The 72,089-nt window shown below is 31.8% G+C and overlaps 1 protein-coding gene, 2 long non-coding RNA genes and 1 other non-coding gene across 9 annotated transcripts; 1 reads left to right on the top strand and 3 right to left on the bottom strand.

Moving 5' to 3' along the window:
* Positions 1-10,807: 10,807 nt before the first annotated feature.
* On the bottom strand, positions 10,808-12,559 carry LOC148760474 (uncharacterized). The gene is made up of 3 exons (XR_016028828.1): positions 12,469-12,559; positions 11,736-11,819; positions 10,808-10,877 (listed from the first exon to the last, which is right to left on the bottom strand). It is a non-coding gene; the product is annotated as an uncharacterized LOC148760474 (long non-coding RNA).
* An 11,732-nt stretch (positions 12,560-24,291) lies between these two features.
* On the bottom strand, positions 24,292-24,384 carry LOC148760473 (small nucleolar RNA snoR8a). The gene has a single exon (XR_016023274.1). It is a non-coding gene; the product is annotated as a small nucleolar RNA snoR8a (small nucleolar RNA).
* A 1,342-nt stretch (positions 24,385-25,726) lies between these two features.
* On the bottom strand, positions 25,727-27,535 carry LOC148760472 (uncharacterized). The gene is made up of 3 exons (XR_016023199.1): positions 27,445-27,535; positions 26,715-26,794; positions 25,727-25,845 (listed from the first exon to the last, which is right to left on the bottom strand). It is a non-coding gene; the product is annotated as an uncharacterized LOC148760472 (long non-coding RNA).
* Positions 27,536-52,906: 25,371 nt separating this feature from the next.
* Positions 52,907-58,266, top strand: LOC18587107 (uncharacterized). 6 transcript variants are annotated; one of them, XR_001929929.2, is made up of 16 exons: positions 52,907-53,112; positions 53,464-53,529; positions 53,899-53,958; positions 54,238-54,309; positions 54,600-54,671; positions 54,911-54,990; positions 55,103-55,176; positions 55,608-55,699; positions 55,818-55,940; positions 56,029-56,082; positions 56,867-56,917; positions 57,099-57,140; positions 57,294-57,365; positions 57,639-57,712; positions 57,801-57,892; positions 57,988-58,266. XR_001929929.2 is itself a non-coding variant. In XM_018129548.2 (15 exons), exons 2-15 carry the CDS (start codon positions 53,484-53,486, stop codon positions 58,041-58,043), a joined length of 1,026 nt encoding a protein of 341 aa, XP_017985037.2. In that variant the 5' UTR covers positions 52,911-53,112; positions 53,464-53,483; the 3' UTR covers positions 58,044-58,266. The 6 variants fall into 6 exon arrangements, 4 of the variants coding, with proteins under 4 accessions (XP_088658881.1, XP_088658882.1, XP_088658880.1 ...); XR_016023223.1 differs by lacking the exon at positions 57,294-57,365 and having other exon boundaries at positions 52,908-53,112; XM_018129548.2 differs by lacking the exon at positions 57,294-57,365 and having other exon boundaries at positions 52,911-53,112; positions 57,099-57,178.
* Positions 58,267-72,089: the final 13,823 nt, after the last annotated feature.

The raw sequence follows: 72,089 nt of genomic DNA, 5'->3' as shown, positions 1-72,089 counted from the left end.
AAAGCACAACCGTTCCTTGACGTTGGCTAAGTTCACCATCACGTGGTGGTTCGGCGTGAAGTGAACTCAAATATCACCTCAGGAGCTACCCTACGTGCCTTTACAACCGAGGTGAGCACATATAAACGGGGTTACCGTGCCCCTCTCATAGGCTGATCCACGGAACCCGTCTACTGTAGTAAGCTAATAATTATCCCACCAATCAATAAAACTCAATAACATGATATGGCAATTATTGTAATTCACAACCTTTCAAGGCAAACAACCAATCCGTATTTCAATACAATTGTCAACCAGCCAATCATACTCAATTTATCATAAGCCAATCAATGTAAACAATCACATTGCAACAAATAGCAATCTCCGTGTACTCTATTTTTCAAAATCATTATTAATTTCAAAATAATTTATAAATTAATTTCATTGAAACACATTTATTCATAAAACATGAAAATTTACCTTTTTAAATCCATTTTTCCATAGAATTCATGAAATCATCTAAAAGTCACCTTAGATAATTAAAATGACAGTAAGTTTACTCACAATATCTAGAGTGCAGATTCTCGAAATACTCAGACTACTGGTCCTCAAGTGTAATTCCCTTGCCTTTATCGGAAGACTCACCACCTTGACATAGTACAAAATCGAGAAATTCACCACATTGGTACTAAATTGAAATTAAACTAATTTAGACTACTAATGCATGATATGGAATGCAAAATGCACTGATAACCATCTAAATTCGGTATTGGCCTAATTCGTCTTATCACCCGATTAAATTACTAACGCGTCTAATTTAATCCCAAATTACTCTATTTCTTTTCTAATACCTCAATTTTGACCAGCCATGAATTCATCATGAAAACATGTAATTTAGCCATAGAAAATAAGGAGAAATGCTTAAGGAAAATAGATTTTAAGTTTAAATTGAAAAATCTTACCTTTTTCACTTATTTTCCTTGATTTTTCACACTTTTTCTCTTCAAATTCCCCACCTAGGGTTTGTTCTCTTCCTTTTTCCCTTTGTTCTTGATGTGGCCGAATATTTGGAGAGAAATGAGGGGTTTATAGGCTGATTTTTATAGAAAATAATAAAATATTCTTGCTTGACACATGTCACATGCTTATTAGTCCATTTTTCTTTTTATATTTTAATAATTATGCTTCCAATCTCCACCACATGTTTAGTCAAAGGTCAAAATGGAGATAAGGGAAGACCATGTGCTGGACAAGTGTCCTGGCGATGGAAAATTACAATTTTACCCATGGGGTGACAAAATTACCATTTTACCCCTGTGCTCTGAAAAATGCCGGGATTATAATTTTTCACTTCTCAACCTCAAATCATACTCCAATAAGTCAAATGTGATCAAAATCTTTGAAAAATTTCCCCTTTTTATCCTCAAGTGGTAAAATTACCATTTTACCCCTAGATAGTGAAATTTTCAATTGACTCCAAATTGATCCTCGAACTCCGAATCACCATATTAAATCATTTTGGGACTTTAAAATTTTCAATTTCACCCCAAAATCTCTATTTGATCTAGTTCGAGGCTTAAATCAATTTTGTTGTACCTCTAGTACAATACCGACTTTTGTAAATTTTTTGAGACTATCTTAGTATGCAAACATACTATCCATCACATGTATGTCATGACAAGTATTTATAAAGTAGGGTTGACAGCACTAACCCCCTTAAAATAAAATTTTGACCTCAAAATTTCACTTACCGGACTCGAAGAAAAGATGTGGGTATTGGCTTCTCATCTGGCACTCGACTTCGCACGTCATCTCCTCCATTTGAGCATTCTTCCACAATACTTTCACCATTGGAATGCTCTTGTTCCTCAACACTCGATCTTTTCGATCTAGAATACGTACCGGCTGCACCTCGAACTTCAAATCTTCATGCAACTCAATCGGTGGTGTCTTTAGAATGTGGGAGGGATCGGGTACATACTTTTTCATCATCGAGACGTGGAAGACATTATGAATCCGATCTAACTCCGGGGGTAATTCAAGTTTGTAAGCCACTGGCTCAATCCTTTCAATGATACGAAAGGGTGCAATATATCTCGGATTAAGCTTTCCCCGCTTCACAAATCGAATCACACCTTTCATTATCCAATAAATACCACAAATGATCATAATAGTGTAATCAAATAAGATACAATACTTCAAAATTTTTATATTATTATCTTTCTAAGGAGAAACCTTAAGAAAAACTTTATCATCCACTTCAAATTCCAAATATTTCCTTCGTTTATCAGAATAACTCTTCTGCCTATCTTGAGCTGTCTTTAATCGCTCTTTAATAACCTTGATTTTGTCATTTGTCAGATCAATCAATTCCACGTTAACCAATTTCCTCTCACCTACTTCATCTCAACAGAGCAGAGTTCAACACTTCCTTCCATACAAAGCCTCGTATGGTGCCATCCCAATACTAGACTGAAAACTGTTATTATACATGAACTCCACCAATGGCAAGTGTTTGTCCCAACTCCCAATGAAGTCAATGACACAAGCTCGTAGCATATCTTCTAGAGTTTGAATAGTCTTTTCAGATTGACCATCAGTTTGCGGATGAAAGGCAGTACTAAATCTCAATTTAGTTTAGAGAGCTTCCTGAAATTTGGGCCAGAATCGAGAAGTAAATCAAGGGTCTCGATCTGACACAATAGAAATTGGAACTCCGTGTAATCTCATAATCTCATCTATATAAAGTTTCGCCAGTTTCTCAATAGAATACGTGCTATGGATAGCCAAGAAATGAGCGGACTTAGTGAGTTTATCCACAATCACCCAAATAGCATTCTTCCCACTCTGTGTCCGTGGCAAACCCAATACAAAGTCCATAGTCACGTGTTCCCACTTCCATTCAGGAATCGATAAAGGCTGAAGAGTACTTGACGATTTTTGATGCTCCGCCTTGATCTGTTGGCATGTGAGACATTTCACTATAAACTCTGCTATGTCTCGTTTCATACTCGGCCACCAATAACTTTTTTTAATAGTCTGGTACATCTTGGTGCTTCAGGGGTGTAAAGCGTAGGCTGAAGAATGAGCTTCCTCTAAAATCGCTTGTCTCAACTAATCATCCTTAGGGACACAATTTCGGTCTCTAAACATCAAAGTACCATCATCACTGAGTCTAAACTCAATAACTTCTCCATCTTGCAGCTTTTGAACTTTCTGCTTCAACTTATCACCGAATTTCTGCAATTCTCTGATTTGATCCAACAATGAAGGTCTCACAACGAAACTAGCAAGTAGGGTTCCATCCTCACCATTATTCAAATGGATCCCTAGAGACTTCATCTCAAGTAACATCGAAAAATAAGAAATCCGAAGTGTTGCTAACGACGATGAGGATTTACGACTTAAGGCATCGCTACAACATTTGCTTTTTCAGGGTGATAATCAATCAATAAGTCATAATCCTTGATCAACTCTAACCACCGTCTTTGCCTCAAATCCTTGACTCCAAATTGATCCTCGAACTCCGAATCACCATATTAAATCATTCTGAGATTTTAAAATTTTCAATTTCACCCCAAAATCTCTATTTGATCTAGTTCGAGGCTTAAATCAACTTTGTTGTTGTCACAACCCGAAACTCCGCATCGAGCCTGTGACAACCGCCGCGAAGCCTCGACAAACATTCTTCACCTCGAATGTCGATCGAAACCTCGCAAGGCTCTCGTATCAGCTTTCGCACTTCCCCAGTGAGCAATAGTTATCAAATAATCAAAATACGCAGGATTACAAATCATTTCCAAATCATAATATAACATATTGTTTTTTTTTTTTTGCTCACAGGGGCACTTTCATCATTTTTGTCGAAAACCTCGAAACTTGCTAAAAATGTAGTAGGTAAGCCGAAAATATATATTTAATGATTTAAAAAAAATAAATATCTAAAACGTTCATTTGAAGTGAAAATTTGACAATTTGAATATAATAAAAATATTCAATAAAATAAACTATTTTCTTGTAAAATAATTTTCATAAAACTATCGGTACATAATTCTTATAGCGTAAAAGATAATTATATTCATATATACTATAAAGCAAATAACCAAAGCATAAAATTTCTTTTACAGTGACACGTGGGCCCACATCTATCCAAAATGCATCGGAAGCTGAAAACCAACAGCTTTTACCGATTCGAGTCCAAATGAAGATCCTTGTCAAGTCAGCTAACTATGGAATTTCCCGAGCCTGAAATGTGAGGAAATGAGGGTGGTAAGATTATAAAATCCTAGTGAGTAAACAGATACCATCTAAAGTATCTAAAGCCGAGTAAATGGAGACAATTAAAATAATTCATCATATTGTAATTTCATTACATTTCAACTGATTTCAACCAAATAAAATCAATCCATATAAATCGAGAAATCAACTTGGCTTATGAATTTCTTAAAACTTTGGCTCGTGCCAAAACTCATACTTGGTGATACCTTGCGCAGGGCATCCAACCGAGTCCACCAAGGCTGTTAAAATTTCGTATACACTTAAAATATATTTTTAGTTTGAGAAAATACAGCCGTTCCTTGGCGTTGGCTGAGTTCCCCTTCACGTGGTGGTTTGGCGTGAAGTGAACCCTAAGCTTTACCCCAGGAGATACCCTACGCGCCTCTCCGTTCTAGGTAATAATATAATGGAGTTTACCGTGCCCCTCTAATAGGTTGGTCCACGGAACCCCCTCTGCAGTAAATAATTAATATATAATCCACCAATCAATAAAATTCATTCTAGCATGACATGGCAATTTATCGCAACCTAGCCTCTCAAGGCTGAATACACAGCATAAATAATTCTAACACCAAAATCAGTTTAGCCATTCATGCTCATTTATTGTCATAAGCCATTCAATTCAAAACCATAAATTTACAACACAAGCAGGCAGTCTCCAATTACTCAATTTTCAAAACTAGTATTCGATTTTTCCAAAAAATTTATAAAATTATTTTATAAAATCGTAATTTCTCCTAAAACATAGCAATTTACTATTTAAACCCATTTTTCATGAAATCACACAGTTGTATAAATCTACTCTAGATAATTAAGACGATAATAAGTTCACTCACTGTTTTAGGAGTCGATGTACTCCTAATCCCAGTCTTCAAGCACAATTTCTGTACTTTTACCAGTGTACTTTGCTCACCACCTATCCACAATGTACAATACATAATTCACCACATCAATACTTGACCATTATAAAATCAATTCAGGCTCGGTATATATGCATGATATGATATACAACTTATCCGACTACCGCTTAAATGCAGTGTTGACCTAATTCGGCGTATTATCTTCAATTTAACTCCAAATCAATTCTTCTCACTTTCTACACTCCAATTATACTTAATTACCTTAGTGATTGTGAATGAGATTCAATTTATCAGTCTCGATAGCAAATTACGAAAATACCCCTAGTGGGTAAAAATTCGTATTTTTGTTCTGAAAATTCTTATTATTTTTCTAGGCTCATAATTCATCATTTCTTAACCAATTCTCCTAGAATGAAAATCAAATTCATCCTCACTCAACACATGGTAAATTCGGCCATTAAGGGTTGTGGGAGAAAATAAATTCTTTTCTTGTTGTTTTGTTTCTAAATATGCTAAACTAACTTAAAACACTAGCATAACTTAAAATCAAATTAATCTAACAAGTTTCTCTCTCCTAACCCATTTTTTCAGAATTGAATTCATCATAATAACTCAATATTCAACCATGGAAATCAAGAACAAAAGCATGGGTAAGCTAGGTACCAAGGAGAACTAAAGAAATTCTAACTTACCTAGCTTGTTTCCTTGATTTCTTCACTTTTTCTTTGAATTTTCCACCTAGGTTTTCTTGTTTTTCCCTTTGTTCTTCCTCTCTTTCTCTCTCTTCCTTGCTTGGCCAGCCATATGAAGAAAATGGGCTGATTTTATGCCTTTTTATAAAGAAACAATAAAATAATAAAGGTATGACACATGGCATTTTCTTATTGGTCCATTTTTAAAATTTTAAAATTTTAATTCTTTTTATCTCCACCACACAATTAGTCAATGGTCAAAAATGAGGATAAAGGAAGACCATGTGCTGAAAAAATATCCTGGTGGTGGAAAATTACAATTTTGCCCCTAGGGTGGCAAAATTACCATTTTACCTTTTTACTCCAAATTATACCGAAATTAAAATTTTTCACTTCTAAACCTCAAATCTTACTCAAATAAGTCAAATTATACTCCAATAAGTCAAATGGAGCCAAAAAAATCTTTTCTAAAATTCTCATTTTGTCCCCAAGTGGCAAATGACCATTTTACCCCTAGATAGCAAAAATTTTGGTTTGACTCCAAATTGATCCTCAAACTCCGAATCACCATATTAAACCATTCTGGGACTTTAAAATTCTTAATTTCATCGTAAATTCTCTATTTGATCTAGTTCGAGGCTTAAATCAACTTTATTGTACCTCTAGGTACAATACCGACTTTTGTAAATTTTTCGGGACTCTCCTAGCATGCAAACATGCTATCCATCACATGTATGTCATGATAAATATTTTTATAGAGTCGGGCTTGTCATCTTCTCCCCCACTTGGATCAACCATATGATCCTTCTTCTTGATTGACTTCGACATCAGGCTAAATATTAATATTTTAATATTATTTTATTAATAAAATATTATTTTATTCTAAAAATTTTATCTTATCTCCTTGGTACCCAAAATACCTTATTATGCCTCACTTGACTTCCAAATCGCCCTTTATCTCACAAATTCTCCTCCGATAAAATTATTATTATTTTATTATTATTTGCTCACTAGCGAAATATTTTATCCTAAACTAATCCTTTCGTCTTTTATCACTTCTAAACATTTTAATTGACCTCAATTTGCATTCGATCAACTTTATTTATCACCATATCAAAGTATGGGGTATTTCAATCTCCCCCACTTAAATAGAATTCGTCCTCGAATTCCCGTCGATGTTGCGTTATGAATCTCCTTCTATGATCCTACTCCTTGTTCCTTCTATAGGGACATTCAAGTTATTCACCTCGTTCACCTTAAGTTCAATTAAATGCTTTATTTATGGCAATTATTATCCTTTGGAACTGAATCAGTAATACTTTTCACAACCATGATATCTTATATCGAGACACTAAGCATGCCTTTATCACCATTATTAAATTTGAACCATAACTTCACCTCAATTATACCGATTTCGATCACATATCATACTTACTTATGTATACCTATTCATCGTTTTATTAATTTTCTCCATACCAAATTTCTCAACTTTGATTCATCCATCTTATACTGGTCCATACCCTTCCTTTAATAGAGTTCCATTAAGAACTTAAACAATTCAAGGTTTACCTTCAAAGTCATTCATAACTTTAATCATTCATTACATGTCCGTTAACACTTTAGCTCACTAACCTCTCTGGACACTATTTCAAAATCTCCCAATTACCGAGAACCATTCTTCACTTCAGTTAGTAAAATTATCAATTTCATATATACATATATACATGCATTTTCAAATGTCAACATCTCTCTTTATATATAGGAATCCATGTGTTCACATGCTTTGGACTACATTTCCCTTTTATTCATCCGTATCCCAATCCTAGTTTCAATATAATAATTCTTATAGTGCATGTCAACCTTCTTATTATACTTGTATATAACTTCATATCATTCATATAATTTCCAACCAATGCCTCAAAGATTTATCTCAACTTGATCATTGCATCTCATGCAATACCACAATTTCTAAGAGTCATCCCTTTGTCCTTAATCATCTTTCATGCCTCTATATTACCTTGTATCTTTCTTGCATTACGATATTGATTTGTCACTTAAGACTCGAACTCATTTGAATCATGTATGCTTTAAGCATTTTCGAATTCCAATTTCCATAATATATTAGGAAAGTTTCATTATCTGACTTCATTTTCAAGGTCAACTTCTATCATCCTTTGTTCCACTCCTTCATATGAACATAACATCATTATTCCTTAACTAATTTATAAATTGTACTTGAAATTGTAAAACTTAAAACTAGATTCTCCTCAAGTATTTTTCAATACTAATACTAATATCACTCTCAGCTTACAGCTTCCTTTTTATAATCACATAACTTAGTGCTTGCTTTAACGAGATCCAGAGTAAAACTTCTCTTGAGTATTTCCTTGGGAATATCTATCTTAAACTTATGTCTCACAGCATGTGATCCCTTAACTTGTGATTTAGCCATTAGGCTTCTCAGCAAGTTTTAAAAATTTTACGTTTCATACTTGCTGTGTATGATTAGAATCTCTTCTCAAAGATGTTTATGTATTCCTAAAACACTTGCTCTTAAAGATATATAAATACGTACTCATCCATTCAATCCCTAACTCATCTTCATAGGTTTCTAGGGTGTCACACAATTAGCCTCATGTTGTTCCTAACTCTTATCATTTTACTGTATCAAAATAGATATTACAAATTCTCGTAATGATATTCTATATAAACTGATTTTCTATACCAGTCTCGTAATTCTTTCTTCACACTTTCATTATTTGGTATCTCATCTCAATATAGTCATCTCAAGAATCTTTCAATTTTTCTTTTAATTATATGCCCATATACAAGGCAATAAAGAAGTTTTTCAATTCATTTGGGTAAACATTCTCTAGAATATTTAAAACTCCCAGATAACAAAACACAATGACCAACAACCAAAATTCAATTTGTAAGCTCATTATCGTGTCACTCCCATCTTACTCATGCATCATAAGCGTGAGGTATTCGAAGCATTACAGCGTTGAACAGTCAATGCTAAAGTACTGTAGCTATTGGAAATTTTCTCATCAAAGCTATTTGTCCGCATTCAAAGTCACCACATCAATCATTCTCAACCAGTGGTTTCCCTTCTAGATATATATCATGAGTTCCATAAGTATAGGTACCTTCTATTTTCTTGTCATACACACTAAGTCAGATTAATACTTTCATCTCATGTCATCTTTTGACGTTTATCAACATTCATAAAATTCTACCTCAAAACATCCTTTCCATACAGTGTAATAAATTCAAAATACATATACCACTCCACACATAAGTTGCCTACTATCTACAACTTTCCTCAAATTTATTGTCATCCCTATCCAATTATCTTCTTTGTCTTATACTCCAATAATTTTATTGACTTTCGGTATAATTAACTACGAAAACAGCCTAGCTTTCTCCTCAGTTTATTCTCGCAATCCTTACTGAATCAAAATTTTCTATTCCCCATATTCCATAATTTAACTTCATTGGGTTATATTTGGCCTAACTATTGCCTCATAGTGTCATAACATCACTGAATAATCCCCTTCATGCTTAAATTACAATCATCAACTTAATCACGTTACCCATTTCGAATGTCATTTATAACCTTATTGCTTCCTTCTATAACCTTCCTCAATAATTATATTACCAATTTATCTCTGTTATACTAAAAGATTCCCATACATATCTAATTATCTAAACAGCTATTTTACATTTCGTTCGAATCATACAAAATAAAAGCCACTCCTAACTCCTTTACACAAGTAACTACTACATTTTCCCTTAAACGACACTTGCCTAGATTTATGACAATACAACTTCAACTAAAGTATTAGACATCTTTAGGTTCCTCATTGTCCTGATCCGGGCACATCAATGGATCCTCTTCCTCTTGAGATTTTCTCCTTTGTTCTTCAATCTAAGCTTGTTGTCTTCTCCTAATTTCCTCGGCATTCACCGATGCGGCATTTCTTCCACATCCAGGAGGAAAATGGCGTACAACGTTTACCCCCTTCCTAAGACAAATATCTCCCCTTGCAATTGCCTTCCTCGTATGTTCTCTATGGTACTCTTCGGATTGTTTCAAAAGGAAATCTATTTCAGTTTTCAGAATATTGGAGCTACTCTCACTTTCAAAATTCTGGCTACTCTCAAAGCTTTCCTTATTATAAACCCATTCTGCTAAGTTTCGATGAATTCTATTATTAGGAATTCGGGATGGACCACCTTCCGAATCACCTGTATCAGGGTGCCATTTGCTTCTAGCCGTAGAATCTAGAGATTCCTCGCTATCCCTATGAGAGGTATCGAGACTACCACCTCTTCTAGACATGGTGTATATGTCACTAGTGCACCTCAAAACCTATATGCAATCAAATAGTAATTGCTTAATTATTTATGCATCTCAAAAGTAGGTAGATTTCTATATGTAGATGCATACTGTCACGACCCGGAACTCCCATCGAGCCCGTGACAACCGCCGCGACGTCTCAATTTACATTCATTACCCAGAATGTCAACCGAGACCCCGCAAGGCTTTAATATCAGCTTCTCATTTCCCCTGTGGGTAGCTGTTTCCAAATACCACATTTTAAAAGATTTTAAACTGTTTCCAACTTAAACAAATGAAATAATAATTTCCGTCTCACAGGGGTATTTTTGTCATTTATCCCAAAAATCTCAAAAATCATCTAAAAATATAGTATGTAAGTGGAAAACACATATTTCTTAATCAAAAATAATTTTGGATGTCTAAAACATTCGTTTAAAATGGAATTATGACTGTTATAATAAAATAAAAATATTCAATAAAATATTCAATTTTCACATAAAACGATATTTTAAGAACACTGCATAAATAATTTTTATAGCGTAAAAGCAAAATAAATTCTTACATACCGTAATACAGATAACCAAAGTATAGAATTTAATTTACAGTGACACGTGGGCCCACGAATGATCAAAAGTATCAAAAGAAATGAACCTATAGTCTTTGGATGTGGCAAGTTCAACTGTAATCCTTGCCGATATCAGTTATCTACAATCTATTCTGAACCTGAAATGGGTGGAAATGAGGGTGGTGAGATTATAAAATCCCAGTGAGTAAACAAACATCACTCAAAATATCTAAAGTCGAGTAAAAGGAGACTATTAAAACATTTCATCAAACTGTAATTTATCATCTTTCAACTTATTTCAACCAAATGAAATCAATTTATTTAAAGCAAGTAATCAGTATGGCTTATGAATTTCTTAAAAAGCTTGGCTCATGCCAAAAATTATTATCATACTCAGTTATTTGGGATACCTTGGCCGAGGGCTATCCCAACTGAGTCCGCCAAGGCTATTAGAAAGTCATGTTTTTATTTTGAAAACATAGCCATTCCTTGACGTTGGCCGAGTTCCCCTTCACGAGGTGGTTTGGCGTGAAGTGAACTCTAAAAGTTATACCTCAGGAGTTACCCTACTCGCCTCTCCAACCGAGGTAAAAATATAACAGGATTCCGTGCCCTTCTAATAGGCTAGTCCACAGAATCCAGCCCACTGCAGCAGGTCAAACCCACCATACAATAAAATTTTGACAGCATGACAGGGCTAATATATTACTACCCAGCTTGCAAGGGTAAAATAAAGCAATTCATACAATTCATAAAAAACATAGCCCAGCCAGTCATACCAATACAATAACATAAGCCATTAATTCAATTTTAAATTTACAACATATCAGTGGTCTCCAATTACTCTATTTTCAAAATCGTTATTTCGTTTCAAGACAATTTATAAAATATTTTCATTTAAACTCATTTTGTTTACAAAACATAAAAATTTACCATTTGAACTCATTTTCATAAAATTCACCAAAACCGAATAAAAACATACTTTAGATAATTAAAATGATGGTAAGGTTACTCACCGTGTCTAGAGTTAGGATTTTCGAAATACTCAGACTATTGGTCCTCGGGTGCAATTCCCTTGCCTTTATCAGAGGACTCACCACCTTGACACAGTACAAAATCGAGAAATTCACCACATTGGTACTAAATTGAAATTAATCTAATTTAGACTACTAATGCTTGATATGGAATGCAAAAATGTCTAAATTTTTGCCTAAATGCGGTGTTAGCCTATTTCGGTCTTTTACCCGATAAATTGATATACGCGTCCGTTTAAACTCCAAATTAATTTTTTTCAGTTTCTACACCTCAATTGCACCCAAATTGACTTAATGTCCCTCAGTGTGGTGCAAATTATCAGTCCCGATAACAAATTACGAAAATACCCCTAATGGGTAAAAATTTGTATTTTTGCTCCGAAAATTTCCATTATTTTTCTAGGCTCATAATTCATCATTATTCATCATAATTCCTCAAATAACCATCAAGATAAGCAGCCAATATTCCCCTAGAAAATTCAGCATAATGGGTTTCAATGGGAGAAAATTATATTTCTAGCTTATTTTTGCTATATTTCAATATAACTTAACTAAAATCACTTAATTCAATTAAAATCAACCAAAAATCAAGCTCAAAACTCATCCATGGAGGTTTGGCCAGCATGGGTGTCCATACCCACTTTGTAATTTTGCATGGAAATGAGAAAAAAATGCATGGGTAGTGAAAATCACAAGGAAAATCAATGAAATTTACCTTTTTAATGCTTGATTTCTTGATTTCTCTTGATTTTCTCCAAATTTTTCAGGTAGGATTCTTGTTTTTTTTTTCCCCTTTTCTCCCCTGGTTTGGACAGCTGAAGAAGATGAGAATTCCGGAATTTTTACCTTTTTAAAGGCTAAAATAATATAATATTATTTTATTCATTTTTTTAATGTTTTATTAATTCCTTAAATTCTAGCCATCCATTTATTTCCAAATTTTCACCATACACTTGTCCCACATATCCATAGCTTAGGTAAAATTCTCAGACTTATCCAAAGTCTTGGTGGAGTAATTTTTGAAATTTACACTTTTACCCACGTAAAAGTCAAAAATTACATTTTTGCCCCAAAAATTGAAAAATTGCCCATAGACATATTTTTCATCCCTTATACTCATACCATTCTCCAATTTGTCAAATTTGATCTAAATTCTCTCAAAATCTCAAATTTTGTCCGCGAGTGGAAAAATTACGATTTTACCCCTACACTCTAGAAATCACTGGAATTAAACTTTTTCACTGCCAAACCCTCAAATTATACTCCAATACTCAAATCATACTCCAATAAGTCAAATGGGGCTAAAAAAATTCTTTTCTAAAAATTCCCATTGTGTCCTTGGGTGGCAAATGACCATTTTGCCCCTGGACAGTAAAAATTCTAGTTTGACTTCAAATTGATCCTCGAACTCCAAATCACCATATTAAACCATTCTGGGACTTTAATATTCTTAATTTCATTTTAAATTCTCTATTTGATCTAGTTCGAGACTTAAATTAACTTAATTGTACCATTTGGTACATTGTCGTCTTTTAACGATTTTTCTTTCAGGGCTTTCCAAGTATGCAAGCATATTGTCAATCATATGAATGACATGGAAAGTATTTTATAAGATCGGGCTTGACACATACATTCTATTCAATATAACCTAACTTAACTTAACTTAACTTATCTTAACTTAACTGGACTTGGGGCCACGCAGGGTCAGTGTGGATTTCTTAAAACAACCTTAAAATCAAAAACTTTAAAATCCAAAGCTTTAAAATCAAAATATCTTATCTTTAAACCATGCTGTAATACCAATCTAAATTGTCACGACTCGAAACTCCGCATCGAGCCCGTGATAATCGTCGAGAAGCCTCGACAAACATTCTTCACCCCGAATGTCGATCGAAACCTCGCAAGACTCTCGTACCAGCTTTCGCACTTCCACGGTGAGCAATAGTTATCAAATAATCAAAATACGAAGGATTACAAATCATTTCCAAATCATAATATAACATATTGTTTTTTTTTTCTCACAGGGGCATTTTCATCATTTTTGTCGAAAACCTCGAAACTTGCCAAAAATATAGTAGGTAAGCCGAATATATATATTTAATGATTTAAAAAAAATTAAATATCTAAAACGTTCATTTGAAGTGAAAATTTGACCATTTGAATATAATAAAAATATTCAATAAAATAAACTATTTTCTTGTAAAATAATTTTCATAAAACTATCGGTACATAATTTTTATAGCGTAAAAGATAATTATATTCATATATACTATAAAGCAAATAACCAAAGCATAAAATTTCTTTTACAGTGACACGTGGGCCCACATCTATCCAAAATGCATCGGAAGCTGGAAACCTACAGCTTTTACCGATTCGAGTCCAAATGAAGATCCTTGTCAAGTCAGCTAACTATGGAATTCCCCGAGCCTGCAATGTGAGGAAATGAGGGTGGTGAGATTATAAAATCCTAGTGAGTAAACAGATACCATCTAAAGTATCTAAAGCCAAGTAAATGGAGACAATTAAAATAATTCAGCATACTGTAATTTCATTACCTTTCAACTCATTTCAACCAAATAAAATCAATCCATATAAATCGAGAAATCAACTTGGCTTATGAATTTCTTAAAACTTTGGCTCGTGCCAAAACTCATACTTGGTGATACCTTGCGCAGGGCATCCAACCGAGTCCGCCAAAGCTGTTAAAATTTCGTATACACTTAAAATATATTTTTAGTTTGAGAAAATACAGCCGTTCTGAAATACCCCATACTTTGATATGGTGATAAATAAAGTTGATCGAATGCAAGTTGAGGTCAATTAAAATGTTTAGAAGTGATAAAAGACGAAAGGAGTAGTTTAGGATAAAATATTTCGCAAGTGAGAAAATAATAATAAAATAATAATAATTTTGTTGGAGGAGAATTTGTGAGATAAAAGGCGATTCGGAAGTCAAGTGAGGCATAATAAGGTATTTCACGTATCAAGGAGACAAGATAAAATTTTTTTTTAAAATATTAATATTTAGCCGGATGTCAAAATCAGTCATGAAGAAGGATCATATGGTTGATCCAAGTGGGAGAGAAGATGACAAGCCCGACTCTACAAAATATTTGTCATGACATACATGTGATGGATAGCATGTTTGCATGCTAAAAGAGTCCCGAAAAAAATTTACAAAAGTCGGTATTGTATCTAAAGGTACAACAAAGTTGATTTAAGCCTCGAACTAGATCAAATAGAGAATTCATGATGAAATTAAGAATTTTAAAGTCCTAGACTGGTTTAATATGGTAATTCGGAGTTTGAGGTCTGATTTGGAGTCAATCCGAAAAATTGACCAGTTAGGGGCAAAATGGTCATTTGCCACCTGAGGACAAAATGGAAATTTTTAGAAAAGATTTTTGGCCCCATTTGACTTATTGGAGTAAGATTTGAGGTTTAGAAGTGAAAAATTTTAATTTCGGTATAATTTGGAGTAAAAGGGTAAAATGGTAATTTTGCCATCCGAAATAAAAAATTTAATTTTTGAAAGGATTTTGATCAAATTTAATTATTTGGAGTGTGAAATGAGTATGAGGAGTGAAAATTATGCATTATGGAAAATTTTCAATTTTTGGGGTAAAAATGTAATTTTTGAAAAGTTCGGGGGTAAAAGTGTAATTTTGAAAAATTTGCTCCACCAAAACTTTGGAAAAATCTGAAAATTTCACTTAAGACTTGGATAAGTCAAAGGGAATGCATGATGGAAAAAGTAGGACAAGTGGATGGCTAGAAAAAAAAAAGAATTAATAAAATATTCAAAATATGAATAAAATAATATTATTCATTAAACAATAAAAAGGCATAAAAAAAATCAGCCCATAACCCATTCTTCTTCTTCAACATTCGGCCAAGCAAGAAACAAGAGAGAGAAAGGAGAAAATAAAACCCTAGCCAATAAATTTAAAGGGAAAATAGGTGGAAATTCAAAAATCAAGTGAAAAAATGTAACATTTCTTAAATTTGTCTTGTGCTTTACCTTTCCCATGCATTTCCCATCATTTTCCATGGTTGAATCATGTGATTTGAGGATGATTTCAATTCTGGTCATATGGGTTTAGAGAGAGAAAGTTGTTAGATAAATTTGATTTTGAGCTATGTTAGTGTTTAGTGTTAGTTTAGCATGTTTATGAGTAAAACAACAAGAAAAATATTTATATTCTCCATGAATTTCTCTAAGCCGAATCTAGCCAATGGTATGTGAGGATGAGGTTGACTTTATTTTAAGAGAATTGGGTGGAAAAATGATGAATTATGAGGTTAGAAATTAAATGGGAATTTTCGGTGCAATAAATTGAAATTTTTACCCACTAGGGGTAAAAGCGTAATTTATAGTCCGAACTGATATATTGGACCAAATTCACAGTCATTGAGGTATTGTGGATATAATTGGATAATTAAAATTGAAATGGATGGAATTGGAGTCGAATTGGGGATTTTAGGAATTTACACCGTGTATAGGCGAGTTAGGTCGGACACCGCAATTAAGCGATTGTCTAGACATTTCAAATCCTATCTAGTGCATACGCATGGATAAGAGCCTGAAATAATTTATGATAAATTGACACAATTTATTGAACTTTGTGTCATGGATTATGGATAGGTGGTGAGTCAATTGTTTCGGGTAAGAGACTGCACCCGAGGGCAGAAGATAGGAGTATTTCTACTCCTAATACTGTGAGTAAACTTATTATCGTCTTAATTATCTAGAGTAGTTTTATACAATTGTGTGATTTTATAAAAAAAAATGAGTTTAAATGGTAAATTGCTATGTTTTAAGAGAAATTGTGATTTTATAAAATGATTTTATAAATTTTTTGAAAAATCGAATATTGGTTTTGAAAATAGAGTAATTGGAGACTGCCTGCTTGTGTTGTAAATTTATGGTTTTAAATTGAATGGCTTATGACAATATATGAGCATGAATGGCTAGATTGATTTTGGTGTCAGAATTATTTGTATTGTGTATTCAGCCTTGAGAGGCTAGATTATGATAAATTGCCATGCCATGCTAGAATGAATTTTATTGAATTGGTGGAGTATATATTAATTATTTACTGCAGAGGGGGTTCCGTGGACCAGCCTATTAGAGGGGCACGGTAAACTCCATTATATTATTACCTCGAACGGAGAGGCGCGTAGGGTATCTCCTGGGGTAAAGCTTAGGGTTCACTTCACGCTAAACCACCACGTGAAAGGGAACTCAGCCAACGCCAAGGAACGGCTGTATTTTTCTCAAACTAAAAATATATTTTAAGTGTATATGAAATTTTAACAACCTTGACGGACTCGGTTGGATGCCCTGCGCAAGGTATCACTGAGTATGAGTTTTGGCACGAGCCAAAGTTTTAAGAAATTCATAAGCCAAGTTGATTACTCGATTTATATGGATTGATTTTATTTGGTTGAAATGAGTTGAAAGGGAATGAAATTACAGTATGATGACTTATTTTAATTGTCTCCATTTACTCGACTTTAGATACTTTAGATGGTATCTGTTTACTCACTGGGATTATAAAATCTCACCCCTTCTTCCTATACATTTTTCAGGCTCAGGACAGTTTGTAGATAGTCGAGTAGGACGAGAACTAAGCTCGGAACTGCATTATAGAAAGTAAGAGTTCACAGTCTTACATCTTCTTGGTCAATTGGAGCCCACGTGTCATTACAGATCAAAACTTATATTTTGGTTATCTTTATTTCTATTCATACAATTTTTACTTTACTTTCATGTGCGAAAAATTATTTACGAATATTTCTATAAAAATTTATTTTATGAGAAAATAGAATATTTTATTTATTATTTTTGAATAGTACTAGTTGTCAACAATTTTCTTTCAAATGAACGTTTTAGATACTTAATTGTTTTTAAATCATTAAAAATATATTTTCTGCTTACCTACTACATTTTTAGCAAGTTTTGAGATTTTTGACGAAAAATTACAAAAATACCCCTGTGAGCCAAAAAAAATATTTTATTGTTCTTATTTGAAAATGAATTATGATTTTTTTGAAATGCGAGATTTAATAACTGTTGCTCACCGGGGAGATGCGGAAGTTGATGCTAAGTCTTGCGGGGTTTCAATCGGCATTCGGGGTGAAGAATGTCTGTCGAGGCCTCGCGGCGGTTGTCACGTGCCCGATGGGGAGTTCCGGGTCGTGACACGTTCCTTGGCGTTGGCTGAGTTCCCCTTCACGTGGTGGTTTGGCGTGAAGTGAACCCTAAGCTTTACCCCAAGATATACCCTATGCGCCTCTCCGTTTGAGGTAATAATATAATGGAGTTTACCGTGCCCCTCTAATAGGTTGGTCCACGGAACCCCCTCTGCAGTAAATAATTAATATATAATCCACCAATCAATAAAATTCATTCTAGCATGACATGGCAATTTATCGCAACCTAGCCTCTCAAGGCTGAATACACAGTATAAATAATTCTAACACCAAAATCAATTTAGCCATTCATGCTCATTTATTGTCATAAGCCATTCAATTCAAAACCTTAAATTTACAACACAAGCAGGCAGTCTCCAATTACTCAATTTTCAAAACTAGTATTCGATTTTTTCAAAAAATTTATAAAATTATTTTATAAAATCGCAATTTCTCCTAAAACATAGCAATTTACCATTTAAACCCATTTTCCATGAAATCACATAGTTGTATAAATCTACTCTAAATAATTAAGACGATAATAAGTTCACTCACTGTTCTAGGAGTCGATGTACTCCTAATCCCAGTCTCCAAGCACAATTTCTGTACTTTTACCAGTGTACTTTGCTCACCACCTATCCACAATGTACAATACATAATTCACCACATCAATACTTGACCATTATAAAATCAATTCAGGCTCGGTATATATGCATGATATGATATACAACTTATCCGACTACCGTTTAAATGCGGTGTTGACCTAATTCGGCGTATTATCTTCAATTTAACTCCAAATCAATTCTTCTCACTTTCTACACTCCAATTATACTTAAATTACCTTAGTGATTGTAAATGAGATTCAATTTATCAGTCTCGGTAGCAAATTACGAAAATACCCCTAGTGGGTAAAAATTCGTATTTTTGCTCTGAAAATTCTTATTATTTTTCTAGGCTCATAATTCATCATTTCTTAACCAATTCTCCTAGAATGAAAATCAAATTCATCCTCACTCAACACATGGTAAATTCGGCCATTAAGGGTTGTGGGAGAAAATAAATTCTTTTCTAGTTGTTTTGTTTCTAAATATGCTAAACTAATTTAAAACACTAACATAACTTAAAATCAAATTAATCTAACAAGTTTCTCTCTCCTAACCCATTTTTTCAGAATTGAATTCATCATAATAACTCAATATTCAACCATGAAAATTAAGAACAAAAGCATGGGTAAGCTAGGTATCAAAGAGAACTAAATAAATTCTAACTTACCTAACTTGTTTTCTTGATTTCTTCACTTTTTCTTTGAATTTTTCACTTAGGTTTTCTTGTTTTTCCCTTTGTTCTTCCTCTCTTTCTCTCTCTTCCTTGCTTGGCCAGCCATATGAAGAAAATGGGCTGATTTTATGCCTTTTTATAAAGAAACAATAAAATAATAAAGGTATGACACATGGCATTTTCTTATTGGTCTATTTTTAAAATTTTAAAATTTTAATCCTTTTTATCTCCACCACACAATTAGTCAATGGTCAAAAATGAGGATAAAGGAAGACCATGTGCTGGAAAAATGTCCTGGTGGTGGAAAATTACAATTTTGCCCCTAGGGTGGCAAAATTACCATTTTACCCTTTTACTCCAAATTATACCGAAATTAAAATTTTTCACTTCTAAACCTCAAATCTTACTCAAATAAGTCAAATTATACTCCAATAAGTCAAATGGAGCCAAAAAAATCTTTTCTAAAATTTTCATTTTGTCCCTAGGTGGCAAATGACCATTTTACCCCTAGATAGCGAAAATTTCGGTTTGACTCCAAATTGATCCTCGAATTCCGAATCACCATATTAAACCATTCTGAGAATTTAAAATTCTTAATTTCATCATAAATTCTCTATTTGATCCAGTTCGAGGCTTAAATCAACTTTATTATACCTCTAGGTACAATACCGACTTTTGTAAATTTTTCGGGACTCTCCTAGCATGCAAACATGCTATCCATCACATGTATGTCATGATAAATATTTTTATAGAGTCGGGCTTGTCATCTTCTCCCCCACTTGGATCAACCATATGATCCTTCTTCTTGATTGACTTCGACATCAAGCTAAATATTAATATTTTAATATTATTTCATTAATAAAACATTATTTTATTCTAAAAATTTTATCTTGTCTCCTTGGTACCCAAAATACCTTATTATGCCTCACTTGACTTCTAAATCGCCTTTTATCTCACAAATTCTCCTCCGATAAAATTATTATTATTTTATTATTATTTTCTCACTAGCGAAATATTTTATCCTAAACTACTCCTTTCGTCTTTTATCACTTCTAAATATTTTAATTGACCTCAATTTACATTCGATCAACTTTATTTATCACCATATCAAAGTATGGGGTATTTCAATTGTACCTCTAGGTACAATACCAACTTTTATAAATTTTTTGAGACTCTCCTAGTATACAAACATACTATCCATCACATGTATGTCATGACAAGTATTTATAAAATAGGGCTTGACACCCATAAGCATGTAAGTTTTTTTTTTCATACTCAAGTTGATTTAGTGATCTTAAATGCATATAAGTATTTTATTTTTTTTTCATAGTCAGGTTGATTTAGTGATATGAAATTGTATAATCAATTATGTGCTTGTTTGTTGATGATGAAGCAAAAGACTGTAACTGTACAAATTATAGTACTTCTTTTTACTACTCATTTTTCTCTTTAAATTTTTCTCTTGTATATGCTGATAAATTTTAGATGATAAGATAGACTTGAAATGGGGTATTCCATTAATGTCAAATTTTATATGTGTTAGGAAACATATTTTTTAACTGTTGAATGAAGTAAAAAACTTTGAAAACACTCACTTTGGAAATTTTATGAGATTCTTGTACTTTTATATGGCTATCATCAAAAAAATACTAATAGTAAGTTAGCTCATATTTTGGATTTAGTTAATTTTCATTTATTTGACTGTCAAGAATTTTTTTTATATTATTAATAAATTTATGAAATGAGATTGATAGAGCAATTGACTTTGTCAAATAGTTAAACCAATATAAATGTCTTTTCATCTTGAGGTGAACCTCCTACAAAGTAATTGGCTCTTGGATTTGGGCTTTATTGTTAATTTCCTCCTTCAAACAATATCATTGTCAAGTGTAAAGCAAGGAAGCCCTTTGGGGCTTCTTTTGAATATAGTTATAGATTTGTCATGAAGCTTCTTGAAAATGGTATTTGTTCACTTTGATTTATGTTGACAATACTCCTGAAGGTATACTCATTTACATTTGTTTAGAGTTTTAAAGCTGATAATAAATTGAGGTAACTTGGTAACATTACATTAAAAAAAAAAAAACTCATAAACATCCATTTTAATAGAATGATAAATTTGATCATTAACCGTAAAAGTAAAAATTTTAAAAATAAAAATCGAGGACCTCATTACTAAGTAAAAACAAATTACTCCTTAAAACTTGACAAACCAAAGATAGAATTAATTTTTATATTTAAACAAATTGTGGAGTTAATAAATGGAATGCAAGTGTTGAAACTTACAATAATTTATAATTTTATTAAATAATAAAGCACTGGGATATGTTATTGTCTAAAAATGTAGGTAAATTTTGCAATGGAATTTTTTTTTTGGGGTAGAGTATTTTAACTTAAATTTTTGAGTAGAGAATATCTTTAATCCAAATACTTAAGTGCATTGATTTTTTTAACTTAAATTCTTTTTCTCAAATTTGACGTGTCTATCCATAGTTAAAGGTATTCGTGGGTCGAGTCAAACTGATTGATTCCTCTAAAAGCAACATTTGATCTTGAACTCAATTCACTCATTTGAATTAAATTTATTATTAATATATTTTTTAATAAAATTATATTTAATTAAAAATATTTTAAATATATTCTTAATTCTAAATTATTATTCTCAGAAAAATATTCTAAATTTTAATATAATTTTTATTAATATAATAATATTGAGTATAACTCGACTTAAAAATTCATACCCTAGAGCTTGGTGAAATGTTAGTTTTATTACTCGTTATTTTTAATGGTTTTTTGCTAGCTTTAAAATGATTATAATTTTGACATTAAAAAAATGATTAAAATTGCTTGAATGATTTTTGAAGTTGTTTAAATGAGTTTTAAACTTAATTATTCATGTTAAAAACCCATAGTTTTATTAGCTTTAAAATGACAAAAATTATCAAAATTGCTTGAATGATTTTGGAAAGGTCAAAAGGCCTATCCAAACCTAGTACTCTTCAATTTTATTCAATTTAGTCTCTACACTCAAAGTTGAATCAATTTAATCTCTTGATTTTGAAAATTGCATCAATTTAGTCTCTTCCCTTAACGGCATCCAATTTTACCGTTAAAAGATGACATCATTGCTAACGTTAGTGATGATGTCAGCATTAACATGTCACATTTTGATGATGCGGCATGCCACGTGGCACCTAGTAATGACATGGTAATGCCACTTTGATAATTCTATTTTATAGAATTATTTTAGTCTAATTTTGTTATTAAATATTAGCTAAGTCCTTAATTTTTAATTATAATTTAGTTTATTTTTGTTATTTTTATAATTAGTTTATTTTTAAGTAAGTTATTTTAATTTTGTGTTTATTTCCTTTAATTTGGTTATTATTTATTAGTTTTTATATTTTTGTAGGATTGAAGAGAATTGGGCTTAATTTTGAAAAATCAGGTGTTGAAAGACTCGAAAGTTTATTTGCATATACTTCAGTATTTTGATCATAACTTACTCTACAAAACTCTAAATGCTGCGATTCTTAAACCATTGGAAAGCTAAGAGATAGAGCTAAAACTTTTATGAATGTCACTTTATCCATTTTTGCCTCAAATATAGAGAAAATCATATCGGAAAAATAACTAGGTATATTGTGGCGGGAATGCAAATTTTAAAGATTGACAATTGATTTTTGAGCCTTTCATTACACTTTTAAGCCCAATTAAATTATAGGTCAACTTAGGGAACTATAGATTAAGTTTGTTAGTATAAATGGGATATTTTTATAACATGAGTCGGGAGACCCTTATAAATAATTTAGGACTCTAGATTAGCAATTCAACCTATTAAAATAAGTTAAGGAAGAAAGGTAAGATTTAGATGAAGTGTGAGGGATATTATAATTCTAGACTTGTTTGATTTGATATTTACTCAAGTTACTATTATTTTGATTTTTCTTTTTGGTTTAATTTTTGATTAATTATTTTTAGTTAATTAATTTAGTTATTTGATATTGATTGTTTGGATAAAATTAAATTGTTCTAATTTTAATACTTAGTAAAATTTTAAATCAATTCTCTATGGGATTGATACTCTACTTACTTATATACTATCTATTCGATACGTATACTTATGTAATAGAATTTTAATTGACACACGTGGCACTATACGATGACATGGTAGTACTGGTGTGGCATTGACATGTTAACATGTCAATGCCACATGGCGTATCAAAAAAAATTCTAAAAAAAAAATTCTACTACGTCATAGTGATTAAATTGAACAAAAATATATAGTGTAGGGACTAAATTGAATAGAATTGAGATGTTGGGAGACTAAATTGAAAAAGAATTTGAAAAATAGAAATCTTTAAATAGATTATTGATATACTTATTAACAAGCCAAATATTTAAGGGTAAAAGATTTATGGTGTTAAAAAATATATAAATATTTTCTTGATTATTTGATTCCAGACTATGTAAATTAATTTTTTTTTTTACAAAAATTAATTTTGAATTCTTCTTCTATAAAAAAATTTTGAAAAAAAATTCATATCTAAAGTCAAGTTTAGATAAATAACTTGCATTACGTTAAAATAAAATAACATAAAATGACTAAATATATTGATTAGTTACAACTTTCACAATTTACAAATATACATTCTTTTGAAATTAATCAACTTTTTCCCAATTTACCTTTTATTTAAATTTACTCAAATTAGCCAAATATGTTGATTTAGCTATAACTTTCACAATTTATAAATACACATTCTTTTGAAATTATTCAACTCTTACCCAATTTGCCTATTATTTAAATTTACTCAAAATTTCTTATAAAATGATTTTATTTAAATTCAAATACACAATCAAATTTTGCTAAATTTAGATTTAAATTATTAATTTGGATCTACAAAAAATTTATTAATAAAATAAAATGGTATAAATATTTACTGTTATATTTAACTTTATCAATCATAAATGTAGTCTTTAATCTAAGAAATTTCAACTTAAAAAATATAACTTGAAATATTAAATAAAATAAAAACATAAAAACTAAATAAAATATTGAAAGGGTGGAGCTTAGATTCTATGATTATAATAAGAGGTTTGTCATGTTCTAATTAAACAAGTCAGAACGAGAAATTATTTTTATAATCATCGCTAACTACATATCTCCGCTTTTCATTTTTTTAAGAGAAAAAACTAAATTAATATATTTTGCTAATTTGACTATAGCTCAAGTTAAAAACTAAGTTAAATAAATTTTAAATTTTTATACTATTATAAATAGGAGAAAAAAGAATTTATTTAGTTATTTTATATTATTTTATATAATTTTAAAAAGCATTTCAAATTTTTATATTATTTAAAAAAATTTTCAAATTTTTATATTATTTAGAAAAATTTTTCAAATTTTTTTATAAAAGGATAATTCAAACTCAATTTTTGTAGAAAAGATAAATTAATTTACATATTCTAAAATCAAATAATCAAGTAAAAACATATTTATATATATTTTTAACACCATAAATCTTTTACACTTAAATATTTGGCTTGTTAATAAGTATATCAATAATCTACTTAAAGATTTATATGTTTCAATTTTTTTTCAATTTACTCCCTCAACATCTTGATTTTATTCAATTTAATCCTTGTACTATATATTTTTGTTCAATTTAATCCCTATGACGTGGCCGAATTTTTTTTGAAAATTTTTTATCTGCCACGTGACACTAACATGTCAGCATGTCAATGCCATGTCAACACTACAATGTCATCGTATAGTGCCACGTGTTATTACCACGTCATCACTCGATGCCATGTGGCATGCCACATCATCAAAATGTGACACGTCAACATTGATGTCATCACTGATGTCATCCTTTAACGAAAAATTAGATGTCGTTATGGGGAGGGACTAAATTGATGCAATTCCCAAAATCAAGAGATTAAATTACTTCGATTTTGAGTATAAAGACTAAATTAAACAAAAGTGACGAATACAAGGACTGGATATGTCACGACCCGGAACTCCCATCGGGCCCGTGACAACCGCCGCAACGTCCCGATAAGCACTCATTACCCAGAATGCCGATCGAAACCCCGCAAGGCTTAGCATCAACTTCCGCATCTCCCCGGTGAGCGACAGTTATTAAATCTCGCATTTCAAGAAATCATAAGTTGTTTCCAACTCAAAACAATAAAAATATTATTTTCTAGCTCACTGGGGCATATTCGTCATTTTTTTTTTTGAAATTTCGAAATCCGAAAAAATGTAATATGTAAGTGGAAACACATATTTCATGATTTAAATTAAATTTTGAAGTCTAAAACATTCGTTTAAAGTAAAATTATAGCTATTTGAATATAATAAAAATATTAAATAAAATATTCTATTTTCTTAAAACACAATATTTTCAAAGTCTTCCTAAAATAACTTTTGTAGCGTAAGAGTAAAATAAATTTATTCATATAGTAATAAAGATAATTAAAGTATAAAATTTCGTTTACAGTGACATGTGGGCCCCCAACTAACCAAGAAGGTGTAGAGCTACGAACCCTTACTTCCTATGATGCAACTCCGAGATTAATTCTCGTCTTAATCAACTATCAACAAACTGTCCTGAGCCTGAAAAATGGATAGGAAGAGGGGTGAGATTAAATAATCCCAGTGAGTAAACAATTACCATCAAAAGCATCTAAAGCCGAGTAGATGGAGACAATATAAAAACGTTATATCTCAATAATGTTCATAACACAAAATTCGTTTCAATCTATACCAAATAATTTCTTTTCATCAAAATTTCCCCGACTTATGAATTTTTTTAAATTTGGCCCCTGCCAATATCATTCTCGCGGGTACCTTCGTCAAGGTATCCCACTGAGACCGCCAAGGCTGTTCAATGACCCATACCCATAAACATGTTTTCACATCTGACACACAGCCGTTCCTTGGCGTTGGCTGAGTCTCACTCTCACGTGGTGGCCCGAACGTGAGGTGCACTCAAATCATACCTCAGGAGATACTTCACCCAACATCTCCCCCCGGAGGTAAGTATATAATTGAGTTACCGTGCCCCTCTCATAGGCAGTCCACGGAAACCCCCACCACTGCAGTGACCGTTTAATATACCACCAGACCCATAAAATTTTCAGTAGCTTTATATGGCGAATAAAATTTAATCCAGTCTACCGAGACCAATCCAAAATTGTTCATATATTTCATGCCAACCCCAAAAATTTAACCATCATGCTACCATAGTGTCATAAGCCCCAATTTCAATAACATATAAAATCATAAATTTCAACACAGTCTCCATATACTCAATTTTCCCAAAACAATATTTGATTTCAAAACCAGTATAAATCTCATTTTTATTAAAAAAAAACATTTGAATTGAAAAATATAATATTTTATAATTTAAATTCACCATTCAATAAAAGCATCAAACAAGTATAATTACTCTAGATATTTAAGACGATAAATTGTCCACTCACAGTTCTAGGAGTCGATGTACTCCTAATCCCAGTCTTCAAGCACAATTTTGGTACTTTTACTAGTGTAATTTGCTCACCACCTAGCCACAATGTACAATACATAATTCACCACATCAATGCTTGACCATTATAAAATCAATTCAGGCTCGGTATATATGCATGATATGACATGCAACTTATCCGACTACCGATTAAATGCGGTGCTGACCTAATTCGGCCTATTACCCGATTAAATTACTAACGCGTCCAATTTAATCTGAAATTAATTTTTTTCAGTTTCTATACCTCAATTGCACCCAAATTGACTTAATGTCCCTCGGTGTGGTGCAAATTATCAGTCCTAATAGCAAATTACGAAAATACCCCTAATGGGTAAAATTCATATTTTTGCTCCAAAAATTTCCATTATTTTTCTAGACTCATAATTCATCATTATTCATCATAAGTCCTCAAATAAACATCAAGATCATCAGCCAATATTCCCCTAGAAAATTCGGCCAATAATGGTAATGGAGGAAAATAAATTCTTTTCTTGTTGTTTTGTTCCTAAATATGCTAAACTAACTTAAAACACTAACATAACTTAAAATCAAATTAATCTAACAAGTTTCTCTCTCCTAACCCATTTTTCCAGAATTGAATTCATCCTCAAATCACATGATTCAACCATGGAAAATGATGGGAAATGCATGGGAAAGGTAAAGCACAAGTCAAAATCAAGAAATTTTACCTTTGGTCACTTGTTTCCTTGAATTTTCATCAATTTTTCCTTGAATTTCTCCCCCTAGGTTTTTGTTTTTCTTTTCCCCTTTGTTTTCTTGCTATGGCCGGCCATAATGAAGAGAAAATGGTGGTGTGGGCTGATTTTTATAGTTAAATAATATAATAATCTAAACTTGCCACATGTCACTACATTATTGGTCCATTTTTTAAATTCTTATCTTTTAAGCTTTAAATCTCCACCACACATTATTTCTTAAAATATCCATAACTTAGATAAAATTCTCAAACTTATCCAAAGTCTTGGTGAAGTAATTTTTGATATTTACACTTTTGCCCCCGTAAAAATCAAAAATTACATTTTTGCCCCAAAAACTGAAAAATTGCCCATAGACATATTTTTTATCCCTTATACTCATATCATTCCCCAATTTGTCAAATGTGATCTAAATTCTCTCAAAATCTCAAATTTTGTCCGCAGATGGAAAAATTACAATTTTACCCCTATATAGTGAAAATTTCAATTTGACTCCGAATTGATTCTCGAACTCCTAATTACCATTTTGAGTCATCCTTGAACTGTGAAACTCTTAATTTCACCTTAAAATTCCTATTTGAACTAGTTCGAGGCTTAATCGACTTAATGATACCATTAGGGGCAATATCGTCTTTTAACGATTTTTTGAACTTCCTAAATATACAAACATTCTATCGAGCATGTGAATGACATTATAATTATTTTACAAAGCAGGGTTTGACAGGATAGGTCTTTTGACTATTGTTGAACTTATTTGAATGCATTTTGAACCTAAATTATTGATGTTAGAAACCTCCATAGATTTGCTTTTGAAATGCTTAAGTGTTTGGCATCAAATTTTTGGTCCCCAATAAATGTGCTAGAGGGGGGTGAATAGTAATTTTTGAATGTTACTAAAATTGACTTCTATTTGGGGGCAAGTTAAAGGTCAATGATGAGAAGTTAAATGCTAGATGAAGGAATGATTTAAGGAAGAATGAAATGAAAAATAAAACAGAGCAAACAACGCATAAAGATTTATAGTAGTTCGGTCAAAGACCTACATCCACTACCTTAATCTTCTAATCAAGAATTTCCAAACCAAATCACTATAAACGGTAAAATTTCCAAGCTTCCACCAAGTTTTTACAATGGCTTTTCACAAGCTCAGCCACAACCTTTAACAATGATTTTTCCTGAGATCAACCAAAACCCAAAACTAACTTTTCTTATACTGAGTTAGAACCTAAACAACCAATCAAGCTAACCCAAGCTTAATCAATCCCCTTAGAGTGACTCGCACACTCTAAGTCATCAAGAAGTACAAGTAGAAAAAAGTACCTATGATCACTAACTTGATTTGAGTGGTACAAGATGAAGTGTTAAACTCTATTACAAAGATTAGAGTGAAGTGCAAGAAGGTTGGAGAGAGTTTTTGCTATTTTTTAGCTCTTTTTTATCTTAGAAGCATCCCTTGTTGTCCCTAGCTGTTGGGGGTGCCTTATATACTTGAAAAACTAACTCTGATGGATGTTTGATAGTTTCAGACCGTTGGAAATGATTTGGAGTCAGTTCTAGCTGTTAGTTTGTCTTCTAGCATTCAAATTCAAATTTTCAGATAGAGTGCTCTTAGTTGACTAACATACTTCTTAGTTAATTAAGTTGTCTCTGTCTTATGATTGAAGTTTCTGGCACTGAGCTCTTAGTTGATTAACGACATTTCTTAGTCGACTAAGTCTTCTTTGTCTCACAATCTGCTTTACTCTCTTAGTTAACTAAGTGAGGCCTTAACTGACTAAGAGCTTACTATCTCTGAACTGCTCAACTTCACTTTTGACTTTTAGCTTACTAACTCCCTTAGTTATTTGACTAAGAGGCTTTTGTTTTGTGGCTCATTGGTAGCTCATTCTTATGAATTTTGATATTTGCTTTTCAGTGATTAATTCATTATTGACATACATTTTCATCCTGCACACTCAAGTAGTATAGTTAGACATAAATGAGTGAGAATTTTTTTTATAATAAAAAACTAATGGAGCCAACACAAATTGGATTAAAAAAGAAGCATTTCTCATGATTTAAGCTATGGGGATCTATGCCTAAACCTTGAAAGGTAAACCCTCACTCCACAAAATGTGCAAGACTTTTGCTGCCTTATAGGGATTGACCTTAGGCTCCAAAACTAGTTGTTAGACATGAAATTCAAAGAAAAAATGACCTGTTTCTTCACTAAATTATCTCCAACGGCTCTAAAGCTAAATGTAAGGACCTTTTGGGAACTTTTTTAAGGTTAGAAGAAGTGAGAAAACATCATGTAATCAAGAATCAAATCTTATGAAGAATAAAAATAGAAACCAAGCTAGAGAAAACAAATCACATTCTTCCATTTAGCTTTTAAGCTATCTTTGACCTTTGAATTCTTTGTGCTTTCATTCCTATTCTTTGTATACATCTTTACACTTATCAAACACTTCCAACCTTTTTTTAAAAAAAAAAAATTATTTCCCACCTGGTACTTACTTAGCAAAATCCATCTTTGAGAAGTATATGTACTTCAATCTTGTAAAAGAGAAAAAAGTTATACCTTAGTCTTCAAAATCTAGTACTTAGAGGTTGTGCTTGATTATTGGAAGGCATATAGGTTATACTTTAGCTTTGAAAAAGTAGTGCTTAAAGATTGTGCACCTTGAAAAGGCAATGGTTATACTTGAACCTTTAAAAGACATTATATTGATTTATTCAATAAGTACTTTAAACTCCTTAACTTGCTAAGGGAAAGGACATAAACACCTAGCAACAACCTAAGGCCCAAAACTTGTAAAACCACACTTAAAACCACATTATCCGAGTACAACATTTCGAACCAGCAAGTGGAACAACACCTCAGAAGACAAAGCCAAACCTAAATAAAGGCCATAATCCTAGACCAGAAGACAACAGCAACATTGATAGCTCTATAGGGTCTATTACTAATGGCAACAAAAAATCACAAACAAAAGCAGTTTATTACAGCACCACCAAAGTATCAACTGGCATATGCCACATCCCACATCTATCTAATCATCAATCCCTTTTGTACCCACTGTTGCATTTCCATCACTATCACTACTATCAAACATTTGGGAAATAGTCATTGATAATGGCTATGTGTTGTAAACCCTGTTCTTAGCTAACTAGTCTGCAATCTTAGTTGCTTCTTTAGCACATGATGGATCTCACAACTCTTCACCATCCGTTTGCAAGCTTCAATGCGACATGCTTCTCCTTAACTTCCATGGACCTATTTGATTTAAAATGAAAAAACAAGGGCTTGATTGAGCGTAATAAAAAATATAAATTTATTTAAATTTTCTTAAATAGTTCAAGGGTTTTTTCCAAATATTATGCCAATAAATATTTAATTGGACTTAAACTACTTTCTAGTTTTTTTTTCCTTTTTTTTTATTCATTACTAAACATTACTTCTAGTTACATTTTTATGATTTATGGATACTTTTGGCCAACTTATTAACTATCTATATTATTAAAAGTTGTCCCGAGGGGAAGACAATTAAGAGACAATTGAGAGCAATTAGTATTCACATGGTGGTTGATTGTTATTTGATTGAGAGTTGTATTGGGATTGGGTTTTGTCTCACTTTTCTATCATGTTTGGTCTTTTATCTTGACTCTTCTTTTTCTCTTTGAATTCTCTGTTCTTTTGGTTATAACCCTTCCAACTTTCTCTCTTTCGTTTAGCAATGGGTGTTAATACGTGCTGCTATGTTGTTGAGAGCAAGGGGTGTTAAGAAGTGGTGCTCTGATTGTTACTTGACTGGGTGTTGACACTTGGTGGTGTGATTGTTATTTGACTGAGAGTTGTATTAGGATCGAGTTTTGTCTCATTTTTCAATCTTTTTTGGTCTTTTCTCTTCACTATTCTTCTTCTCTTTGATTTCTCTGTTGCTTTGTTTATAGCCTCTAAAACTTGCTCTCCTTTCTTTAGTAATGGGTGTTGACATGTGGTGCTATGTTGTTGAGAGCAATTGGTGTTGACATGTGGTGCTCTGATTGTTATATGACTGAGAGTATTATTAGGACTAAGTTTTGCCTAATTTTTCTCTCTTTTTTTGTCTTTTCTCTTTAATATTCTTTCTCTTTGATTTCTCTGCCCCCTTTGTTTATAGCTTCTATAACTTTTTGTCCTTTCTTTGTGCTTTTTTCTCTTTGTTGTTCTCTATCTTCTTTATACTATTTTCTTCAAATTCTCTCTCTTTTTTTTTCTTAAGATTTATTTGTTATTTGCTCTTTACTTTTTTTTTTCTTTTGTTTTTCTCTGTGGATTTTTACTTTTTTTTCCCAATATTGGATTTGTTTTTTACCTTTCATTTTGATTTATTGTTTGGCTTTTCTTTCTCTGATGCTGGATTTGTTTTGTTCTCTAGGTATAAAATAGTTTCCAAGATTCGTATTATAAAGTGTAAGGCTAAGAGTTGAGATTTCGCATTTTCCATTCTCATTTTTCTTACTATTAGACATTAGTTATTATGCCCAAGTATCTTATGTTTGGTTTTTGATTGATTCAAGTTTCCGATCATGCAAAAGTCTTTTATTTATTACCATGTTAATGTTGAATGGATTTGAAGTTCTGAAACTTTTATCCTTAGCTTTGTCAATACGTCTCGAAGATCCATGGTTGTAAGGCATTATTCTCTATTTACTTCTCTTCTTTTTATATTTTTAGTAAGTTTTCTTGGTAACAACTTTATTTATAAATTATTTTTTGACTTTCATCCTTGTATATTTCGTGCTTGCTTATACATGTTTTGTATGTTGGTTTTCTAATGAATTTCGTTGTATTTTTTGGCAAGTTGTGCTATTTTGTATATTGCTTTAGGTTTTGGTATTTGATTACTTTTGTTTTCTCAGTTGGTTTTTAATTTTTTCGCTGAATTTCATTATATCTTTTTTTCAGGTTGTGCTTTTTTGTATATGGCTTTATGTTTTTGTATTTGATTTTACATGAATTCATTATAGGTTCTCAAAAGAAAGGATGAAATTTGATTATAGAGTGTTTCTACCCTATAGCATAAAAAACACTGCATGCGTAACGGATAAGTTCAATTATTCTTATCCAGGGGACGTCATAAAACTTTTGCATGTATGTATGCAATCCTATTTGTGTGGGCGTATAGATAAAGCTAGTTAGGTGCATTTTCATAATTAAGAATTCCATTGATTGTCCCCTATATCTTAGATTTTCATATTTTCATAATGCCAATTTGTTAGTAGTCCAACTTCATGCACCATGTATCCCACACATTAATCCCACACATTATAGGCTTATAAGTCAACTCTAAAAAAAAAAATTGCATTATCATTTCTTAACCTCTTCAAACAAAGAAAACAAAAGACCAAAAAGAAAGAAAAAGAAAAGGAAGAAGCTGTTTTCTATTGACGACTGCCCTAAATAAATTTGCTAGGTAGTTTAAAAAAAATGAACTTAACAAGCCCTCAAAAACACACCGTAGTATTGGTCTTATGTTCTCTTATCATCGTTTATGATAGTAAGCATATAAGGATGACTAATTATATCCAATTTGTCCCCATGAAAGTGTGCATTTCACTTCATACATGTCTCCAATTTTCTATTAAAAATTAAACCCACATTGATTTATTAAGTTGTATTGAATATCTTATTAACTATTTGATGAACTTAAGGAATTCTTTTGGAATATAATTTTTGTGTGTGTGTGTGTTTGTGTGTATAAGATGCAAGGATAATTGTTAACTACACTTATTGCACCTTTATTTTACACTACATGCATGATAAAGAAATACCACATTGCAAGTAGTTTGTTTCCCAATGTAGGGTTTGATTTTTATCTTACACTTTCATTTATTTTCTCGGTTTTCCTCATGTGATGTTGGGTTTCTTTTGTTCTCCAGGTACAAAACAGTTCCCAAGATTTTCATTGTGAAGTGTAAGGCTAAGAGTTGAGATTTGCCCATTTCCCACTATAATTTATTTTTTACCACTAGACATTAGTTACTGCACCCGACTGCCTTATGCTTGGTTTTAGGTTGATTCAAGTTTCCAACCATGCACAAAGTTTTTATTTTTAGTATTTTAATGTTGAGTCGATCTCAACTTTTGAAACTTTTATCTTTGCCTTAGCCAATGTGTCTCAAAGATCCACAGTTTTAGAGCATTATTCTCTGTTACATTATTTTTCTTCTACAAAACCAATATGCCTTTTCTCTTCTTTTTATTTATTTACTAAGCTTTCATTCATAGCAACTTTATTTATAACTTTTTTTTCTAATTTTGGCCCATGTATATTTCATGCTTTCTTATATATGTTTTGTATTTGCACATTATATGTTTATGACATGATATCCCATATCAGTTTTATTTTTCTTTCTTACTACATTTGTCTATGGTGTTTAAGTATAATTACGAAATACTATTTCATGTTAGTTTCTTTACATATCCTTTTTGATCATTTATACAAACAAGTTACTCTTACGTGTAAATAAAACACAAAAAAAAAAAACAAAGTAGCGATGACTCATCAATTCCTACGTGATCTATGTCTTTATGAATAAAATACTTCAGTCAAAGTTAGAATAGTTCACTTATGGGTATTGATAGATCCCTTGTGACCTCAGATGTTGCTTAGCCTTGATTTCTTGGCTATTAACATGTAGGTAAATAGTTCTATTACAAAAGAATTATTTCCAATTACTTCTAACATTTTGATGAGATACGATCATCCATTATTTTTGACAAAATTTTTTTTTGCTCAGCATTATTTCTGACAAATTATTTCATCTAAATTTCACAACTATCAAATTCACTTAATTTTCTATCATTTAGTAGAAAAATGCCATGCATTTCATGATAAGAAGCTTCAATGCAAAAGCTTTGTACCTCAACCCAAGGAAGGCTCTCTATACATCATAAATAATTTTTAGGTTATCGATCAGAAAAATTCTTTCAACCAGATTCCTATAGATATTATCATCAAGTTCGTAAGAAACAATCAACTTCAAAAGATTCAAGAAGACTTGATTCCATACCTTTTATATTACTTTGTTTTCGCAACATTTAATGACTTGAATGGCAGAGTTCACAATGATGTGATTTTGACAGGTTTGACAATTTCAAATATTGCTCAAAACTTTACAAAAGATAAAACTTTCACTCATTTTTAATATTATTGTCATTTTTGATATCCCAAGATTTTAAGAGGAGAAATTGGGTAAAGGAGATATTGCTAAAGTTGTCAGTGATTTTGATAATTTTACAGGGAAGCTGAGTTAATTGATTACCTATGGTTCGAGGTAAATATACTTGGTGTAGTAAAAGAGAAAAGTGACTTTTTGCAGATTAAATAGATTTTTTATTGAATCTGATTGGTTGGTGTGTTATTCTGATATGGTACAAGTATGTTGGGCTTGTTTTCTATCGGATGATAACCCTGTTAGCTTGGGTGGAATGGAATTTGATTGGGGTCCTAAACCATTTAAAATCTTTAACTTTTAGTTAGATGATGTTTTTTTCCAAAAGCTGATTAACGAGAATTGGAATTCTTATATTGCTGGAAATAAAAGAGGTCCAACCATTTGGAGATGCCTTAGAGATGTGCGACCATTAATTAAAAATTGGAGCTTAAATACTTATGGCAATACGAAACGTCGAATTGAGTTATTGGAGGAAGAGTTGCATTCGTTGGATATGGAATGGCAGGTTTTGGGTGTGAATTTTGGAGATAGGGAAAATGTTATGAAGAAACATTCGGAGTTATGGGATCTTTATCTCTTGGAAGAACACAAATGGAAGCAAATATCCCACATTCAATGGGTTACTGAGTGAGATAAGAACACCAAGTATTTTCATGCAACGGCTTCAACAAAAAGGTGAATTAATAGGTTGGTGAGTATTACTATAAATGGGAAGGTCGTTGATGACCCATCACAGATTAAGAGGGAGGTTGTAATACAGTTTTCAAAGCTTTATTCTAGTAAAAAAACCTTCAAGGTGTCGAACGTAAGTGTGTGGTTTGAGTAGTATTTGTGAGGCATCCAGGGAGCAGTTAGAATGTCCATTTACTGATAATGAGTTTTGGAATATCATTAAAAGATGTGACGGGTATAAAGCACCAAGCCCTAATGGGTTTAATTTGAAATTTTTTTTTAACCTTAGTGGCAAACTGTGAAAGGTGATGTAATGAAGTTTATGGCTAATTTTTATTTGAATGGGAAGCTTGGTCATGGGGTAAGTGAGAGCTTCATTACATTAATTTCTAAGGTCACAAATCCAAATTCCATTGGTAATTATAGACCTATTAGCTTGGTAGGGAGTGTATATAAAGTCATATCTAAAATACTGGCTAATAGATTGAAGAAAGTTGTTGGAGAAGTGATAGGGGAACAACAGTTTGCCTTTGTTTAGGGGAGGCAGCTATGGGACTCCGCGTTAATAGCTAATGAAATGGTGAAGTTGATGAAAAAAAGTATAGATGGTGGCCTTTTGCTTAAAGTGGATTTTGAGAAGGCTTATGATAGTGTAAGTTGGAATTTTCTTGATATGGTTATGGCTAAAATGAGTTTTGGTTAACGTTGGTGATTGTGGATTATGGAGTATGTCACTTCTGCCTCTATGAGTGTTCTTGTTATTGGCGTGCCTACCAATCCTATATATTAAGCTCCAAATGGGTTTGTGTCAAGGTTGCCCATCGTCTCCATTTTTATTTAATTTAGTGGTGGAAGCTCTTAACTGCATGGTGAGGAAGGCAGTGGAAGCTAATATTTGTTCTTACATTTAGGTTCGAAATGGAGGTTTGAAATTATCTATTTTGCAGTATGTCAATGATACTCTTTTATTTTATCCTCTGAGTTTGGATAGTTTAATGAATTTAAAGAGGGTCTTGAGGTGTTTCCAGCTTGTTCCTGGTTTGAAGATTAATTTTCAGAAAAGCAATCTTATAGGAGTTGATGTTGAAATAGGAGTATTGGAGGCATGTGCGAATAAAATTTGTGGTAGAGTTGGGATTTTTCCCTCTTCATACTTCGCTTTGCCGTTAAGGGCGTGTCAATCTTCTGTGAAAATTTGGAAACTTGCGTTAGATCATGTAAGGGCTAAGCTTGATGGTTGGCAAGAAAAATTACTTTCGAAAGGGGGAAAGGTGACTTTATTGAAATCAGTGATCAATAGCTACCCATATTTTTTATGTGGTGATTTCAAATGTCCATGGGTGTGAAAGAGGGATTGATTAAATTAAAGAGAAAGTTCTAGTGGGCTAGTTCAAATCAAAATGATGGAATTCAGATGCGAAAATATTTGTACCTTGAAGACAGAGGGTGGGATTGGGTTAGTTGATCTTGAAATTGGAAATAGAGCCTTACGGTTTAAATGGTTATGGAGATATGAAAACGAAGCCGGGTGCTTATGGAGAGAAATCGTGACAGCTAAGAATGTTTATGATCTTTGTGCTCTGTTTCCTGAAGCTACGGTGTCTCATAAAAGCTCTATACTTTGGCAAAGTATTAATTCTCCTTTGTTGTCTACTAACAAATTTTTTTTTCCAAGTTTCTTCTAACTTTGGTTTGATTGTAGGTGATGAAAAGTTTATTCACTTTTGGACAAACTCGTGGCTAAATGATTGGATATTAGAAGATGAATTTCCAAGGCTTTACACACTGGCTGTGAATAAATCATGAAAGCTTCAAGAATTTGGGGAATGGATAGAGAGGGGTTGGTCTTGGAGAATTGAACTTAGAAGGAATTCATTTGGTTTAGAACTAAATCAATGGTCAATTCTATGGGGATACCTACAGGAACATATGGTGAGCAATGAGTTGAAAGATGGTGTGATTTGGAAGGCAACTACTAGCGGAAGGTATTCCTTTAAATCATTTTGTAAAATTGTTTTGAATACTAGTAAATTTTGTAATGATTTGTGGAGGAAAATTTGGTTGCGTTATGCTCTTTATAGAGTTGACGTATTCATTTGGCAATTGATGCGAGAAAGGAGGATTAATTTCTATTGAGCAATCAAATTGTATTTTTTGCAATCAAGGTCTTGAAATTGTGGGCCGTCTTTTCTGCACATGCATAGAAACATGGAAAATCTGGTGGTTGTGTAAAGAGAGGGGAGCTACTTGGGTTTCGCATAACAATCCAAAGTCTCTGTTTCACGCTTGGTCTTTAATGAGGTTTAAAGGTTGCAAGCAGAAAATATGGCTATTGTCCTTTTATTCAATTGCTTGGTCTATTTGGTTATTTAGGAATGAGATAATTTTTAATGGGAAGAGGTGGGATTCTATTCAATTGTTCAGCGTAAGTAAGATGCGTATAGTTGTTTGGATGAAGGCCAAATGGTTGGAATTGGTTAAGCAAATAGATGATACTTTTAGATGGCCAAATAGGGTTAAAATGATGCAAGAGAAAGCAATTGCGCATGGTCCAATTTTATGGTTGACACCGGAAGAGGGATGGCTGAAATTTAATACTAATGGCGCGGCCTCTATTAGTTTGGAGGTATTCTGAGAGATCATTATGTTATAACTTGAGCAATATTTTCCAAATCCATTAGTAAGAATGATTTTAACTTTGCTAAGATTATTGCAATTAAGGAAACTTTTCTTATTTTTACTAGCACTAATATGATCAATTATGCATGGTTATGGTTCGAGAGTGATTCACGGAATCCGGTTTTGTGGTGCAATAGACCACAGGATGCACCTTGGAGGGTTAGGTCTTCATTAGTTCAAATTGGGCAATTAAAGAACTTAACTATCCAATATAAAGTTACTCATGTTTTTCGTGAGGCAAATGAAGAGGTTGATCTGCTAGCGAAAGCCAGAATTAATAGGAGAGAAAGCCTGTTTCTACTATTTTGATTAACGTTGGTGGTTGCAGCTTATGGGTGCTAAGTCCTTGGGTGGATTAAATCATATTTTTTGGGGTGGAATTTTAATTGGATTCAAAGTCTTTTAAGCGGCTTAGATATGGATATTTGCCAGGTTTGAAAAAGTGGATAACTAGTCCATTAAGATGATATTTGGACAAAGCAAAATGCAATATAATTAAGAGGAAATTGTGAAGAATAACCATCCTAATAAGGCAATTTTAGAAATAACCATAAAAAATAATTTAACTATTTTTACCCAAAGTTGATAAAAATGCCCTTAAAACTATTTCAAATAAATTAAATGCTTTCAATTTTTCTCACCTGCCATTCGTCTGTTGTACTCCCTGTTCTGCTGTGCTCTCTATTTTTTCTCTCATCATCCTGCTCTCTCTAATTTTATCACCATCACCATTTCTCTCTATCTTTCATCATTTTGCCAAATTGTTGTCGATCTACGGACCGAGTATAACATGGAAGGTAATAACATATTTTTGGATTTATTAGTTTACATTCACAAACCCCTCTATCGTCGATCAACAGACCAAAAAACATGACATGGTAAGTAACAATAGGTTCTTGGGTTTATTGGTGTTAAGTTTTTCAGTGATTCAAGTCTAGTAGAACATACCTTAATATGTAACAAAGTGATTCATGCCTTGGTGTGTAACATCAGCAAGAAAAAGGAAGCTTTGGCGTGTAACATTTGGTGTTGAAGCTTTGGTTTTAGCATGTAACATTTGATACTGAAGCTTTGACCTTGGCATGTAACATCTTCTAGTTTGGCTTTGGTGCTTAGGCTCTTTGGCCTTAACGTGTAACATCCGGTGCTTAAGCTTTGGCCTTGGCATGTAATATCTTATGCTAAAGTTTTAACCTTAGTTTGTAACATCTACTATTAAAGTTTTGATATGTAACATCTTATGCTTTGGCTTTGACGCGTAACATCTAGTGATGAAGCTTTGGCCTTGGCATGTAACATTTGATGCTGAAGCTTTGACCTTGGAGTGTAATATTTGTTGCTGAAGTTTTGGTGTATAACATCTTCTGCTAAACTATGTAACATCTGCTTAGGCTTGCAGTATCGTTTTGTTTTTCTTTTCTATTATTAAATATGGTGTGTAACTTGCTTCTTTGTATTTAATTACAACATACACTTTTGGAATTAAAACGTATAACAACTTTTTTTCAATTGTAATAATATTTTTTTAAACATGGCATGTAATAATAACATTTTTTAAACTTAGCGTGTAACTTGTTCTCTATTTTTATATTTCACTAGGACATAAACTCTTTCACGATAAAAATAAATGTTTAAAATCAAAAAGGAATTTGACATAAAAATGAATATATATTGAAAAATTATTCAATGTTGCTGGGATGAAATGGATTTGAACAAAAAGATATTATCCAAAATCTTTTAATTTGAATAATTAGGTTTTTGGTTTTTTTATTTTTTTTAGTAAAAGAAAATTAAAATATACTGATATTATAAAGAAAGGAGAGAGAAATTGAATCCATCAAAGTAAAATTGAAAATTAGCATATTGGAACTTAATTTTAGTAATGTTAATACACTTTTCAAGCTTGCTTACAAACAAAGTACAACTTACCCATGACATGGAGAATGGCAACTAAAGCAATGAAACCAATGCTCAATGCTCATGACAAGCGCGACATTTGGAGAGATCTTGAGCCTTAGTCCATCATTTATGTAAAACTACAGCATAGTCCCGACAACCTTTTCGGAGACAGCATTGCTTGTTGTTCTTCTCCTTTACTTGCAACTGTGATTGCACTTCCTTTTGGTGTAGCTATTCTAGTTGTCATTTTTGAGTCGACTCAAATTTTAGATCGTGTAATTTGAATACAAAAAGATTTCATTAAGAGCAATTTTGTCTAAAAATCTTTTTCCTTGACTAAAAATAGTTAAAATTAGAAAAAATGTTATTTTTGCAAATAACTTATTTTTTAGGGGTAAAAAAAATCTTACCTATAATTAATGAGTCTTGTCGTAAGCTTTTGTTGATTTTTAACATTGTCTGGATTTGGATATCTGATGAATTTTGGTTTGGGTTGTCTTATGTAAATCGGATATCTTTAAATCTGGTTAGCTGGGCATTTTATTGGAGTTATTTTTTGTATTTGGATTTATTTTATTGTAAGCTCCAAGTTCATAGATTTTTTCTATGGCTACCTAAAATAAAATTCTTAATTCTCATAAAAAATTAAATAATTTTAAAATTTTCTAAATTAACTAATTTAATTAATTGATTAATTACTAATACGTATAATACATTACATTACTCAATCAACTTAATTATTTAATTACTTTATCAACACCTTAATAATTAATTTTTTTAAATTAAATAATTTTACTAATTTAGTTAATTTCTTAATTACTAAAACAATTTTCTATTTGATTAGTTAAATTATCTCAAATAGAAAATCCAGAACCTAATATAGATTATTAAAACGTTTTTCCATTTGATTTGTTACTAATTTGCTTAATTCCATTTGATTACTAAAAATTATTTCCATTTTGCTTAATTACCAAAGCATGCTGTAACTAATTTTTACTAAACAACTAAATACTAAACCAGCATTTTTTCAATTAGATTTTCTTTGCCAGCAACTAAACACCTAAACTTTAACAAATAAACAGCAAAATGCCAACTATAGCAAATTAGCAAGTAATTACCAAAACATTAAAGCAACAACAATAGCCAACATTTTTTTACCAAGCAAATTTTACTTTAAATGCAACAAATCAAACATCCAACAATTCATAAGAAACAACAGCAACAAATCCAATTGAATCAAACAATAATGTCTTAGCTAAACCCTAAATCAAACAGCCAACAACCTCAAATATTCAAACAATCAAAATCACAAAAATTGGCAAAGCTAAATGGCAGAAATTTAACCTTGGGTAACCTTAAAACTAACGAAGAAGGAGAAGGAGAATGAAGGGCGCTGGATGGGAGTTTCAATTGAGGGAGTGGATTGGCCGAAAGAAGGAAAATGGAAGGGAGCAAATCGAACAAGAGATTGTACGGGTTGGACTAGTAAAGGGCTGGGTCGATCATTGGCGGAGAGAGCAATGAGGTTGGGTGTGGGGTTTGGTGACAAGTGGAATGTAGAGACAAAGAAAAGAAGGAAGAAATGGGAGAACTGGGGAAAAAGGTTACGTCGAGGACTTTAATGAAAATTACCGATGGAATGTTTCATTAGTAATTATTTTTTAATTGCCAATGAAATATTTCATTAGTGATTTCATTGATAAAATGACTAATATTTTCATTGGTTTTACCGACCAATCTTCCATCAACGGTACCAATGGAAAATTTCATCACTAAAATGGTTGATAAATTCCGTCTTAGAAGAAAATATTGACGAAAAGTTTTCATCGATAAAATGTGCACCATTTTACTATCCGTACTCGCCATTGTTTTGTCGAGGAATCAAATTTGTTGGCATTTTTCATCAGTAATCTGTCGGTATTTCTCTCAAACATGTTTCATTGGTAATCTGTCAATAATCCATCGATATTTCCCTCAAACATGTTCTGTCGATAATCCAATGGATCATTATCGACTGATATGATTATATCAATAAAAGTGTGTTTTTTTATAGTGTCATAAGAGTTTATTTCACTCAAAATAAACGTACATGAGTTTAAGAGTGAGCATCGATCATTGTGATCGATTTTAGTTGTGGAGGAAGTCACAACCGACCAAGTAGACCAAGGTGGTGGAATCAACCATCACGACTAATGCTATGGAGGAACCGATCAAGCCATGATTGACCACAGTCAATTGATTATGAGCCTAGTAGTGGGGCAAGGTGAAGGCTAGACGGGGTTTAGATGTTCAATGGTAATTGCAACAATGTTGATGTTAATTAAAGGTATGATGGAGAAGAATCCACTGGTTTGCCATTGTTATAGTGAAAAGAACTTAAGATAATGGCTGTAACAATAAACCTTTGTTATTCATATGAAAAATATGGATGAAGAGGGCTAGTGTAAAAGTAAAGGAAATTGAATAAAGACAAGCTTCATTACTTAGAAGGTTAATTACACGTACAGTATATTGAGTTATACACATTTAACAATTGGTTTTCTTCATGTACCAGGTGTTTTGATTAAACAAAAATTAAGCATGCATGGTTACACGTTATATAGTCAACGTGATGTGTTGTAAGTTGGCTTTACAACATATCAGCTTATCAAAGCTTACATGGCAAAACATATTTAATTCCAAATAGGCATAAAGGCATTTGTGTTGACTCAGGTATCATAAAGAGGAATCCTAATCACCATTTTTTACTAGACATGATGAACATTCCTAGTAAAATGACAAAAATGTTGAGGCAGGCGGTGTAGAGAGTCAGACAATATGGGAGAATGTCAGATGCATTTCTCATTAAGGAAAAATCAAGGTACAGTGAGTTTATATACAACCTTGTAACTAATCAGGGAATGAAGAAGGAAAAACAATTAATTAATCTATGTTAACTAACTAACTGATATTTAAAAGAAATGAGTAAAAGTAAATCTTTATCGGTAACTTGTGGTAAGACTAGTAAACAGTAAAATGTTGCATTTTGCTTTTCTTATTTGTTTCTTCTTGGTACGGTGCGTTTGACTCTTCCCTCCTTGCTCATCTATTTACAGATTCGAGTCTTAATCTTCTTCTTTTCTATTTATTCTCTTGAGTTTATTTATTCACATTGTTTAGCTAATACTTCCCCTCAAGATGAATTGTGATCATTTATCACATTCATCTTGCTCATCAAGCTGTTAAATTGTTTTGCTTGTAGTGCCTTAGTGAATAAATCTGCAAGTTGAAATTTGGTTGAGATGTGTACTGACTTAATGATTCCAGTCAAAACCTTCTCCCAGATGAAATGGCAACCCATTTTTATATGTTTCATTCGTTCATGGAATACTAGATTCTTGAAGATATTCAATGCAGATTGATTGTCACAATAGAGGTTTACTAATTCATCATGTTTGATATCAAGGTTTGCAAGTAGGAATTTTTAACTAGATCACTTTATAACATGTGGTTGTCATCGATCTATATTCAGCTTCTGTTGAACTTCTAGCCACCACCTATTGCTTTTTTTATTTTCAACTTATCAATGATTCCCCAACAAGTATGTAGTATCCTGTCATTGACCTTTGAGTGTCTGGGCATCCAGCCCAATTAGTATTTGAGTATGTAGAGATTATTGGCTTTGTTCCTGCCTTTATTAAGATTCTTTAGCTTGGTGACCTTTTCAAATACTTCAGTACTCTGTGTGTTGCTGTGAGATGTTGTCTCCCTGGTTTGTCCATGAACTGTGAAAGGACTTGAACTGCATAAGAGATTTCTAGTCTAGTGAATGTCAAATATAGAAGTTTCTCAATTAACTATCTGTAACTTGTGGGATTAGTTAATTGCTCTTCTTCTTCAGCCTTACTCAACTTGTGATTGTAGTCAATTGGTGTTGACATTGGTTTGCATCCAAGCAATCCTTGATCTTTTAAGAGATCCAGTACATACTTTCTTTGACAAATGGATATTCCCTTAGTTGACTGATCAATCTCAAGGCTTAAGAAATATTTAACATTCCCTAGATCCTTTAATTTGAATTGTGACTTCATATACCTTTTTACTTCATCTAATGCTTTAATAGATGTGTTTCCAACTATGATGTCATCAACATAAACTAATAGAGTAGTAAAACTTCTATCTTCTTTTTTCATTGTGAATAATGAGTAGTTTGACATGGATTGTTTAAAGCAATACCTTAAAATAAAAGCCATAAGTTTGGCATTCCATTGTCTGGATGCCTGCTTTTCAACCCATATAGGGAATTGTGGAGTCTACAAACCATCTTGCATTCAGTGGATACTCCCCCTTGATTTCATATCCTTGTGACAACTCCATGTATACGTCTTCTTCTAAGTCCCCATTTAAGAATGCATTATTGATTTCAAGTTGAGATAATGTCTAATTACACATTGCTGCAACAGCAAAGAAGACTCTTACTAATGTTTGCTAGGTTACTAGGCTAAAGTCTCTTAATAGTCAATGCTTTCAACTTGGTTATAGCCTTTTGCTACCAACTGAGCTTTATATCTTTCTATGTCTCCATCTGCCTTTAGTTTAACTTTATACACCCACTTGCATCCAATAGCATGAGGATTTGGAGGCAATGGAGCCATACTCCATGTCTTATTATCTTCCAACACCTTAAGTTCAACATTCATGGCTTCTTTCCAATGAGAATGATTTACTACATCTTGGTAAGAACTTGGTTCATGAATGTTTAATAAGGATATGACAAAGGCTTTATGTTCTATTGAAAAGTGGTGATAGGATAAATAATTAGATATAAGATGCATAGTGACAGAATTTGATTGTGATGGTAATTCTGTGTAGTAAGCATCTAAGTATTGAGAAACTTGTTTGTGTTTAGAACTCTTCCTAAGTGGCTGAACAAGATTGAATTATCAATGGTATTTTCAGTTTCTGTTTCCTCAAGCTCCATATTAGTCACAAGTACTAAATTATGGGAATTTTCTATCGTGAATTGGCGTGAAAACATGTTTTGGACATGGTGAGGGCTCATTTTCAGGTAACTCGGCAAGTATGAGCTCATGATAAAGGGAATTGGTTTGGTCAAAGTCAAAATTATCAATATGACTAACATGCACATCAGGTGTTTGACAAAATTCAAAAAGTTATGTATCATGTTGTAAGTCCTTGAATGGGAATATATTCTCATAAAAAACAATATTTCTAGATACTTTAACCTTTTATGCATCAAGATCATAAACATTATACCTTTTGATGTAATTTGGATACCCTATAAAAATACATTTATTTGCCCTGCTATCAAATTTCTTTATGTTGTGTGGCAATGTTGACACAAAACATAAACACCCAAAAACCCTGAAATAACCATAATTTGGTTGTTTTTGGTATAGCACTTGATATGGTGATTTATTCTTTATGATTTTGGTTGGCACCCTATTGATTATATGTATAGTAGTTAACATTGCATCACCCTAAAAATGCATTGAAAGTTTTGACTAGTGCAAGAGGGCCCTAGCTACTACCAAAATATGTTGATGCTTCCTTTCCACTACTCCATTCTGCTCTAGAGTGTCAACACAGGACAAGTGATGAATTATCCCAGTTTTTGCATAAAAATCTATGAGTTCAAATTCCTTTCCATTATCTAATCATATGCATTTAATTGAAGAATTGAATTCCTTTTGAAGAAAAGCATTGAAAGATTGAATGATTGATGCAACTTCAAACTTTCCTTTCATTAAAAATATCCAAGTAAAACGTGAAAAATCATCTACTATGGTGAGGAAGTATCTGTGTCCAAAAAGAGTTAGGGCTTCATAGGGTCCCTAAATATTTGTATGAATTAATTTAAAAGTTGTTTTTGCACTTTGCATATATATTGGGAAAACAAGTTTCTTTTGCTTAGTAAGAGGACATACTTCACATAGCAAATCATTTGTACATTTGATATTTGGAAAAACTTGGTTTAGTACACAAATTCTTTCCAAAGGTGCATGCCCAAGCTTGAAATGCCAGAGATCAAAGTTCTTACACCCTGACTTAGAGGAATTAACATATAAAACTAAAGGAAATTGAACAAGTTTTTCAAATGTAAATTGATGTAAGTCTTATTCATCCTTGTCTTGCATTAGAAAAAGTCCAGAAGACAACCAGGCAACCCCAGTCACCCTCCATGTGGCTATATCCTAGATAACACAGTGGCTTCCAGGGAAGAAATTGCAGGTTTTCTTGGATTTTGTAAATTCACTTGCTTATATTAAGTTAAATTTAAAATTAGGTACACAAAGGACATTCTCTATGTCAATAGAGGGGTTAATTTGACAGTTCCTATGTGAATGACTAAAGCCCTTCTATTGTTTGGTAACTGAACAAAACAATTGCGAACCTGTTTAACTAAAACAAAATTACTCAATGAGTAAGAAATATGATCTGTTGCACTTGAGTCAATTATCCAAGAATTTTGTTTTACCATGAGAACATTTATATGGTTGTGTTTGGATGGCATGTTATTAAAGGTATTAAAACAAGAATGGCTTGAGATAATTACTGCAAAAGCTGAATTAACAAGGGAGTGTTTTGTCTGTTGATTACTTGGTGCAGTGTTCTTACCATCAGTGTTTGTCATACCATTTTCATTCAAGATTTCCATTAATTTGTTGACTTGTTGCTTAAGGATAGATGTCACGACTTGGAACTCCTATCGGGCCCATGACAACTGTCGCGATATCCCGATGGCACTCATTACCCCGAATGCCGATCGGAACCTCGTAAGGCTTAGCATCAATTTTCGCATCTCCCGGGTGAGCAACAGTTATTAAATCTCGCATTTCAAGAAATCATAAGTCATTTTCAAATCAAATCGATAAAATATTATTTTCTAGCTCACATGGGCATTTCGTCATTTTTCTTTGAAAATACTAAAACCCGCCAAAAACATGATGTAAAAGCTAAATATGTTCATGCATATTTTAAATCAAATAACTAAAGTATAAAATTACTTTTACAATGACACGTGGGCCTCTCGACTAACCAATAAGATGCGAGTCTGTGAATCTATAATTTTGTCAATGCAAGGCTAACTGAAGTCCTTGATGCAATCAGCTATCTACCGGCTATCTCGAACCTGAAATGTGGGGAATTGAAGGTGGTGAGATTATAAAATTCCAGTGAGTAAACAGACACCATCTAAACTATCTAAAGGCGAGTAAATGGAGACAATTAAAATAAGTCATCATACTGTAATTTCATTACCTTTCAACTCATTTCAACCAAATAATATCAATCCATAAAAATCGAGTAATCAACTTGGCTTATGAATTTCTTAAAACTTTGGCTCGTGCCAAAACTCATACTCGGTGATACCTTGCGCAGGGCATCCAACCGAATCCGCCAAGACTGTTAAAATTTCGTATACACTTAAAACATATTTTTAGTTTGAGAAAAATACAGCCGTTCCTTGGCATTGGCTGAATTCCCCTTCACGTGGTGGTTTGGCGTAAAGTGAACCCTAAGCTTTACCCCAGGAGATACCCTACGCGCCTCTCCGTTCGAGGTAAGAATATAATGAAGTTTACCATGCTCCTCTAATAGGCTAGTCCACGGAACCCCCTCTGCAGTGAATAATTAATATATACTCCACCAATCAATAAAATTCATTCTAGCATGACATGGCAATTTATCGCAACCTAGCCTCTCAAGGCTAAATACACAGTATAAATAATTATAACACCAAAATCAGTTTAGTCATTCATGCTCATATATTGTCATAAGCCATTCAATTTAAAACCATAAATTTACAACACAAGCAGGCAATCTCCAATTACTCTATTTTCAAAATCAGTATTCGATTTTTCAGAAAATTTATAAAATCATTTTATAAAATCACAATTTCTCTTAAAACATAGCAATTTACCATTTAAACCCATTTTCCATAAAATCACACAGTTGTATAAAACTACTCTAGATAATTAAGACGATAATAAGTTTACTCACAGTTTTCGAAAACTAAATTCGGGTACTCCAACTATTACTCCTCGGATGCGATTTCTTTGCCCTTGCTAGAGGATTCGCCACCTTGACAAATTGCACAATTAAAAGGTTTACTACTTTGGTACTAAACCAAAATAAACTAATTTATACTACTAATGCATGATATGAATTGTATAATGTCTAAATTTTGCCTAAACACGATGTTAACCTATTTCAGTCTTTTACCCGATAAATCGATATGTGCGTCCGTTTAAACTCCAAATTAATTTTTTTCAGTTTCTATACCTCAATTGCACCCAAATTGACTTAATGTCCCTCAGTGTGGTGCAAATTATCAGTCCTGATAGCAAATTATGAAAATACCCCTAGTGGGTAAAAATTCATATTTTTGCTCCAAAAATTCCCATTATTTTTCTAGGCTCATAATTCATCATTATTCATCATAATTCCTCAAATAAACATCAAGATCAGCAGCCAATATTCCCCTAGAAAATTTGGCATAATGGGTTTCAATGGGAGAAAATTATTTCTCTAGCTTATTTTTGCTATATTTCAATATAACCTAACTAAAATCACTTAATTCAATTAAAATCAACCAAAACTCAAGCTCAAAACTCATCCATGGAGGTTTGGCCAGCATGGGTGTCCATACCCACTTTCTAATTTTGCATGAAAATGAGAAAAAAATGCATGGGTAGTGAAAAGCACAAGGAAAATCAATGAAATTTACCTTTTTAATGATTGATTTCTTGATTTCTCTTGATTTTCCCCAAATTTTTCAGCTAGGGTTCTTATTTCTTTTCCCCCCTTTTCTCTCCTGGTTTGGACGGCTTGAAGAAGTGAGAATTCTGGAAATTTGACATTTTTAAAGGCTAAAATAATATAATATTATTTTATTCTTTTTTTTTGTTTTATTAATTCCTTAAATTCTAGCCATCCATTTATTTCCAAATTTTCACCATACACTTGTCCCACATATCCATAGCTTAGATAAAATTCTCAGACTTATCCAAAGTCTTGGTGGAGTAATTTTTGAAATTTACACTTTTACCCCGGTAAAAGTCAAAAATTACATTTTTACCCCAAAAACTGAAAAATTGCCCATCGACATATTTTTCATCCCTTATACTCATACCATTCTCCAATTTGTCAAATGTGATCTAAATTCTCTCAAAATCTCAAATTTTATCCGTGGGTGGAAAAATTATAATTTTGCCCCTACATTCCAAAAATCACCGGAATTAAACTTTTTTACTGCCAAACCCTCAGATTATACTCCAATACTCAAATCATACTCCAATAAGTTAAATGGGGCCAAAAAAAATCTTTTCTAAAAATTTTCATTTTGTCCTCAGGTGGCAAATGACCATTTTGCCCCTAGATAGTGAAAATTTCGGTTTGACTCCAAATTGATCCTCGAACTCCGAATTACCATTTTGAGTCATCCCTGAACTGCGAAACTCTTAATATCACCTCAAAATTCCTATTTAAACTAGTTCGAGACTTAATCGACTTAATGGTACCATTAAGGGCAATATCGTCTTTTGACGATTCCTCGAACTTCCTAAACATGCAAACATTCTATTGAGCATGTAAATGACGTCATAATTATTTTATAGAACAAGGTTTGACAATAGATAATTGGGACATTGATCCAGCTCCAGTTGCCTCATCTTCCTGATCAGATTGATGCTTTGCAACATGGTTATCTCCTCCAGCTAACACGTTATTGGCTATTGCTTTTCCTTTCCTGAAATTATTCTTCCTTTTAGTGAACTTAAATTCTTTCGGGAGTCCCATAATCTTGTGGCATTTTTCTTTCACATGACCTCTTTTTCCACAATGGGTGCAGATCACATCTTTTCTCACTTTCTTCTTTCCATCTACTGAAATGAACATAACACTAGATTCCAGCACTGGTTGTGATTGAAACATAAGGTTTCTCTAAGCTTTGTCCCTAAGCACCAAGCCATATACCTTATCCAATGTTGGGATTGGATCCATAAGTATTATCTGTGACCTAACCCTTAAAAATGACTCATTCAACCCATTTCAAAATCTGAAGACCATATCTTTCTGATATTGGTTTGTGTACCTCTTAAAATAGTCAACATTGCATCTTCCACATTCACAGTGTGGGAGTGGTATGAAATTCTTTAGTTCTTCCCATTTTCCTTTCAACTCAATGAAATAAGAGTCTACTGATCTGGTTCCTTGTGTGATGTTCCTTAGTGTGTACTGTAAATTGCACACTCTTATGTCATCGGGCTATGCAAAGTTTTGTTTTAAAGTGCTCCATATATCAACAGTTGATTCCATATAAAACATTGTTGATGCAATTGGTTGAGTGAGTGAATCTAAGAGCCAAGCCACTATAAGGTTGTTGCATTGTGTCCAAGGTTGATATAGAGGATCTATTATAGTTGGTTTTGGTAGTGGACCATTAACAAATCGAAATTTGTTTTTAATTAACAGAGCTAAAAAGAATGATATGCTTCAGGCTATGTAGTTGTTTGTGGTCAATTTAGAATTAATTACCACTGAACTAGGTTAGTCTGTATGATACAAATAGTAGGATGATTGAGGATCTGAAGTTGGGGATATTTGCTACCTTGCAACAACAGTTGTTGAAGCTTAAGGCCTTAACTCAGTTGACTTTGTAGACTCAACCATCAAGTTCTAGATCCAATAGTGAATGATCTTAATACTGTTTGATTTAATGCCAAAGAGAATTTGCTAAACAAAAAGCGAAAAATAAATCACAAGAGAAACTTACAAATGAAACAAAGGAGGAAGGAAACAAAAAATACAGCAACCTTTGTGAGCTAGTTGTGATTAATCCCTTTAGAAACCCTCAACCTGCTTTGATACCATGATAAAAATGTTGAGGCAGGCGACGCAGAGAGTCAAACAGTATGGGAGAATGTCAAAGGCATTTCTCATTAAGGAAAATTCAGGGTACAATGAGTTTATATACAACACTATAACTAATTAGGGAATGAAGAAGGAAAAATAATTAATTAATTTATGTTAACTAACTAACTAACTAATATTTAAAAGAAATGAGTAAAAGTAAATCTTTAACAGTAACTTGTGGCAAGACTAGTAAACAGCAAAACATTGTGTTTTACTTTTCTTATTCATTTCTTCTTGGTACGGTGCATTTGACTCTTCCTTCCTTGCTTATCTATTTGCAAATTCGAGTCTCATTCTTCTTCTTTTCTATTTATTCTCTTGAGTTTATTTATTCACATTGTTAAGCTAATATAAAGAAACCTTAGAATTGCAGTCACTTCAACTTTATTCTATACTTGTGACTGTTTTCAGAAGAAGGCCATCTCCCTTCAATAATACTTAAAAGAATCCACATCCATTAAGGGATTAACTAGGAAGAATAGCTATTGCTTTTGAATTTTGGATATTTTTCCCCATCTTTGCAACTAGAATTTGAAATTTTCAACTAGCTAGCACTTGAAAAAGTAAAACCTTAATCATGATGTTAACAACAATCTTGCTTATTCTAGGTGCCTTGGACATATAATATAAGACCAAGATATGAAATATTTTAGTTGAATTTTGGATAACGTCTGTATATGTATATAAATATAATTAAAAAAGTAGGATTAGTTATTTGATTGGTATTAATGAGAAGGGTTCCTTATTGATGATCAAATTGATTAATTGGTCAAACCATGACGGTTAATTGACATCAAAATTGACACCGAATATTTGATCAAAAACCAAGGTCAGCTTTTGGGTAAGGCCAGCCAAGCAAGGGCTTTAGGTCTTAAATTTGAAAAAGTCTCATATTTTATAATAATAATATAACTAATTATATTTAAAATATATAAAAATTAAGATAATTACTAAAATATTTATGTATTATCCCATGTCTAATAAATATTTATTTTCTCACACTTCCACATCCTTATCAATTTTGAACTAGTTATCTTATTTTCTATTAAAAATATATGAAAGTAAAAAATAATTAATAAAATGACATATTTTCTCACTTCTTTAATTATGTGTCTAATAAATCTCAAATTTTTATGACTTTTTAATTATTTTTTTCAATTTATAATATCCACTCTTGAATTTTCTTCTATCATTTGCTCTTTTCTTCTTTTAACTTCATATTTCCTCTAAAAAATACGAAAGAAGTTTGTTATGTTATTATTATTATAAAGTTGTGAACCTCATTTACGATTTATAATAAGCATTCAATATTTAGTTACTATTGTTCTAGTTTTACAGATTTTTTTATTTTAATTTAGAGTTTCTATTATATTATTAAATTATCTTTATTTTATGTGATACTTAATTTATTTGAATTAGGAATTTTGATTGTTGATTTTATATTAACCATTTAAAAAATATAAAAATTATTATAATAGTTAAATATTTTGATATTTCATAATAAATATTTGAATATATTATATCAAATATATGAATTTGGTTATTCAAAACTTAAAAAAAAATTTTTTTTCCTTAATTTTAATAAAAAGGTCTTATTTAAATATTTTATTTTAAGCTTATGAGTTATTGAGCCGTCCCTGTCGAAGACCGTTGAAACTGATTGATCAAGCAGCTTTAGCCTACCAAAGCTTAGCTTTACATGGACTTGATAGAATATAATAAAAAAATTTTATTTAATTTTTTAAAATAATTTAAAGATTTTTTCAAATATTATATCTTTACTTTATTAACAAGAAGTGTATTCAAAGAATGTATTTATATTTTAATATAGTATAATAATAATCATTTGAATTATTTGTATTTGTGGAAGGACACCTCAATAGTTAAAATTTAAGATTTCAATAGTTATTTTTTATAATTTATTTTTATTATGCAAAAATGTGAAAAGTAAAATTATAATTGATTAAAAATGAACATATAACTAAAATAGGAATATATACAAAACGTTGAACAATAATTATTATTTTTGAAATATAAAAAGGTATAATTATGTGTTTTCCTTTTAAAATGGAAAAATATCCAAAAAATGGAAACATTCAGAAAAGCAAGAGAGATCAAACTGGGCCCATTGCTACTTCTGGTGGGATTCGCAAACCAAACATCTATTAATCTCTCGTCTACAGCTGTTTTCGCGGCGGTAGCGAAGCAAAGCAACCGCTGTAGCAAGACTTCATTTCCGTGTGAAGAGCTCCTTCTCCTTCTCGTTGTCAGGTTTTGATCCTCAGCCTTTCCTATGGTTTTCGAAGTTGTGCTTAGTTCTTTTGAACTTTTTAACTTATTATTATCTGATTCTGGGTCTGCTGTGTGGAAATTTTTTTTTTTTAATTTTGTTGATTTTGGGATCGCATTGCATACATATAATTTAATGGTGGCTAGTGCTAGCGGCCAGGGGGGCTTCCAAGTAAATTTCTTCTCAAATCATCTGGTTTGGATAGCTGTTCCGGTTCGGAACCGAAACCCAAAAATCCAAAACTTCGAATCGTCATATAATTTCTTTTTTTTTGTCTTTTGTTGCCTTAATTTTTTCAATTAATTGAAATTTCTTTGACATATGAAATGCAGTTGAGTTAGAGTCCACCTTGATGATGCAGCCTGAAGAGAAAATCAGGAAAGGGGAATATAAAAAGGGTATTCTTCTAATTATATAATCATCATCTTTTCCTTTTTCTATTTGGTAAGGATAAGATGGACTGATTAAAAAAATGGAATGGAGTGGGAGGCATTATTTCTTTGGCTTGGATTTCTATTTGATTTTACCCTTTTCTTTTTTTTTTTAACGTATTAATCACTGCCTGTGTTAACTATTTGGAACTTAATGTGTGTTAATTTCAAATCGTCTGGTTTAGGGAGCCTTTTGGAAGTGAAACCCCAAAAATAAAAACTTCCAACTGTCACATTATTTCGTTTTATTTCCTTTTTGTTTTGTTTTTTATTTTGTTGCCCTAGTTTGTTCAATTAATTGAAATTTCTTTGTCATATGAAATGCAATTGAGCCAGAGTCCACCTTGATGATGCAACCTGAAGAGAAAATCGGTGAAGAAGATGTAAAAAGCAAAGGTATTCCTTAAATGATATAATCATCTTTTCTTTTTGACTATTTAGTAAGGAAAGAATAAGATGGACTAAAAATTGTAATGGACTACGAGGCAGTATTTTTTTGGTTAGGATTTCTATTCGATTTTACTTATTTATCACTGCTTGTCTTAAACTATTTTGGAACTGAAACCCCAAAAATAAAATCCTTCAAATTGTCATATAATTTCATTTCATTTTTGTTTTGTTTTGTTGTCTTAGTTTGTTCAATTTCTTAAGATTTCTTTGACATGTGAAATGCAGTTGAGCCAGAGTCTACCTTGATGATGCAATGTGAAGATAAACTCAGTGAAGGAGAAGATGTAAAAAACAAAGGTATTCCTTAAATTATATATTCCTTTTTTCTTTTTGGCTATTTAGTAAGGAAAGAATAAGATGGACTAAAAAATGTAACAGACTAAGAGGCAGTATTTTTTTTGGTCTGGATGTCTATTTGATTTTACCCTTTTTTTAATTATTTATCACTGCCTGTCTTAACTATTTTGGACCTGAAACCCAAACAATGAAAGCCTTCCGACTGTCATATAATTTCATTTCATTTCTTTTTTGTTTTGTTGCCTTAGTTTGTTCAATTACTTTAAATTTCTTTGACATATGAAATGCAGTTGAGCTGGAGTCCACCTTGATGATGCAACCGGAAGAGAAAATCGGTGAAGGAGAAGATGTAAAAAACAAAGGTGTTCCTTAAATTATATAATCCTCTTTTCTTTATGGCTATTTAGTAAGGAAAGAACGAGATGGACTAAAAAATGTAACAGACTAGGAGGCAGTATTTTTTTGGTTAGGTTTTCTATTTGATTTTGCCCGTTCTTTACTTATTTATTGCTGCACGTCTTAACTATTTTGGAACTTAATGTGTGTATTGATTTTCATTAATCTTTTTTTTTTACATTGATATTGTTTTATGCTTTAACAGAAGATATTATCAGCCAAGACTATGGTAGTTCCTCAAACAGTTATGGGACTAATCTTTCTCTATATAGGAATAGAAAAAGGGTATGTTTTATATGATTCTTTTTGTTGCTTTCAGTTTTCAAGTGTAAGGAGTTTGTTCTGCTCTTTTGAAACTGGTTCTTGTACTTCATTGCTCCACTTTATGCTACCACAGTGGTACAAGGTAAGGTTCGCAGAGACGCATTACCGTGATGAGCAGGTAGCTCTGCTGCTAGACGCGCTTAAATGGTAAGTGCAATTCTTTCTTTCACTTGACTCTAGTTTCATGATGGGTAAACTCCACGTATAGTCTCTGTGGTTTTAACTTTTTTCCATATAATACTTTGTGATTTTTTTTATCAATTAGCACAATGTGGATAAGTTTTATTTTCAAAGGGGTTACATCATTAATTTCCCTCGTAAAATTACAAAACTACTTGTAAGAGGATAAGTTTGAATTGAGGGTATTTTGGTGATTTTATCAAGTGAAATTAACAAGATAATCCCTTGTGGGAGCAATAACTTAATAACAGGGCACTTATTGAGAAAAATCAAATTGCAGGGTGCATGTGGAAAAAGTTGAAATCAAAAGAGGTGTAAGTGGAGTTTACCCCTTTTATGATTATGGATGAATTTTTTGCTATTAGATGAATGATACAATTGTATGTTTTCTTCAACAGTGATAAGTCTGAACTCCATTCTATTTATCGACACCGTAGTATCCGTATGTTTGAAGCTTATATGACTTATGCAGAGGCTCAAAAAGTCCGTGGTTAGTTCCCTCAGTTTGCTCTCTCTTTTCAGTTTTCCCCTAGGAAAAAGAACCTCTGCATTAAAGTTGACACCCCCCCCCCCCCCCTTTTTTCTATTCTTTTCTGTTTTGCTTTTAGCATTGGAAGAAGTTGCGTATGTTGGATTGGTTCCAATGAGTGACAATGTGCAGTCTGCAAAACGAACCAAGTCTGGAATTTTTGAGGCTAGACCAAAATCGAAGAAACAAAAGCGTAGCCTAGGTATGCTTTATCTACAGTTGTTTTGCCCTTCTGTTTATCTTGTATGCTCTTTGTCAAAAACATGAGATCTATATTATGCTTGTGGCAGGCAGCATACTCTCGGAGCGGAGACAAAACAAAGAGAAATGGAGGTATAATGAAGGTATGCCTCACGTGACGTTGAATTACTTGGATATGTGGTATTAATCTTGCATTCTATTAGGTATGGTATTGAAATGTTTCATTGCTCATGTGTTAGAATCCTTTGGTAATTTGTGTATGTTAATGGGAGGGGGGGAGGAAATGTTGGTGTGTGCATGTGAGGGATATGCATTGACAATAAGAAATGAGAGAAAAGAAAAGTAATCAAGTTGGCTTTTAAAAATTCAGTGATAATGACCAAGAGGCTGGTTTGAAAAAAAAGTTACAGTGATGGATATTTGACGTCTCCCTAGTAAACATTATTGTCACACGTTGCAGTTGAGGTGCAAATAATCTTAGGGTTGGAAGCTATATTATTTACTGGTATATGTGCACTTTTGCTTGCGGTGTTCATAAGATGTGGAAGTTCCTGTAGCTCAGCATTTGTTAGTCATTGGTCTGCTCAATTGCTCAATTAAGCCTTAATCCCAAACTTACAGGTTTGGCTTGATGAATTTGTTTTCTTCATTCTGCTCACTTAAGTAGCCAAATTTTTTTTTTGTCTTCAGACCATGATTTATTAGCTTTAGATGCCACAGTGAAATCACGGTCTGCAGTGTAAAGCCACTTTTCTTTTTTGATAATGAACTAATTTTTAATATTTTCATTGTAAGATTAGGTGGATATTGTGTTTCTAAGGGCTGTTAAAGTGGGAAGTGTTAGAGTTGATTGAGTAATTGGGTATAACTCTTTAGAGGCTTATGATTTTGATTTTGAAGTCTTACTCTTTCACTCACTGCAAACAGATTTGGAGCAGGAGGCTAAAATAGAGGATTCCGAAGAAGAAGACTTCTCAGGTATCACTTTACACTCATGTTATAAGACTATGGATTTTTTTGTTTTCCTTTCTCTGTTGCTTATGTGTTTGTGGTTTTTGGTAGTTCTACCTCTTACATTTTTGGAACTTAAGTTTATGTTGTTTTATCATTGATTGATGGTTCTCTCCTTTGTGCTTTTTTTTAATAATTGCATTTACAGAGGATGAATGGAGCAGAGATTACAGTGGTTCCAGTGACACTTGTGAGGGTTATTATGGTTTTGATGAGTTTGGGAAAAGGGTTTGTTATATCTTTTTTGTTGCTTTTAAATTGTGAGGTGTAAGTAGTGATGTCGAGTTGCCTTCTTATTTCTACTCTTAAAAGTGATTATGCTCCTCCCCACCTCTTCCTGCAGTTCTCTCAACGTGGCAATGGAAAATTGGCTTTCACTATTTAGGATTAGGTTGTCAAATATTATTCACTGTTTGTGAGAAATTCTTTGCATCAGTAAACTATTTGTGAAAAGATTCATTCTTCAAGTAGTAAAAGAATGCATATCAAAGCTTTAATCGAATGATATATGAGTTTCATCTGGAACTTTTAATAGGTTCTTATTGGTTATATTTATTAAGACGTAGTTTGTTGAGATTATACCATTTATGCATAATGTGGATCGTCGCATCATCCACGTTCATTTCTCATGTTTTCAAAGAGCATATTGTTGACAGTAGCCTCATTGCTGTACATTATGGAATGGCAGTGGTACAAGGTATGCTTGTCAGGTGAGAAAGCAAAGGATGATCAGGTAGCTTTGTTGCTAGATGTGCTCAATTGGTATGCAGAAGTGTTTCTTTGGCTTGACTTTATTTAAATGATAGATTGAATTATAATATATATTGAAATGCCGTGCTTTCTGCAACAGTGAGCAGTCTGGAATTCGTTCTATTTATATATATCATACTCCGGATCTGTTTAAAGCTCGCATGACTGAGGAAGAGGCCGATAGAGTTGCTGGTGGGTTCCTCTATCCTATCTTGTTGATTTTTCCCTGGGACAAATTACCTATGTGTTGAAGTTTGTTTTTTCGTTTTTCTTCCCTATTCTTTTAGGGTTGGGAGAAGTTGAGTTCGTGGAGCCACTAAGTTATATCATAGCCCTTGATTAGGACTTAGGCTATCTTGCAAGTCGATGAAAGTCACCAAGAATGTTGTGTAATCAGTTTCATGCTACGTATTAGTATTAGACTTGGAACTATTTGGATTTAATGGGAATGTCTTTTGAAGTTACTAAAATAATAGGAGGCTGTGAAGAAAGTGTCCCAAAGGTTTTCAAGAAAGTATTTGAATGTTATATAAAATAGTTATATCGTATTAGATATTTCTAGCCAATATTTCACATCTTTTTATCATCTCTTGCACTCTTACTACATCAAGAACGACGTTAGTTGTATTCTCATTATGACTCGAGAGATTTATTATTTTTATTTATAGGCAATATTAGCGTGTTTAAATTTTCTTTTTGATCACTTAAGGTAGTGTTTTTGTTTTAGCACATATTCTTTAAAATGAAAATGAGTGCTAAGAGTAAGGATCAGTCAAGACATCTTATGTTATTCTCAGTCACATATTTTTGTTGACTGAATATAAATGAAATAAATTTATCTATGCCATTCATAAATTTTGTGGCTAGAAATCTACTTGAATCGATTCAGAAATACATTCAACTCTTATGTCATTTCATTAAGAGAAAATATTACAACAAACATATGATGTTGTTCATTAGTAGATGTTAATCGAAAATAAGAACTAACTTAAATTCTAGAATTATAAGAATTTTAAATGTTGTCAACATATTATTTTATTAAAACCTTAATTTAAATGAATTTAAAAGAATATAATATTATTTAATTCATTTACCTTAAACCTTAATGAATTTAAATAATTTTAAAATTTACCAAAAATTTGTTAATTTAATTAATTGATTAATTACTAATACATGATTCTTTATAATTAGTTAATTTTGTAATTAATTCCATAAATGCTAAATTAATTTAAATAAATAAGATATATATTAAATTCCTAATTTAATTAATTGCTTAATTACTTAATTATAACGCATTACTAAACCCTAATCAAATAATATTTTTTAGTAACTCACAGCTTAATTAATTTAAATTTTCCTAAATTAAACAATATTAATAATTTAATTAATTGCTTGTTAACTAAAACCTTTTTTCATTTGATTAGTAAAATTCTGTAATTAATTTAATAAAGCCCTTAATTAATTTAAATGGTTTAAAAACCCTAAATTCACTAATTTAATTAATTGATTAATTACTAACACATGATTCTTTACAATTACTTTAATTATGTAATTAATTTCCTAAACCCTAAATTAATTTAAATAAATAAGATATTATATTAATTTACTAATTTAATTAATTGCTAATTACTTAATTATAACACATTACTAAACCTTAATTAAATAATATTTTTAATTAACTCATTGGCACCTTATTTGCTTTAAATATTTTTTAAATTGAATAATATTACCAATTTAATTAATTGCTTATTAACTAAAACATTTTTTCATTTGATTAGTTAAATTATTTAATTAATTTATAAAACCTTAATTAATTTAAAATTAAAAAACCTAAATTTACTAATTTAATTAATTGATTAATTACTAAAACATGATTCTTTATAATTAGTTTAATTATGTAATTAATTCCCTAAACTCTAAATTAATTTAAATAAATAAAATATTATATTAATTTACTAATTTAATTAATTGCTTATTAACTAAAACATGTTTTTTGCATTTGATTAGTTAAATTCTTTAATTAATTTAACTAATTTAAAAAATCCTAAATTTACTAATTTAATTAATTAATTAATTAATAATACATGATTTTTTATAATTTGTTACATGATTTTTTGTAATTTGTTTAATTATGTAATGAATTCCATGAACCTTAAATTAATTTAAATAAATAAGTTGCAGTTGGCAATGAAAAATTAATTAATTTTTTGCATGATCAATAGCTTGATGGCATGATTTTACAAAATGACTTTCTGTGACTTTTTGCACTAGCGGTAAGCAAGCAAGGCAAATTGTGCGAGTTTGGGGATGGGTTGATCATAGGTGGCACTGGAAAATTGAACTGCAACACAACTATTTGGTTGGGAATTTCATCAGTGAACGAGTTTATGGAGTCATTTAAGGTAGCATACCATCCGTGAAAGTTTGCATGATAAAGTAATTTGGAAGGCTATCATGAATGGAACACGCACACCTAAATCTTTTTGCCAAAAAATACTTAAATCACATGAGTATAATAATAAGTTATGGAAAAGGATATGGATGGGTTTGGTGCCTTATAGAGTTGGGTTACATTTGGTTGGCGGAATAAATAAGAATGAAATAAAATAATTATTATGTGGAAATAAAATATAATAGTTATTACTTTGATTGATACGACAAATAGAATAAGATAGAAATAATTATTATGATTTATTGTAATGTTTGATTAGTAACAATAACTTTGGAATAAGAAAGGAATTGAAAATAAAAAGATAAAAATACCCTTAATTATTTATATGACTATTTATTTTTATTAGATTTTTAAATATTAATAATCTAGAATTTAATTAAAATATTAATAATTTATTTAATTTAAATATTATTATGATTAATTATTTTATTTTATTTTATTTTTTAAATATTAATAATTGATAATTTATTTAAATATTAATATTTTATTTATAATTTAGTCATTAATATTTTAAAATATTAACATTTTATTTAATTTAAATATTATTATGATCAATTATTTTATTTTATTTATTTTTAAATATTAAGAATTGATTATTTATTTAAAATATTAATAATAGATAATTTAAATATTAATATTTTATTTTATTTAAATATTATTAGGATTAATTTTTTATTTTATTTTATTTTATTTTTTAAATATTAATAATTGGTAATTTATTTAACGTATTAATAATTGATGATTTAATTATTAATATTTTATATATAATTTAAATGATATTATGCTTATTTATTTTTAATTTATTTTGTTTTAAAATAGGAATAAATTATAATTTAATTTATTACTAATTTATAAATTAAATATTAATAATTTATTTATAATTTAATTTTTAATATTTTAAACTATTAATATTTTATTTATAATTTAATATTAATATTTTCTTAAAAGTTGGAATAAAGGAGAGAAGGAGAAAAGAGGAAAAAAATAATATTTTATACAAATAAAGTTGTAATTTTTTAAACTTGAAAAGGTATTTTGATCTTTATCATTTTTTTAGTTTATTCCTTAATCATGGAATAACTAATACCATGGGGGAGGGTGGTATTAGCTATTCCTTAGTTTTGGAGGATTTTGGAGAACAACCATTCCATCGACTATTTCTCAACCAAATAAAGGAATCAAAATTTCTTGGAAATAATAAGCTATTCCCCAACCAAACATGCTATTGAGGTATTTGTGTGGCAACTAATGTGGAGACACGTAGCAGTGAAGGAAGAATTAGAGAAAAGAGAACTGCTAGGTGATGGCCAAATTATCTGCACACTTTGCAATAAAAAACAAGAAACGGTTAACCACCTTTTTCTCACGTGTGATGAATCTCAGAAGATTTGGTGCATGTGGTGTTAGGACTTGAAATTTTAGGGTTGTTTCTTCATAAATACTTTCTAAACCACTATTTGAAAAATAAAGCGGTTCACCAAATGAAGAGCCTACCTCATGGCTTAATCTTCATCATCACTTGTTGAGCTTTCATTCAAAAGATCATCTTCTTCCAATTCTCTTTCTTGAGTTTCACAATATATCTCTTCTAGCTTTTCACATAACTCTTTAGCATTTCCACAATTTAAGACTTTCTTGTACTCCTTTTCTTTAAGTGCACTAAAGATCATATGCATAGCTTGAGCATTGAGTTCCACCAAGTCTAAGTCACTTGAATTCCAATCAGCCAAATCTTTTTCTATGTTATATTCTTAATTTGATTCCAAGCTTGATAATCTTTGGCAATGATGAAATACTTCATTTTATTCTTCCAATAAGGGAAATTTTCACCATTGAAGTGTGGAGGCTCTAGCAAAGATTGTCTTTTCTCAAAGATTGGTTTAAGAGAAGTTGTGGCCATGTCTTAGAGCTAACAAGGATCACTCATAAGTTGTTAGACGCACAAAATTGAGTCCAAGCTCTAATACCAATTGTTAAATGATGTTAGCTCAAATAATAATGAAGAGAAATGTCTTAGAGGGGGGTGAATTAGACTTTAAAAATTTTTCTCAATTAAATCTTGGGTTTTTTATAAACTTGAAGAAATTCTTTGGTTTTCACAAGGTATTACTAAGAATGTTTAATTCACAAATTTGAAAGGTATATAAGTTGAAAAATAGGTTTGCAAAGTGCACATGTAACATTGGTGAAATGAAAACCTTTAAAACAACTAAAAATGATTTTGCAAGCAGGTCAAGAAATTTAAAGGCTATACATAATTTCTCCTAATCTTCTTGATGCAAAATAGACACATTAAAGAAATGGAAAGTAAAAAGAAATGACATAATAATTTTATAGAGGTTTGGCCTTTTCAAGATGCCTACATCCTCTCCTTTTGCAAGAAAAGTTTTAAATCCACTATGAATGTACTTTTTCAAGGTTTAAGTATAACCTTCACAATGACTTTATCAAGCTCAACCTTAACCCTCACAATTGCTTTTTACAAAGCTCAAGTGCCACCCTCACAAATTGCTTTTTAACGAGAGCAAGCATAACCCAAAATTTGCCTTTTCATGGGAGCAAGCACAACCCAAAATTTGCCTTTTCACAAGAGTAAGCACAACCCACACTAACTTTTTAAGGTTAAGTTAGAACTTTTACAATGAATGGACACAAAGAATAGTAAGAGTGTCTCTAAGAGGTGGATTTTGCTAAGTAAGTACAAAGGAGGAAGAGTGTGTACAAAGATTAGAGTGAAAGCACAACGGGATTTTCAACTCAAGTAAATATGCTTGATTTTGCTTGGTTTTTCTCTCTTTTCTTCTCTAGTCTTTACTTTGGCAAGTGATTGAACTTTTTCCCTTTTCTTCCATACCTTAGAATGCTTCCAAATGGTCTTTTTTATAGTTTGAGAAGTCTTGGAGCTGTTGAAGTTGATTACATGAAGAAACTAGCTGTTTGTCTTTTGAAATCTGTGTCTAACGGTCATCTGGGGTCGAGTATGGCTCAAGAGAACTTGACTGTGTCTTTGAAATAGTTTGAAATTTGGCTTGAAGGTCGAGTATTTGATTGATAGACTCAATTATTGACCCGTGGATGTCACCATGTTTTCTTATCTACTTTAAGGTCAAGTATTGCTTCTCTATAGTTGAGTTTTCAATGCTTCCTTCAATTTTTCCTTGCATTCTGCCATGGGGTCGAGTATTGCTTCTCTATAGTCGAGTTTTCAATGCTTCCTTCAAATTTTTTCTTGCATTCTACCATAGTGTCAAGAATAAGCACATTGTAGTCAAGTGTGGCTTCACTTTATCTTTCTTTGTGCATGTGTAGTTGAGTATGGCTTCTTTTTAGTTGAGTATCAAGCTGTAAAATGCTTGCTCTTTGTTTCTTCTAGCTGAAACTCAATGTTTGAAAGCTCTTTGATATTTTCTAAGTATAAATGATTTTTCAAACATTTTATAATCACAACATTTTCAAATGCTTGTGATCGAATTTAAATCAATGTGCAATTTTGTCAAATTCAAACATAAATCATTTCAAGTCTAACAATATATATATATATATATATATATATATATATATATATATATACACACAGCTTGGTTATAATTAGTTTTCTCCTTGTGAAAATCTATTTGAAATTTGTTCTTTATGCAGTAAGCTACATGATTAGAATTAAATCCAAGAAATATAATTGTAAAGAAAATATGAAAGTGAGCCCATTAATCAGAGCATCAAGCCACAAGCCTTATTTAACATGAAGCTGCATAAGGAAATTGCTCGAATATAGATAAAGATACAAGTCATATTATCCATCTATTGGGAGTTTAAATAAATATGACATAATACTTAAAAAAATTCTTGAACTTTCACAAAAATTCAAATAAGCTATTTTTCTTTTATTACATTTAATTAAACTCTTAAACTTTTATTTTGAGCTAAATAAGTATGTATAACTAATGGTTGACTAATTGTTATTAGTAAAAATATAACTTATCACTCTATGTCACTTGACACTGATGTAGCATGTTAACATGTCATGATGGATGATAAGGTGGCATGCTGATGTGGCATACTTACATGGTCATATGATATTTTTACTCTCCACATTAGTATCACGTAATCGCCACTTGGGCATAAAATGACAAGTGATATTTTAACTAATGATAATTAATCAACCATTAATCATATAGAGTTTTTTTTTTGGAAAGCAAATGATGGAATATCATTATTATCATAAGTTTACAAACACTACCTTTTTAATCGGTAGTGTGCAAAGCTAAGAAAAAGTGATAGAGACCTCCTCGATAGACCCTCTGTGTATGCTAAATAAGAAAGAACAAAAACAATAATTGCACTTGAGATCGAGTTGCATTAGACAAATTCCTCTCAACATCATCCCTTTGCAAGCATGATTGCTATACAACAAAACCCAAAAAAAAATAATTGAGCAAAACAGTCTTTGCAATACCAATTGATCCTTCAAACCATGGACGGACCTACACTAAAAGGAGTGGTGTTACATGACACCACTCATTCATTGAGGTGTCAAAAATTTCTACTTGGTATATTATTTATGTTAAAGTTTTATGTAGTTAATGAAACTAAGGAACACATTACTTTTTTTGCAATTTTGTAAGGAGAGGGGCAAAGACTCCAAGCCAAAGTAGATTTATTAAAAAGTAATTTATATACTAATATTTAAATACTACATGGAAAGATAAAAAAATTTCTTCTATAATTTAAAATTTTCTTTAAAAAGTCAAAACCTAAACCTTTCTCCTTCTTAAAAGATTCAAGTCCTACTTTTGAGATCCGTATTAACACTTCTTGTCACGACCCTGAACCACCTTCGAGTCTGTGACAACCGTCGCGATGTCCCGATAGGCACTCATCTTCCGAGTACCCTATCGAGACCTCGCAAGGCTCTCGTATCAGTTCCTCACCTACCCTATGATTTATCGTTACAAAAATCATGTTTTAAAACAATACAGATCATTTTTTTCGTCCAAAAACAATAAAATTTTAATTTCTGCCTCACAGGGGTGTTTTTGTCATTTTCGTCAAAAATTTTGAGACAGGTTAAAAATGTAATAATTAGGTGGCAAACGCCTATTTTATACTTAGAAATAAGTTTGATATCTAAAACGTTCATTTAAAAACAAATTGTTGACAACTAGTACTATTCAAAAATAATAAATAAAATATTCTATTTTCTCATAAAATAAATTTTTATAGAAATATTCGTAAATAATTTTTCGCACATGAAAGTAAAGAAAAAATTTTATGAATAGAAATACAGATAATCAAAATATAAGATTTGATCTGCAATGACACGTGGGTCCCAATTGACCAAGAGGATGTAAGACTGTGAACTCTTACTTTCTATAATGCAGTTTCGAGCTTAGTTCTCGTCATACTCGACTATCTACAAACTATCCTGAGCCTGAAAAATGCATAGAAAAAAGGGGTCAGATTTTATAATCCCGATGAGTAAATAGATACCATCTAAAATATCTAAAACTGAGTAAATTGAGACAATAAATATGCCATCCCAATATGCATTTCATAGCTTAGAAATTTATTCCATCCCATGAAAACAATTATAATTCAATTAAAATGATTTTCGAGGCTTATGTTTCTCATAAAATTTGGCTCATGCCAAAACTCATCCTCGGGGATACTTGATCGTCATCAAAGCATCCTCTCGAGTCTGCCAAGACTGTTAAAATGACTTATTCATATAAAACAGCCGTCTCTTGGCGTTGACTGAATCTCACTTTCACATGGTGGTAAAGCGTGAAGTGGACTCAAACCCCTCCACAAGAGTTACCCTACGCGCCTCTCCCACAGAGGTAAAATAAATTAGTCGGGTTTACCGAGCCCCTCTAATAGGATGGTCCACGGAAACCCGCCACTGTAGTGTAAGTCAGCCCCACCATAATCATAAAATAATTTAACAGCATAACAAGGTAATTTTTTTATAATAACTAATTTGCACGGCAAACCACAATTCATGTAATTTCAATACAATAAACCAGCCAAGCATGCTCACACTATCATAAGCCATTTGAATTAAAAATACAATTCATACTTAACAACCACAGTCTCCATGTACTATATTTAAAAAAATAACATTCATCATTAATTTCAAACAATTTATAAAACCATTTTATAAAAACACATTTATTTATAAAATACGAAATTTATCCTTTTTAAATCCATTTTTCATAAAATTTATAAAATTTCATAAAAACTACCTTAGATAAATTAAATGATAATAAGTTTACTCATAGTATTAGGAGTAGAAATACTCCTATCCTCCGCCCTCGGGTGCAGTCTCTTACCCGAAACAATTAACTCACCACCTATCCATAATCCATGACACAAAATTCAATAAATTGTGTCAATTTATCATAAATTATTTCAGGCTCTTATCCATGCTTATGCACTAGATAGGGTTTGAAATATCTGGACAATCGCTTAATTGCGGTGTCCGACCTAACTCGCCTATACATGGTGTAAATTCCTAAAATCCCCAATTCAACTCCAATTCCATCCATTTCAATTTCAATTATCCAATTATATCCACAATACCTCAATGACTATGAATTTGGTCAAATTTATCAGTTCAGACTATAAATTACGCTTTTACCTCTAGTGGGTAAAAATTTCAATTTATTACACCGAAAATTCCCATTTAATTTCTAACCTCATAATTCATCATTTTTCTACCCAATTCTCTTAAAATAAAGTCAACCTCATCCTCACATACCGTTGGCTAGATTTGGCCTAGAGAAATTCATGGAGAAAATAAATATTTTTCTTGTTGTTTTACTCATAAACATGCTAAACTAACACTAAACACTAACATAGCTCAAAATCAAATTTATCTAACAACTTTCTCTCTCTAAACCCATATGACCAGAATTGAAATCATCCTCAAATCACATGATTCAACCATGGAAAATGATGAGAAATGCATGGGAAATGTAAAGCATAAGACAAATTTAAGAAATGTTACTTTTTTTTCACTTGATTTTTGAATTTCCACCAATTTTCCCTTTAAATTTCTTGGCTAGGGTTTTATTTTCTCCTTTCTCTCTCTTGTTTCTTGCTTGGCCGAATGTTGAAGAAAAAGAATGGGTTATGGGTTGATTTTTTTATGCCTTTTTATTAGTTTAATGAAATAATATTATTTTATTCATATTTGAATATTTTATTAATTCATTTTTTTTTTCAAGCCATCCACTTGTCCTACTTTTTCTACCATGCATTCCCTTTGACTTATCCAAGTCTTAAGTGAAATTTTCAGATTTTTCCAAAGTTTTGGTGGAGTAAATTTGTCAAGCCAAACCTTGTAAAATACTTTCCATGGCATTCATATGATTGACAATATGCTTGCATACTTGGAAAGCCCCGAAAGAAAAATCGTTAAAAGACGACAATTTACCAAATGGTACAATTAAGTTAATTTAAGCCTTGAACTAGATCAAATAGAGAATTTAAAATGAAATTAAGAATATTAAAGTCCCAGAATGGTTTAATATGGTGATTTGGAGTTCGAGGATCAATTTGGAGTCAAACCGAAATTTTTACTGTCCAAGGGCAAAATGGTCATTTGCCACCTAGGGACACAATGGGAAATTTTAGAAAAGAATTTTTTTTTGGCCCCATTTGACTTATTGGAGTATAATTTGAGGGTTTGGCAATGAAAAAGTTTAATTCCAGTGATTTCTAGAGTATAGGGGCAAAATCGTAATTTTACCACTCGCGGATAAAATTTGAGATTTTGAGAGAATTTAGATCAAATTTGACAAATTGGAGAATGGTATGAGTATGAGGGATGAAAAATACGTCTATGGGCAATTTTTCAGTTTTTGGGGCAAAAATGTAATTTTTGACTTTTAGGGGGTAAAAGTGTAAATTTCAAAAATTACTCCACCAAGACTTTGGATAAGTCTGAGAATTTTATCTAAGCTATGGATATGTGGGACAAGTGTATGGTGAAAATTTGGAAACAAATGGATGGCTAGAATTTAAGGAATTAATAAAACATTAAAAAAATGAATAAAATAATATTATATTATTTTAGCCTTTAAAAAGGTAAAAATTCCAGAATTCTCATCTTCTTCAGCTGTCCAAACCAGGGGAGAAAAGGGGGAAAAAAACAAATAAGAACCCTACCTGAAAATTTGGGGAAAATCAAGAGAAATCAAGAAATCAAGCATTGAAAAGGCAAATTTCATTGATTTTCCTTGTGATTTTCACTACCCATGCATTTTTTTCTCATTTCCATGCAAAATTAGAAAGTGGGTATGGACACCCATGCTGGCCAAACCTCCATGGATGAGTTTTGAGCTTGATTTTTGGTTGATTTTAATTGAATTAAGTGATTTTAGTTAAGTTATATTGAAATATAGCAAAAATAAGCTAGAGATATAATTTTCTCCCATTGAAACCCATTATGCCGAATTTTCTAGGGGAATATTGGCTGCTGATCTTGATGTTTATTTGAGGAATTAGGATGAATAATGATGAATTATGAGCCTAGAAAAATAATGAAAATTTTCGGAGTAAAAATATAAATTTTTACCCACTAGGGGTATTTTCTTAATTTGCTATCGAGACTGATAATTTGCACCACACTGAGAGACATTAAGTCAATTTGGGTGCAATTGAGGTATAGAAAATGAAAAAAATTAATTTGGAGTTTAAACAGACACGTATATCGATTTATCGGGTAAAAGACCGAAATAAGCTAACACCGCATTTAGGCAAAAATTTAGACATTTTTGCATTCCATATCAAGCATTAGTAGTCTAAATTAGTTTAATTTCAATTTAGTACCAATGTGGTGAATTTCTCGATTTTGTACTGTGTCAAGGTGGTGAGTCCTCTGATAAAGGCAAGGGAATTGCCCCCGAGGACCAGTAGTCTGAGTATTTTGAAAATCCCCACTCTAGACACGATGAGTAACCTTACCATCATTTTAATTATCTAAAGTATGTTTCTATTTGGTTTTGGTGAATTTTATGAAAATGAGTTCAAATGGTAAATTTTTATGTTTTGTAAACAAAATGAGTTTAAATGAAAATATTTTATAAATTGTCTTGAAACGAAATAACGATTTTGAAAATAGAGTAATTGGAGACCACTGATATGTTGTAAATTTAAAATTGAATTAATAGCTTATGTTATTGTATTGGCATGACTGGCTGGGCTGTATTTTTTATAAATTGTATGAATTGCTTTATTTTACTCTTGCAGGCTGGGTAGTAATATATTAGCCCTGTCATGCTGTCAAAATTTTATTGTATGGTGGGTTTGACTTGCTACAGTGGGCTGGGTTCTGTGGACTAGCCTATTAGAGGGGCACAGAATCCTGTTATATTTTTACCTCGGTTGGAGAGGCGTGTAGGGTAACTCCCGAGGTATAACTTTAAAGTTCACTTCACGCCAAACCACCACGTGAAGGGGAACTCGGCCAACGCCAAGGAATGGCTATATTCTCAAAATAAAAACATGACTTTCTAATAACCTTGGCGGACTCAGTTGGGATAGCCCTCGGCCAAGGTATCCCAGATAACTGAGTATGATAATAATTTTTGACATGAGCCAAGCTTTTTAAGAAATTCGTAAGCCATACTGATTACTTGCTTTAAATAAATTGATTTCATTTGGTTGAAATAAGTTGAAAGATGATAAATTACAGTTTGATGAAATGTTTTAATAGTCTCCTTTTACTCGACTTTAGATATTTTGAGTGATGTTTGTTTACTCACTGGGATTTTATAATCTCACCACCCTCATTTCCACCCATTTCAGGCTTAGAATAGATTGTAGATAACTGATATCGATAAGGATTACAGTTGAACTTGCCACATCCAAAGACTGTAGGTTCATTTCTTTTGATACTTTTGGTCATTCGTGGGCCCACGTGTCACTGTTAATTAAATTCTATACTTTGGTTATCTGTATTACGGTATGTAAGAATTTATTTTGCTTTTACGCTATAAAAATTATTTATGCAGTGTTCTTAAAATATCGTTTTATGTGAAAATTGAATATTTTATTAAATATTTTTATTTTATTATGACAGTCATAATTTCATTTTAAACGAATGTTTTAGACATCCAAAATTATTTTTGATTATGAAATATGTGTTTTCCACTTACATACTATATTTTTAGATGATTTTGAGATTTTTGGGATAAATGACCAAAATACCCCTGTGAGATGAAAATTATTATTTTATTTGTTTAAGTTGGAAACAGTTTAAAATCTTTTAGAATGTGGTATTTGGAAACAGTTACCCACAGGGGAAATGAGAAGCTGATATTAAAGCCTTGCGGGGTTCCGGTTGACATTTCGGGTAATGAATGTTGATCGAGACATCGCGGCGGTTGTCACGGGCTCGATGGGAGTTTCGAGTCGTGACAAAATTTTTCAAAATTATACTTTTACCCCCGAACTTTTCAAAAATTACATTTTTACCCTAAAAATTGAAAATTTGCCATAATGCATAATTTTCACTCCTCATACTCATTTCACACTCCAAATAATTAAATTTGATCAAAATCCTTTCAAAAATTAAATTTTCGATTTTGGGTGGCAAAATTACCATTTTGCTCCTATACTTTAAAAATACCGAAAACTCATATTTTTCACTGCTAAATCTTCCAATTGTACTTCAATACTCATATCATACTCAAATATGTTAAATGGGGCTAAGAAAATCTTTTCTAAAAATTCCCATTTTGTCCTCAAATTGCAAAATGACCATTTTGCCCCTAACCGGTCAATTTTCCCGATTGACTTCAAATCGGACCTCGAATTCTGAATTACCATTTTGAGTCATCCCTAAACTGTGAAATTCTCAATTTCATCTTTAAGATCTCGATTTTATCTTCTTCGATGTTTAATCGACTTAACTGTTCTTCTAGGGGCAATATCGTCTTTTGTCAATTTCTCAAGCTTTCTCAATATACAAACATTCTATCGAGTATGTGAATGACACCGTAATTACTTTATAGAGCAGGGTTTGACAACATTACCCCCCTTAAAATAAAATTTTATCCTCAAAATTTCACTAATCGAACTCAAAGAAAATACGGGGGTATTTTCTCCAATCATTTCACATACTTCATATTTACCTTTACTTGGCTATTGCATCTTGTGCAGTACCATAATTCCTAAGAGTCACCCTTTTTTCCCAATTATCTTTCAAGTATTTAACATATCTTATATCTTCACTTCATTCCAATATTGAGTTGTTGCCTAAGACTTGGACTTATTTGAATTATATATACCCCAAGCATTTCTTTTTCCAATTTCCACAATATATATATTAAGAAACTTCCATTGCAATTTTCCATATAAAGTTCTTTGCTAAATTATTCTTGAAACCCTTACTTACACTCTCATTATTCGATATTTACATCTCTTATCACTATTTCCTACTTTCGTCTATTATTTCACTCACTTTCTCCAGGTTGGACTCGTGCTTCATCTTCCATTACAGCAAAAATCCTTGTTGAAGAACGTGTCTGTGCTCTAGTTGGCGGATATGTCGGGGTGTTACTTTCCACATTAGACTGTGCAGCTACTCCCTGCCTCGGGTGTACTCCAGAGGAATCTCTCCTCTACATATTTGTATAAGCTGTTGGAGGTGGAGCAGCTAAGTAGCCTATCCTGACTATGGGAAATTCCTTCTGATGTGACCCAATTGACCACAGCGATAACATCGTACGGGCTCCTTACACGATCCGACATGATATTTTCGACAATTTCAGCATCTATCGAAATCTCCGAAACTTTTCCCGAAGGTAGTCGTCACAGACTTACTAAATCTCGAAGGTCTCTGCTGTGTCTGTGAAAATGAAGGTCGAGAAGATGTTACTGGGGCAGAAGTAGTGCTTCCTAAAACAGATGAATCTTTGCCCCTTTTTAGTGGCT

The sequence above is a fragment of the Theobroma cacao genome, chromosome 10, assembly GCF_053813885.1.
Source record: "Theobroma cacao isolate CCN51 chromosome 10, ASM5381388v1, whole genome shotgun sequence".
In the NCBI taxonomy this organism is placed as follows: domain Eukaryota; kingdom Viridiplantae; phylum Streptophyta; class Magnoliopsida; order Malvales; family Malvaceae; genus Theobroma; species Theobroma cacao.
This window is presented reverse-complemented; position numbering and strand designations above follow the sequence as displayed.

Excerpts from the sequence above, each read along its gene's own strand:
- LOC18587107 (XM_018129548.2), top strand. The coding sequence starts at position 53,484 with ATGATGCAGCCTGAAGAGAAAATCAGGAAAGGGGAATATAAAAAGG. Across the intron at positions 56,083-56,866 it reads GAAATGGAGGTATAATGAAG|ATTTGGAGCAGGAGGCTAAA; the intron begins GTATGCCTCACG and ends CACTGCAAACAG. Across the intron at positions 56,918-57,098 it reads CGAAGAAGAAGACTTCTCAG|AGGATGAATGGAGCAGAGAT; the intron begins GTATCACTTTAC and ends TTGCATTTACAG.